Source organism: Cygnus atratus, chromosome 2 (assembly GCF_013377495.2).
Source record: "Cygnus atratus isolate AKBS03 ecotype Queensland, Australia chromosome 2, CAtr_DNAZoo_HiC_assembly, whole genome shotgun sequence".
Classification (NCBI taxonomy): domain Eukaryota; kingdom Metazoa; phylum Chordata; class Aves; order Anseriformes; family Anatidae; genus Cygnus; species Cygnus atratus.
Window position 1 is genome coordinate 128,940,009 of NC_066363.1, and position 72,089 is coordinate 129,012,097.

The following is a 72,089-nucleotide window of genomic DNA, read 5'->3' on the forward strand; positions in this document are numbered from 1 at the left end:
AGTAAAAATTGCCAGTAATAGATTAACTGTATAGATATTAGGAAAACATTATTTTATAGGTATATGTACAAGAGTGTTTGTTGCTTTACATAGCGGTTTTTCAAGGGTTTTATATAACTTCTGTTAATAAGGCAAGATGTTACACATTGTGCCATTTGACTGAGGAATGGAAAAAAAGGTTGAAATCTGAGATAGTATTAAAATACTTTAGAAACTTTAAAGCATTATAATAGTTATTTCTATAAAACTACTTCAAATATTTCTTCAAGAAGGAAACAATTTGGAGTTCAAGTTCAGCAGCATAATAACCGAAAATGTATAACAGTACTTTCATTCCCATCACTAAACTATAGATTAGGGTCTTTTTCAGTTGTTGCCATTATAAATCCCTGTTCCCAAGGGTACCAAGCTATCATAAAAATTTGCTTTGGGCCATGCTTTGAGATAAATTCTTCAAATAATGCATAGGGGATTGGTTTGCAACTCCCACTTGTGTTAATAGGAGCTATCAAGGTAAGTCTCTCATGGATTCATGGGAGAAAATTCTCCATAGTATAAAAACTTTTGGCCTCAGGATTATTTGATTTTGATATATTTCCAGATAAAAACATGCTCTAAAATAAAACACTTTATGCTAGTGATCTCAGATATTTGCTGGGACTGTTAACACTCATTAGACTGTGTTAAATTGAAATTCCACTGATGAAGTCTGAAACATAAATTATTTTCTAAATATTTCTGTATATTATTTTATCTAAATAATTGTGTGTAAATTATACAAAATATATTAATGTTATTCACCATCAAATTCAAAATACTGGCTGAGCATCATTCAGATACATTCTTGAGATGTTCTTAAGAAAATGAGGATATAGTTTGGTGTGGCTGATCTGAATGTAGGTGGCTCTACCTTCTACCTGCACCTTTACATTTTCTACTTTGATGTAAGTTACAATGGTAGACCAGCCCATCTTCCCTCTTCTTCTGGAAGGAAATCCTTTCCTCTAACAACTTAGTTTTCATTCAGTGCATCTGTGAATCAGGTTTTACTATAAATGAGTGTGCTGATTAAACAACTTGCCACATTTTATCCTCTAAAAATTCTGACTATGTCTCTATCTCTGGTCCCTGCATTTCCCAAACGGCTAGGCTGCAAAATATACTGGAAACTACCATTGAGAACCATAGTGTTCAATTCTCCTAAGTTCTAGTCATTTACATTATATGTACTGGTGTCTGAATACTACAAAAAGAAGGCACTACACAGACAGGACAAATTCATCAACTTCAGTCGGCTTGGAGTATCAGCTTCATTTTATGTGTTCTGAAACATTCTTTGGATTAAGACAGTCTTTGTGAGCACCACTTTTTCTTCCTACACATTCTAAATTCTTTTGTTTAGGTAAGGTATTCAAAAAGCACAAACTTATGCCAGAGGCATACTGGATCATCTCAAATTAAGTACTTCGCTAATTTATCAGAATTTTAAGCACAGCACTTGGGCTGAGGAAAGTGAGAGATTTGCACATAATAGGTGCAGTTAAACATAACCTTTGTCTTCTGTAGACAGATATATAAAGTCCTTTATACTTCTCTACATCTTTCTGGTAAACAGCTAGCAGAAACTTCAGGTGAGATCTCACTAAACCTTCCACAATGGTATTATTGTTTTCCTGTCAATACTTCAAATACTTTAATTGCCACATCCTGAGATCACATCTGTCATTTTGATAGCCTCTTCAGATCACTGGTTCACAAATTTGATGTAACTGGTTGATAGTACTCAGTTTTTTCTTCTTTAATATTTCCGGTCTATAACCACTGAAGTCTCACTATTAGTACTAAACTTCACACTTCCTACTGTTGTTCATCATCCCATCTCTTTTATTCCTATGTTCAGTTCTCCATTTTGCTCCTTCTTATAGTCTGAACCTCTTCTGTGTAATAATATATCCCAACTCAGTATCACTGTAAACAATATTGTATTTCATACTAACACTTTACCTTAGCAGTTTCCTACCTATACCGTAATAATTGTACTAGTCTCTATCTTCACTAACTTAAAAAAAATGCTATGGGAATTATTTTGTTATAAACCTTATGTCCAGATATACTTTAGCTACTGCATTTTCTTTGTCTGGAAAACCTGTTACTTTAGCCAAGAACTGTACAGCATTACCCTGGTACAATCTGTTTTTGCTGAACCTACCTACAATTTTATTTCACTTCTGATTTATATAATTAATTATACATTGATCCAGAGTTGTTCTAAAATCTTAACGAGTTAAGATTATGATGCCTTTAATTGCTCAGATCATATTTCTCCCTTCCTTAAATATATGCAACACATTTGTTTTCTGCCTCAAATGGAATACAAATCCCAGTCTGAGGGACTCCTTACAAATATGTCCTATCAATACTTTTCTGTGAGGAAATACTGAGTTCAAATATTAAAATAAATCTTAAGCAACATTTTTTGTCATCATGTGGAAAACATTTCAATAATCACTGGAAAGTTATGAAATTGCATTTTGCTGACCTCTTTGGTTAGCAAAGGGTAGCATTTCTCTAAATAAATAAATATAAGATTCATGAATATTTATAGTCCATCTGCTTTGAATACAGTCTATCAAATTTAAATGAGACAAAGGATTAAAGCTACAATTTAAAAGCTTAAAACTAGAAAGGCTTATTTTTAACCTTAGGACAGCCCAGAATTTAAATAAGACCAACTGGAACTGAGAATGAATACGAACTCTTAATTTTATTAATCTTCTTATACTGTTGTGCATTGTTCTGAGTCACCAAAATATGCATAGTTTCTGAATAGCCTGACACACTGCTTTGCATTCCATGTTACGTTTTAAGAAATACATATCATGTATCACTTGCTAATGGTTTCTGTGGGTGGAGATGAGTAATTAAGGACTTGTGAAATTGGGGCAGCATACGTTTTTATAACTGATAACTTAAACTCGCAGGATGGCTGCAGTTCAAATATGGGCTTAGCTTTCACTATTCTATAAATAAGCATGGGAAATTAGATTAAAAATTTAAAATGAGATTGCAAAGATTTTCAAAAGTGACCATAGATTCCATGCGTCTTGCTTTGGGTCCCCCACTGTAAAGAACTTCCCAGAATCTTCACTTTTGACAGTTTTTGACTCCTTTAGAAAGTCTTTTAGTTCTCCAACATAAAAATCCATAATACATTAAAAAAAAAAAAAAACAAACAACAAAACTACTCTCTCAATTGCATATTTTGTTAGACATGACGTATAAATATTTTCTTTAAAAATGTGCATTATGGTCACTCAAGTCCTTCAATAATTTTTGTTTGTTTGTTTTTGTTTTTTTTTTGTTTTAGTGTAAAACATTTATTTGTAATACAGATAGATACAAACTGAGGTTTATTGTTCATCTCTCTTCACTATTGCTTTGCAGTTTGTTTAGAAATTTAACGAATGTTTAAGTTTCATTGGTTTTCTTTCCTAAATATTGGTAGAACATGAAACAATGCCACTTAAAGTCTTGAAGAATTTATCTGGGATTAGTAAATAATCCAGTCTTATTGTTGTGGTCTTAAATACTGAGTTTCAGGCAGAGAAAGAAGGCATGGAGATGTTTTTCCTCCTCTAGTGCTGAAAAACACATCTGGTATCTGATATCTTGAGACAATGTAGCTGTTACAACTGAGGCACTATGGTGGGCATTTAGCTATAGCTTGTAATTACATTGTGAGATTCAGGGGTACTTCCCAAATCTTCTTGTAAACTCAAAACAAGTTCTGTTGGAATAAAACCTGGGCACTCCTCTCCACCTTAATATGGTTGGGAAACAGAAGAGGGGAGCCAAGTGAGAAGGACGATGGCAGGCAGCAAGTTTTCAAAATGCAATTTACCTTGAAGTTTAAGCCATGTTTACCATAATATATATATATATATTTTTTTTTAGGAAAGTCTGGAAAATGCTCTGTACACAATTTTTTTTTTTTTTTTTTTACAGAATGAGAGTTTGTAAAGATCCTGTCACGTATCTCTGTTGCTTTTTTTTTTTTTTTTTTTTGAGAATAATGAAGTAAAAGCCAGAGAGAATGAAACTTTATTCCCCTTTTCCTAAATTATGAAATCTCTTTTCAGTAAGTACTATTTCATTGGATAAATAGTTTAAGAAAGAGGCAAAAATAATTTTGAAGACAGAAAACTTTTTAATATGTGCCATAATGTGTCATTAATATGATTTTGACCATAAATTAAATGTTCATGAGAAAGTAGCAGACAATGGTAAGATCAAGTAAAATAGTTGAATGTAAAGTTCAGTTTTTCTTCTACTTATACTTGAACCTTTTATATTGTTCACACTTCTCCAGAGGCTTTACGCAACTTTACAGAACTTCTGTGCAATGTCTAGAAGCTTACCTAATACCTGAATTTGACTACTTTCAGTTTTGAAAGTTCCGTTGTATTGGGAAAACAGCAACATAGATAAAACATTTCATGAAAGTAATTTGAAAATCCATTTTTCAAGAACATTGTCAACTGCATAAAATTGGAGATTGAATATACCAGTCTCTCTATTTTCCAGTCCTGATCAATTTCCTTGAATTGCCAGCCCAAATCCTTAAAGAACATTTAGGACATTGCAACAAAAAAAATAATCGCTCAATTACTGCAGTTTTCTTCAGGAACAGTTTAGATGAACAATTGGGTTAGTAGTTCTGGCTGTTCTGATGGTACAGATGGACAAAACAAACAAAAATTTGCAAATCTGTAAGTTTTGTCTAAAGGTTTTGATTAATAGAGGTAATCCTACCTCTACTTTGATGCTGCACTTTCACTTCTAGCCCAGCAGCTGAAATCAGTCCTAGGGAAACCGACAGAATATTGTCACTAAGAATTAATTGTAGTCTGAACTGACAATCCTTCTTATATTCCTTCTGTTTCTTTCTCTCTTCTGTTCCAGTTAGGTAGTTATATAATTACAAGTAGCAGTATCAAAGCAAATATGTAGACAGGACTTAGAATTGGTCTGTATGCCTTTATAACTCCACTCTTGTGGTGATCTGTGTAAAATTACTGATAGTACTGCATACTGTGTAAGATCATGTAGATATTCCTTGTTCCACACTTTCTGTCTCACAAGCATAAATTTATACACCTGTTTTATGTGTGAAAATCATGTAGTGTTTGGAGGATAAAATTAAACTCTGTTCAAGATAACTGTTGAACACCATCAACAGCTTTAAAGGTGAGAGGGAAATAGTAGACAAAGCCACATTTACTTTATTATACTGTCTCACTGCTCAGCTGAAATGAAGGAAATGAAGCTCTTAACTGTTCAGTGAGAATCTGAATGCATCTGTGGGTATTTTGATGCAAATGGAAATAAAAACTCAGAGTAAATTCATTGTGTGGAGAAAGAACTGCACAACAACAAATCTCTGTAATCGCCTACCAAATCTTAAAGCCAAACTGTGTATGTATGTATAGTCCAAAATTTATCTTTGGTATACATTGAACATCTTTGATATATATTTAGAATATTCAAACATTCATAAATTATGTTTTCTGTTGTTGTTGTTTGGTTGGTTGGTTGGTTTTGGTTGGTTTGCTTTTCCCATATAATAGCTATGAAATTTAGCTTTCTGAAGATTCCTAAGAACAGCAAACTCTGTTTTATGATTCAACAAATAATTCATCGAAGGTATAAGAAGAAAAAGAGTACACTTATTTACACAGTGCATTACATTTTTTTTTTTTACACAAAATAAATGAATTAATTTTGCTAATTATTGGGTGATTACTCATGTTGTACTTCTGGTGAGTTAGAATTTGTTAACTAATATAAGGATTCAAGACATGCTGTTAAATTAAATTAGAATGTAAATAAAAAATAAATTGCAGAATTATATCATGTCATATAAAGTTGACTAAATAATGATGCTATCAATGTTCAAACAAATATATTTCATCTAAGTCTGTAATTTATATCAAGTAATAATAAACAGTATTTTTTTTTCTTATTCATTTTTATTTTTGCTAGGTGATAAATGTACCATTCAAGGAAGGAATCTGTAGTGCCAGTACTTTCCAATTTGGAAAGGTTTCTTCAGACCAAAAGTAACAAGGGTGTTGGAACTGTTAATGGCAATTCTTTCAGCAGGAACTAAAACTAAACTTTGGAAATACAAACTTTTCCTGAGTTTGGGCTGTGTCTTTTCCTTACACAAAAACCACACTTGCTGTTCTCAGTTACTAGTTACCAAAACTTTTAAAAATTATTTTAAAAATTTTATTATTTTACTGGATAGTGGAAAACTATCAGTTGTACAATTTGCTTTTTCAAATACGTGCCAACTACTAAAATAACAGTAATCTATTTTGCTTTTAAGTGAAACACTATTACAGGTTATGCTCTGCGTGTGTAAGTAGCTGTCATTTTAGCTAACATCACCAGCAATGTATTATTCCTGCGTTATAATTGCTTTAAGCATGACCATTTTCTCATTGTATGAAAATACTTTTTTTTTTTTTCTAAATTAGAAACAATATTTGCTTCACTTAGAGTTAAACTTATGAATATAATATTTTATTAGAAATATTTAAGTTAGAATTAACTAATTATGGCTTGGTAAAAAGAAATGTCTGGCTTTACTATTTACCAAGTAAAATCACAAAGAAATATATTTTCTTGTTGCTTTTATGATGATGATCCCACATTGGAATTGTCAGCTTAATTCAAAGCACCATTATTTCAAGATGGTTTTGTGATTCCCGTTCTGTTAGTAAATATGTTTTTCCCTAAAATACTTGGCAAGATCTATATCTATGATAAACTTTTTAACCAGCATGAGGAATGGTCAGAAGCCAGACATTGGACCAGTATCTCATTTCTTGTCTTCTCAGGTGTTAGCTTGTTTGAAAAAAAAAAATCGTTAGTAGCATTAAAATTATTTTTGCTTGGTTTGTATGGGTCTTGTTGACTTGTTTCCTTGTCAAGACTCTAATGCGAATCACTAAGAACACAATCCATGCTGTGCACATGAGTCTGAGGTGGTAACCACAATGAGTTTACTATTATATATCATCTCTTACATGTAAAAGCAAGAAAGGGAGTAAATACCTTGTGGCTTTAGAGCACAGAACACTTGTACTTCAGATTCCAAGAACATAAGGATCATTAATCTTACATGCAAAGTATCATGCTAGAATTTTCAGTGTAAAATATCTGTTTAAATTGTCATAGCATAAATTAAATCAACAGAGCTATAGATACAATTGTTGGATTTGGTTTAAGAAATCTTAGGAGCCTTCTGTTCACGGTTCAATATGTTATTTTTTTTTTCATTTAGGCTGAAGTTTTCATACCATCAATTATTGCTTAGTCTTCTCTAATTTGATTATGCTGTGTATACAGCATCTTCTCCAGTATCTTACCTTTAAATCCATTCACTGTCTACAAAGTAATTGACTCATCTTACTTGCATTTCAACAAAATGCCTACATGAGACTCCTACATCTAAACCTTTCTCATTCTTTCTTTTTAGTCTTATTGGCCTTGCAAACTGGAAACATTTTCTTGTGCTTCTCAGTACTGTATCTAGGGGTTTCTAATCAAGTACTTATGAAACCATTGTGTCCTTCAGGTCTAGCTGCACGCGTTAGTTTGCTTTACCTTGAAAATTTTCAATTCACATTGGCTTTTCAACATATAAATTAAATGTTTCACCTGAAATTTGATAGAACATAGACGCTTTCAATACCTTTACTCATTATCTGTTAAGTATGTTCATTAATCAACATTTCCTATTTTAAATAAAAATGTATTATTCTGACACGTGTGATTATGGTCTCCTAGCAACTTTCTGAAACTAGTCCTTTTAATTTCAATGGGTCTGAAACCAGAAAAGAATGAAGATAGCCTTAATTCTGTATGTGGTTTAATCCTTTTCTCCATGTGGTATAACTTTAATTTATTAAAAGAGTTGATATCTGTAATTTCATTGGACTAATGATAAAGTATAGTATTAAGCCTCCTTTCTACATGTCAGTGCAAGCTATATCACAGAAAGAAAAATCTCTTCCCACATATTCAGTTGGAGTCTCCAGTTAGCAGGCTGATTGTTTTTCAGACAGAAAGCTCCAGCAAGGCATCTTAAAGGAAAAACTTAATTCAATAGGAGTTTTCAATACCTCAGTAAGAATCAACTTCTTTCATTTTATGTGCTGCTTTCCTCAACTCCACCGGGCTGCATGAGGTAAGTTCTCTTGTCCCCAGTTGCCAAGTGCCTTCCCTTTTTTCAAGTCATCCTTAAGCTTTTGTCTGAAATTACTTCCTCTTCTTTTTATTTCTGTTCATTTGTCTATTGCTTCTTTCTCCTGAACCATATTTTTATGTCCTGCCACAACTCATTCTTAGAAAAATGTACAAATTCTTCTCCTTAGGTGTCTGATCTTACAATCTCTGGCATCCTGGAAGACAGCTGCACTGCTTTCAGATGAACAGGAAAGTTTATGATGTTACAACAGTAGATCCTAAAAACAACAGTTAATAAACCACCTTACATGTAGGTACGCATGTATATATATATATGCACTTATAAGAAGAAATCCATTCCTCATTACTGACAGTGTGCAATTTCTCAGTCTTTACCACACTAACTGAAGACTGACCAGTTCTCTTTGCTTTGGTTGGCACTTACTCCATTGCTTTATCTCAATGTATACACAACGAATGCAGACAATGCCAACATCAATGTTCATCCTTTCTATATATATCTACGCTATCAATCTGGAAGCGAGCTAACCTGACAGGAATACAGAGACATTGTCCAAGTATCAGAGATCAAGTCAAAAAAGCTAAAGCCCAGATAGAATTGAATCTGGCCAGGGATGCCAAAGGCAGAAAGAAGGGCTTTAAAAGAAGTACTGAATGCCTTCTTTGCCTCAGTCTTTACCAGCAAGACTGGCCCTCAGGAAACCCCAAGCCCCAGAGACCAGACTGGAAGGCTAGAGCAAAGAAGATGTTCCCTTGGTGGAAGAGGATCATGTTAAGAATTACTTAAGCAAACTAGACATTCACAAGTCCATGGGCTCAGATGGGATGGACACACGAGTGCTGACAGAGCTAGCAGATGTGATTGTGAGGCCACTCTATAATCTTTGCTTGATTGTGGGAACTGGGAGAGGTGCCTGAAGACTGGAGGAAAGCAACTGTCACTCCTATTTTCAAGAAGGGCAAGAAGGAGGACCCAGGGAACTACAGGCTGGTCAGGCTCACCTCGATCCCTGGGAAGCGATGGAACAGCTAATCCTGGAAATCATTTCCAGGCACATGAAGGATGATGGGGGAACACTGGATGTTGTCTTCCTGGACTTCAGTAATGCCTTTGGCACTGTCCTTCATAAGGTCCTAAGATCTCCCTTTAGAAGTTCTTGAAATATGGTCTAGATGAGCAGACAGTGAGGTTGATTAAAAACTGGCTGAACGGCCAGGCCCAGAGTGTGGTGGTCAGTGGCACAAGGTCTAGCTGGAGGTCAGTAATTAGCAGAGTACCCCAGGGGTCAATACTGGGTCCCATCCTGTTTAACATCTTAATTAATGATCTGGACAATGGGGTAGAGTGTACCCTCAGTAAATCCACAGATGACAAAAAACAGACTCATCAGAGGGCCGCACAGCCATCCGAAGGGACCTTGATAGGCTGGACAGGTGGGCTGGCAGGAACATCATGAAGTTCAGCAAGGGAAAGTGCAAAGTCCTGCAACTCGGGGAGAACAACCCCAGGCACCAATACATGTTGCTGACTACCTAGCTGGAAAGCAGTTCTACAGAAAAGGACCTAGGAGTTCTGGAGGACATGAAGTTGAACATGAATCTGCAATGTGTCCTTGCTGCTGAGAAGACTAAAATTATTATTGTCTGCATTAGGCAAAATATCACCAAAAGGCCAAGGGAGGTGATCCTTAGCACTGGTGAGGGCACCTGGAGTACTGTGCCTATTTTTGCACACACACCCCCCCCATATAGTTTTACATAAGCATATAAGCATACAGGACAAATTTTTGAGCTTTCTGAAGGAGTAAGAGACTAAATATGATTACAGCTTTACAGGTAGCTCAAGTGCACTGTCCTCTAGAAAGTATGCCACATTTCAATAGATAGTCAATGTCTTGATTCTGTGTGGTTTGGAGGCAGAAATAAGGTTGGAAAGAAAGAACGTAGGAGCTGGTCACACTTAAGACCAGTCTAGGTCTTGAGCAGGCCAGAACTCATGTCCCTGTACTAAGCAGTGTTTTAGGTTGGATAGGGATGGGCAGATGATTTCTGTAGCATTGTTCTTAGCAAGTCATATGGATTTTATCTTGGAAACATGGACAACTCTTCTGCTTATTCTTACAGTCACAGGGAAACCACACAGTGATTCTGCCTTGGAAAAAAAGTGAACAGGAGAAGCAATAAGAAAGCAGAGCATATTTTCAGTTTCTTCTGCAGGATCAGAAATGCCAAAGTTGAAGCTGATGCTCCTTTTATGGCTCCCTAAGTTCTATGGAAGTCCATTGCTATGGGGGTTAGTATAAGAAGGCAGCATGTATCATCTGTCTACTTTTATGTATTATTGAGATCAGTTACAGTGCAAAATCTGTGAGCATAGTTACAATACATGTAAAGTGTATACCTTGCCAAATATATTTGAAATGACTTAAAAATGAAGGGTCTGTGGTTGTTTCTATGTATACGTGTAAACTTACAATGGGGAAAAATGGTGAATTAACCAGCATAGATGGTGACTGTGCCATGCCACCTGGCCACAGCAACAAAAAAATGCAAGGTCCTGGCAGGTTCAGTTTGATAGCATAGACATAGTGTAACTGTTATATCTGCTGAAATCTTAAATCTGCTCAGGTCAACAGAACTCAGCTGGATCAGTATTTTGCTGTTTTCTCAGTCTTTTGAAAATTAGATTTCTCCCTTAGAACTTTCACCAATATTTTCAATATCAAATTATATATTATTTTTGTGAATACTGATGCAAGATTGGATCTTGCTGTGCAATTAGTTCTGTGAGTCACAATGTTTGGAGAAGTGTTCTTTCATGCTGTGTTAAGAATAGTAGCTATGGAGAAAACAAAATGGGAAATAGACAGCTGTGAAGGCTTACATAATTCTGCAGAACCACCTTGAAAGCAATAATGGCTTTCACTGATGAAGACAGCCAATTAATTTATATCTGTTGTTGTTTGTTTGTTTTTCTTTCCTTTGGTAAGCACTTGATTCCATATGAAACTAAAGAGCTATGAAAGACATACCAAGACCACCAGAACAAGTGGTGGTCAATGGCTCTGTGTCCAGGTGGAGGCCAGTGACCGGTGGAGTCCCTCAGGGGTCTGTCCTGGGACAGGTACTGTTTAATAATTGATAATCTTTATCAATGACATAGGCAGTGGGATTGAGTGCACCCTCAGCAAGTTTGCAGATGACACCAACTTGAGTGGTGCAGTTGATACAACAAAAGGAAGGGATGCCATCCAAGGGGACCTGGACAAGCTTGAAAAATGGGCCCACATGAACCTAATGAGGCTCAACAAGTCTAAGTACAAGGTGCTGCACCTGGGTCAGGGCAATCCCATACATGAGTATAGACTGGATGGAGAACTCATTGAATGAAGGCCTGCAGAGAAGAACTTGGGGCTTCTGGTAGACAAAAAGCTTGACGTGAGCCAGCAATGCATGTGTGCAACCCAGAAGGTCAACTGCATCCAGGGCTGCATCAATAGAGGCATGGCCAGCAGGCTGAGGGAGATGATTGTCCCCCTATACTCTGCCCTTGTAAGGCTCCACTTGGAGTGCTTCATCCAGGTCTGGGACCCCCAGCACAAGAATGATGTGGATCTTTTACAACAGGTCCAGTGGAGGGCTATGAAGTTGATCAGAAGGCTGGAACAACTCTCCTATAAAGAAAGGGTGAGAGAGCTGGGGATGTTCATCCTGAAGAAGAAAAGGCTCCAGGGTGAGCTTATTGCAGCTTTTTGCTCAGGCGGACAATGACGGAACAAGGGAGAATGGTTTAAACCAAGAGGGGAGATTTAGATTGGAAGTTAGGAGGAAGTTCTTCACCCAGAGGGTGGTGAGGCACTGGAACAGGTTGCCCAGAGAAGTTATGGATACCCCAGACCTGGAGGTGTTCAAGATCAGGTTGAACAACGCCCTGATTCAACCCTTTATTGGACTTAACGGTGAAATTCATTCTCCTTACTGGAAAATAATTATTTTTACTTCCTACTGTCCACCTGCCTGGTTTCTCTGTTTCAGACTTTCCCACCCCATTTTCATTTTCACCTGAATGTATTCTTTCCTTTATCTCCTTACCCTCCTCCAGCTATCAGAACTGAATTTGGTGTCAACATAATTTAATGTTATGGAAACACAGTAGGCTGGATCCTGTATGCCACACAGAACAGGATTAAATTCTTTATTGGTGCAGCCTCACCTTGAGTACTGTGGGTAATTTTGGGTACCACAGTGGCCAAGGACATAAGAAGGACATAAAACTATTACAGTGTCCCCAAAGGAGGGTTATGAAAATGGTGAAGGGTCTAGAGGGCAAGACATATAAGGAGCAGCTGAGCTCCCTTGGTTTGTTCAGCCCAGAGCAGAGCAGACTGAGGGGAGGCCTCATGGCGGCCTGCAGCTCCCTCATGAGGGGAGCAGAGGGGCAGGCGCTGAGCTTTGCTCTCTGGGGACAGCGACAGGACCCGGGGGAACGGCATGGAGCTGGGACAGAGGAGTGAGGGTCAGGCTGGGTGTTGGGAAAATGTTCTTCACCGAGAGGGTGCTTGGGCACTGGAACAGGCTACCCAGGGCAGTGGTCACAGCACTGAGCCTGATGGAGTTCAAGAAGTGTTTGGATAATGCTCTCAGACACATGGTTTGGTTTTGGGGTGGTCCAGTACAGAGCAAGGAGCTGGACTCAGTGATCCTTGTGAGTCCCTTCCAACTCAGGATATTCTATGATTCCATGATTCTACACTGAATTGCATGTGTTTGCAAAGAGTAGTTTTCAGGGTCATCCTTTATTTCTGGGATAAACCAGAATGGAACCAGTAGTTAATTAACTATTTCTGTCATTTGAAGTATTCTATTGTTTTATTTAATACATTACTAGTCTCCTAATTACAGGTTTAAGAAAGAAGTGAAGGAGGGAAGGACAGAGGGAGGGAGGGAGGAAAGAGAGACAACTTTGTAAGCCAGGTACGTTTTGTTTAACCTCAAAGGAAGATTTTTCTCTCCTGCAAGTTATTCACTTATGTACTTGTTATGGAATCAGCATAGTGGGTAAGTTGATAGCCTGTATAGCAATGGAAAGAATGGCAAGCTGATTACTTTATGGTTATTTCACAAAACTGATGAGACAGCAAATGATATTCAATCCTATTAAAAAGACTAAGAACAGCCTTTTTTTCCCCTTCTCTTCTTTTCTTTCTTTAAAATAAATAAATAAATAAAATAAATCCTGCATTCCTTGCACTAGGATTGGATGATATGATTCTACAATTCAGGGAGTCTGGAAATTACAGAACATCTGCAATGAAATTGGTTTTCTGTGGAAAACTGATGAATCACTTACTGCCAATGACTGGAAGGAAAAGTACTTGTTTATGCCCTTATGTAATGAATTTTTATGAGGTGAAGTTTGCTGTTTATAAAAAAAATATACTTTCAGTTGCTGTAGATGCGAAATAATAGAATTCAGAATTTAGACCAACATATTACTAAAATGACAGTCACTAGCAGAATATCATCTGCTTATAAAATGCCAAAAGAGAGCTTTTACTTCTGTAATAGAATTAATATTAATGATCCATCCTCTAAAAGAAAAAATAACAGGGACTGTAATAACACTGTTGTCTCTGTTAACACACCTTTAAGTAGAATAATTTCTTCTTCTTAAGTAAAAAATTCTTCTGCTTCAAGAATTAGATCTGAAATACAGAAGAAAATTTGCTTGTGAGCAATATCTTGCTCACATTTCAAATTTCAAAACCAGGCAAGGTTTTCTCTCTTAATCATGGTCAGTCAAGTGCCTGCTCTTCTTTGCATGCCCCTTCTCTTGTACTGTCTATCAGCTTACTGGGTTTGCATGTAAGATGTGTGTTGACTGTCAGAGTCTCACTTTCTTCTTTCTGTGAGTAATGTCTTGAGTACAGGAGAAAATTGCAATTCTGAAGAAACTGTTCTGAGGATGATAAAAGATAAAGTACCGATCAGTTCTAAAAAATAAATAACAACAAAACCAAAAATCACTAGGTCTCTTTTAAGAAAGAATTAAACTGATACCTGGGGGATTAGAACTGATCATTGTGAAAAATGCAAAAAATTACTTTTTACTGTCAAATGTGTCAAGATTGTTGTATATCTACCATTAGTGGCTCTATTTTTGATAAATTAATAGATTTTTTAATTATTATTTTATTTTATTTTATTTTATTTTATTTATTTTATTTTATTTTTCGATAGCTTGAGATAATTTCAGTAAAAGATGTCACTGCTTGAATGTGATTTTTTTTGATCCTGCCAAATATTTCCAGGAATAACTGTAGTGATTAGAAATGTACAGATACATGTACAGATATATACCAAAGAAATGTACAGATACATATTTTTAATGACGAAAACACTTTGCATTTCTTTAGCAAAATCTGTATTTGCTGTACAAGTGAAAAACTTCAAGTGCTAGTTTCTTTAGAATTCTTCACTTGTCTGACATCTATATTGGTTTTCAAGTATTGCTAATGTACCACACTTTCTTGGATCTATTTATATTTTTATGAAGATGAGTCTTAGCGGCACTGAGTAATGGCACAATAAGTAACCTTCATTCCTTTGTGCCTTACCTTTCAAATCATTACACAGTGCCTGCTGTTGCTGCTATCAGTGACAGGGATTGTGAAAAGGGTGCAATTGAAAAGGCATGCTGCAGGTCCATCTATGCCTTATGCTAGCAAACCTTGAGACAGCTGGCCTGAGCATGGCTTAACTGTTACTCTGTTTTCCACAGTGCATGTAATAGAAGCTTTGCCACTTGGCTAATTGCCCATCTCATCCTTGTGTTTGCAGCATGCTCTGACCATTGAAAGATTGGTTTTGTAGGAGAAATATTACTCACTGCATGGGACCATTATGTATATGGAATGAACAGCAGTGACTGCAAAAGCTCACGCATGGAAAAGGCCGTCTTTGATATCCTCATGTCATTTATCCTGAAGCCACTGTTCTATATAGCTCTGATTCCTGTGTCCAATACCCCTCGCTGCCTCTAGTCTGTCCCTGTTCTGATCTTCTGGGATAATATTGAACAAATCAGAGATGGTTCATTAGCATCATGAATACTACCCTGAAGTGATGGTAATTATTGACTTTCTGAATCTATCTTTGAAAAATGCTTTGAACCAATTGACTTTATTATGTGGGACAATCCACAGGATCCAGTCTTTGGTATAAGCCTTTATCAAAGGAGCCTGGAGTTAGGAATTATCAATAAATATTTTGTCCACATTACACAGGCTTTTGCTAATTACAGAGACTGTTTTGTAGATAAGACTGGCTGTGGTGGTCACTAATATAAGAAACTCTTACCTAATCGAGTACAGAGACTGGCAACTGTTCATCAATTCAAAAGCATTTTCATAAAAGCTTAATCAGCTTCTGTGTCTGTGTCATGAACACTGCTTCTAATGCCTTTTTAAAAAGGGTCATGGATCTTTATTCAGATGAATGGGTCTCACGTTGTATGTTCAGTCAGATGTTCAATTCCTGTTGTAAGATGGAGATCTCCAGGAACAGATTGGGTACTGACATCCAGAATGCCAGCCATGTTGTTGCATCATGCACAACCATGGCTAAGAAACTTTCAAGACTTGGTATGATAGAAGATTCCTTCACAGTAATTATGTAACAGGCAGTAGAACTCTTTTAATGCACAGTGTGTTTTAAAATTTCTTGCAAGTATGTAGTGCTAATACAAAGTCTAATGTCAAGAGTCAACACTGAAACAAACTCTACTGTCTACTGTCTTTGTCTATTGTAATGGGTACCCTCCTTGTCTCCTAGCCCTCGTTTGCCCTGTCTCTTGGCATAGCAACTAGAACCTTTTTGCACCCTATCTTTAGGCCCCCAACATGAGAGCTAACTACAGAGGGCAGACTAGCAATCTTGTTAGGGAATCAGGCATATTTACCTGAAGACCTCTACTGAACCACTAAGCCATCACTTTTTTGGGACAGTGCATTTGTGGGGAAGATCTCTGTCACACTTATTGCTGCAGAGGAATCCTTCCCAACTGCATAGACAATTTGGAGATGCTAGGTTGGGCTATTTCCTTTGCTGACTGTGTTCTGGAAAATTACTTGGGTAAGATCTCTAAACAAGTTGGCAAGTGTCTAAAAGCTACAAGATGTGACAGAACAATTTAGTTAGTTCAATCAAACTTCTCAGTTTTGCAGCCAACGGTTAGACAAACAGCTGTAGTGAATACGGATAATGGCAGAAGAAAGGAGAAGAGTCAGTATGTCTCCTGGACTACTCCGATGTGCTAGTTAGTTCCTGTTACAGCTCTTCCAATGCAGCATGATGCAGAGTGCAGACCAACAACTTTCTCCTTGAAATACCTCCCTGAGAGATTCCGAAGTTTTCTAAGTAGACCTCGGGTCAGAGAGATATGCAAATAGGGATTCTGTACTTACTAAAAACTACCTATAATATCTACCTAAAATTACTGCTGCAGAACAAGTTTGCACACACCTCCTACACAGGATAGGTCTTATGCAGTTAACAGACAGTTTAAGCAGAGGTACAAAAACCAAGGTGGAGAGAATGAAACAGATCACTGCTTGGCCCTGGCAGATGCCCTCTATCACTCACTATACGTGTTTGTGTACTCCTCTGGTCCTGGACTGGACTGGGATCCCCTCACAAATATCTTTTGTTTGAATGCCATCTATTTGGTGACATTGCCAGGCTTATGCTGGATCCTGCCATGGAAGTGGGCTCCCTTGGAATGAGGGAACTATGCTATTAGGACTGTAGTAAGAATTTTAAGTGAATGTTTTGGTGGTGACAACAGGGAAAAACCTTTTGAAGGAAGATGGTTGTGATCTACTTAATCAGTTCTACCTGGGAATGAACAAGATATTGTCATTGAAAAGGCATGAAGCACCATTTTGAAACTGCTCCTTGGTATTTTGGTTGCAAGTGCTGTGCTCAGGCTACAATAATTTTATTACTAGAAGTAAGTGACCATGAGCTTTACTACCTAACATGGCAGCAAGTAAATGGCTTTATCCTGTACATGTAGCCACGCCACAGTATTTTCTTCTTAGTACAAGCCAAGACGGCTTCCTAGCAAGCACACAGTGAAGTGGAAAATACAACTAGTCTACTCAAAAGGAGAGTTGTTTAAAAAAATCAATTAAAAAATTGATTTGCAATCTAAAATTGTAGAAACTATTTTAAAATGAACTGTAACTATGAACTATTTTCCCTCTTGGCATTTTGGTCTCATAAATGCTAAAGTATGAAATGGTGTAACAGTCAAACCATCAAATAGGGATGATAACTATCTCTCTTAAAAAAAAAAAAAAAAAAAGCCAACTTGGTTTTCATAAGAATGATGCATCCCAGACAGCAATAGCAGTTATATCCTCAAATAAGGACATTCCTCAGTTTGGACCATATTTAGGAAACACATTTCTTCCATTGTTTTTACTATCTTTCCACCATTTTGTCCAGATCACCCTCCTCTACATCATCTCACATGTATGGAAAGATACATAGATGTTTTCAGGTAATGCAGAAATGGGATTCTATCCCTGTCATCTTTTACAGAATATTGAAACTCCTGATTTTAACTCTTACATAATACTACTTATTGGAGATCTCTTTTACAGCATACGGAGTACATACAGTAGTGATTTGTGGAAGCAGGGAATCAGCATTCTCCAACTCCTTTCTTCTAAATACCTCCAAAAACATACCTTATGACAACTGGTATTTCTCATTCAAATCAAAACACATGAAGAATTTTCTAACATGTTTATTAAAGTAATTAGTCTTCTTCAAAAATGACTTTATTTATTTCTGATATATTGAAAATGTTCATGTAGCACACAAGACCTACAACAGAGCACAAATAAAACTGTTAATACAGGCTTGTAACTCATATCCAAGACTCAGTAAGCTCGGTAAGAGTTCTGGTCCTTTAGCTTTCTTAAATTCTAGGCATTGATCCTTTTCACTGTTGCGTATATAACTGTTCAGAAGTACATTCTCATAGTAGATGAACACTAAAAGCCTTTAGTTTAGAGAAGACGATTGAAAAGATTAATACTCCAAAATAAAATTTACTCTTTCTGTTGCAGGAAGCATCAGTAGATTTATCTTGGTCCTTTGTTGCAGTATTTTTTTCCTGAAAATACAATGCTTATGAGGACAAATTATCCATGCAATTAGTATATAAAATTAATTATCCTTTGATTAGTCTATAAATTATTATTTTTTCCTGTCATCTCTTCAGTTAAGACTTTTCTGCAGCTTACACATCACAAGACACACAAAGCAGAACTGCAGTATATAAAAGTTAATTTTACTACGCTATTAGGAAGCTGCTGAGTATTGACTTTGTCATCCTAAAACTCTACCCTGAAAGCAAATGATTTTTGAATATGCAACTTGAAATTCTGGTCTCAGTAATTGGAGTTTTGACTACAACAGACCAAAGGTTTCACCAAATGGTGACAGTTGGGGGCGGGGAGCAGGGCAGAGAGGAAGATGTCGGTTAAAGAACAAAACAAAAAACAAACAACAACAACAAACCACCAAGAACCAACAACAAAATGAACCATCCTCTTCCTAAACATTCTAATTCTGTGAGATGTGTGGTACTTGCTTACTTGCATCGAAAATATAAGAACTAAAGCCACTCTGAAGTTTGGACACACACTGCCATTAATATGTATAGAATATTTGCATCTCCAAATGCAAACAAAAATACCCTACAGTGCATGACATGCACTAAATACCCTAAGTCTTTTTGAGACAGCCAACTGGCTGAACACTGGACTAATTATACATAGTTCAAAAACAGTTTAAATGGCACATGAAATTTACAAATGTACAATCGAAGTGAATGTGGTTGAGGTAACATTCTCCTGTATCACAGCTCTCCATTTTATTCAGGTGGAAGGTTAGCTTTATTATGATTACTAATCAGTCTCTTATTTTTAAAGTAGATTTAAGTGTTCTCCTATCTTCAATAAGGATTATGAAAACAGTTGACTAAATACATCTGTAGCTTCCACAGAATATATTAAGTTCCCAACAGTGAAATTAAAATTATTCCTCTGTAATATTCTGCACTTATGAGGTTCTGAAATGGATGCATTTGGACTAAAAGTAAGGTTCTGGATTTTGCAAGGACAGTTCTAGAGGGAGCCAAGGACTAAGTTTCTGGCAGGTATCTGTACACTAAAACCAAATCTAGGATAATCTTAAAATATGAAAAATAGAAGTAGCCTTACTAATCCCTGGAAAAGCAGCTAAGAATCTGAAAATATTTTGAGTTATTCTTAATAGACTTTGGGTCCTCAGGAACCAGTGCAGAAGAAGCACTTAAGAAGAATGTTGAAGATACCAAACTGGAAGTCAAATTTGTTGGCCTTGTAGGAAAAGAATTTCAGACAGTTTGCATTACCTTATCCATACCATAAGAGACAGACTACAAACGTTATCAGTGCTGCAGGCTACAAAGCTAACATGCTGATGATGAGGTACTACAGAAGTATGCCAATGCTTCGGTATGATAATCCATCATCAGTTAATTATCAAAGGTTACACTCCATAAGAAAAACAGGGCAGCCAACAGCAGTATACCAGAGCCAGCAGTGGTATAGTTCTGTACAACAGAAGTACAAAATTTCTAGGAACAGGTATAGTACTGATACTGTAACAGGGATGAAAAACAGACTATACATGGTACTAGGATTTGCACCTGTGTGAAGCTGCAAGAGATAAAACAAACCTTGGGAAACTTGTACAGCTTAGTTAAGGAAGTCAAAGCGCAGAACAGACAGAGGTAGAGCGAATAAGGAAGAAAACATTTAAATATTCAGGAAAAGGAAACATTACTGAATAGGAAAGAAGTCAACTCTTAACTAAGAAGAACATAACACCTAAAGGAGTCCAATATAGAAAATCTGGGCACTTCTGACACAATACTGCACTGTGACTTCAGAAAGATTGAAGAGTCCACAGAAAACAAAGGTCTGCTATGATTATAACCTGTGAACACTGGATTTTGGATGTGTATATATCTTAATTAATAAGGACAGCTATGGGGAGAGGTAGCCAGAATACTGATAATCCTTTCTGGAGACCACCTTCAAGTCAAGGCTGCTATTACATTTCTTTGGGAAGATCTATTAAGTAACGCACAGGTACGCACAGATAACTGATACAGAATCACTTCAGCACTAGCTAGTGACTCAAGGATATTCTCCAACAGACTTACTAGCTTTGATACTTCTAATAAGGACATATTTGTACCTCATGGTTCAAATAGCAACTGTGAATAGCAGAAATTTGGCAGGCTGCTGATACACACTGACAAATTATATATTACAGCACACGGTATCTGGAAGCGGTTGCTCTGAAGTCTCTGTTGACTCAGAGAATAGTAGCAAAATTAATGAATTTTTGGGCTGCCCAAAGATACTTATGATCCTACTAACTATATTTAATTGCATCAGATGAAAGCATTATGTGTCACTCTAAAGATCAAAAAACAGAATTTAAGATCTTCAAACAAATAGACTGGTGGGTTGTTTTAATCAGACACTGAAGAATGTAATAAACCATTTTGTAAAAGGAGATCAAAGGTACGCATCAGTTGTTACTATACTATTTTTGGGACTGATTATTGATGATAGCCAATCAAGAACCCAGTCATCATAAAGTGATTTACTTGGTTTAACTGTGTAAGATTTTGCAAATTTGATTTAAGAGCCAGAGCAGGATAAAATGTGTTTTTGTGTTAACAAGACACTTATGGGTAAGACTTTCTGTTTAAAAAAAAAAAAAAAAAAGATTGCAATTTTGAAAAAAATAATATACCCTATAAAACCAAGTCAGAAACTAAATGGATGAAGCATTAAAGAAGGGAATAAAAACATCACAAAGCCAACAGAGAAAAACAAATAGTAATAGCCCCAAACAGGAACAATTACCACAATTACCCATTTTTTAGTACATTTACACACACATATCTGGGTTTGATCTATTTTCTCTATGGTAGTAAGCCGTTAGCGAGGTTTGGAACCCACCATCACCACTCCAAAGAAAGAGTGGCAAGTCCCAAAGACAGCATCTTGAGAGCAAACTGTATTCTCCAAACTATCTGACTTAGAATAATGCATGTTACCTCAGGTAGCTTCTGCATCCCAGTGGGTGATAGATTGTGTCCCTCAGCTTCATAGGGAAATACCGGGAGGTGATCATACGTACATCACTGAAGATCACAGACACATTGGTGGGTGAGAAAATGAGTTTTGTCATCTGATGAAGATCTAGAAAGTGTACTTTGACCAGGAGATGGTTACATCTCCTGCAGGCACAAGTTAACTTTTTGTCTGTTGACCAGACAGATCACTTAAAAGGTTATTCTTCTCTTACAAATAGACCATATGTCCTGTTATGGTGGCTGAATCTGATGAAAACTATTAATAATCTGCTAAGATAAGACTTCGTCTTACACCTTTCCTTCTTTCAGCGGAGCATCACACTGAGAATTCAGATTTTAAATATTCAAAAATAAAACTATTCTTTAGGTGTAACTAGGATGACTTTCACATAAAATCTACTAGTTATGTTGGCAATGGAAGAAGCTTTTACAAGGCTGAAAAAATCTACAAAGTGGCTAAAAGCTTATTCATCATCTTCTCATCTATCCCTAAGGGAAGAGTATAGCATGAAGTTAGGAAGTGGTGGGCTGCCAGACCATGGATCTAAGAAGATACTTGACAACACAGGGATACCAAACTGGGAACAAGTAGTCTGAGAGAACAGAAGAGCTGGTGAAGTCTGTCTTTTCCTTCCTTCAGATGGGCAAACTGACACTGTTACTCAGTAAAAAAAAATAAAATAATACCAGTAAAGACAAATGTTACAAGAAACTACAGAATCTCCAGAACTGTCTTTCAAGACGTTTATAGTAATTTCTGATTTTTTTCCACTGATCTCTACTATAGTATTTCATGTACAGTATAAAACCAAATCAACTCCCCTATCAGGCATGAAATTCTGTCATTTCAATTTTATATTTCAGTGGCTGAAGACTGTGTACCTCTGAGCCACACTTAGGACACGTAAAATACATATCAAATAAATAGTTACTTTTAATACAATAGTAACAAAAAACATGCAAACAGCCTATGGTATGTGGCATGGTAGGCCATTCCCCACACAATGAACACTCCTTGCAGTGAACTGCTAATGTGTTTTCATTATTAGAAAGACTTGCAATAGGCAAACACCAAGAAGAAATTTTGAGTTTCAGTTTCTGTACATTAATGAGTGGTAGCAGGTAGATCAGAAATTCAGCAAAACCATGCCATAAGAGCTCCCTGTTCATGTATTCAAATCCTACCTGACGAACACTTTGTGGCTTGCAAAAAACTGACCTAATTCCTAGAATGCGTTCTGTAAGTGTTGCATATGTTCCTTTCTGAAGAAAAATCAGAAAATTTACAAGTCCACATAGTTTAAGAAGTCCAGCTCCAAAATTAAGGTAATGCTTGATTTTACAGAAGGACTGTAGTTGACGATTGCTAAATAAATCATAACATCTTTCTTCCAACCATCTTCCACCAACAGTGAAAATAAGATACCATAACTTCTGGTGTTTGCTCAGAGGCTGGTATTTTTCTGTCTGAGATAAATTATTCTTGTACTGAATATTCAGAATAGCCTGTCCCACAGTTGCATTCTTAGAATAGATAGTGAATCTCCATAGTAAAAACCATAGAAATGCTTTTAATTCTGGTTCAGTATGAGCCAGCACTCCCGGTTTAAATCCATGAAAACAGCTGGTAAACTGGGACCACACTAGTTGTTCCAAGGCTTTGTTTAGTTCAAGAGCATCGAGTTGACTTATTCTAAGCACAGGATTCATACTCTTTTCATTTCCAACGCTGGAGGCCATTTCTTCACAGAAAAACCAACAACTTTCTAGGAATAAACACAAATAGATTTTAGTGTAATAGAGCATTTCCTATGTTTATTCTTACTAGAGATAACAAAGTTGTAATATACCAGCAATAAACAATAAATAACAAATGCTTCTTTAGATATGGTTATGTTATCAGGAATTACTACGAGTCCCTTCAGCAAGCTTTACATTGACAGTATAAAATTGCCTCTCAAAAGTTTGTATTGGACTATTTTTCAAAAATAGTAACACTTTTACTTGGTTAGATAGAAATATGTAACCTGTTTCAGATATTCACAAAATTTCACATATTTAACATTTCATTGTGTAAATTAAAAAAAAAATAATAATCCTGGGCACAACTGTTACACTCAACTGGATCTTAAAATGGAAGAACCTTAAAATTAAGATGGTTTATGGAAAAACAGGGAAAATGAGCAGAAAAAAAATCCAGAAGAGAACAGTGGGGTGGATAGAAAATACTGTTCCAATTATACTTCAGTAGCTGCAGCTGAAAGTAAAAATCTTACCAATACAAAAAAATGTACAGATTACATACAGAAAAATATAGAAGAAAATTAAGGCAGGAATGATAAAGCCTGCTAAATAAAGGCAGTTTAGTTTAGGGAAGAATCATTATAGAAGATTAAAGAAATATTCAGCCATCAATTATCATACAGAACATCACTAAAGCCAGAATATATTTCCCAGAGTCTTAGACAGGTGCAGAATTGTACTACTTATATTCCTTATATATTAAATTTCCTAGCAAGATCCTAGCAAGACTAATGCATACTAGAAACTTCAACAAAGATATACTCTTCCTGTTTGAGCATTACAGAGAAAAACAAAAATATTTAAAAAAATTGTTTAGCTTAGTTGTCATCATATCTGGAATTCTCTAACTAAGAAAATAAATGGAATAAATTGTAAGAGCAAAATATGGATAACATCTCCACAATGCAAAAACTGTGTGTTAGCTGATTTTTGGATTTTTTTTTTATTTTTTTTAATTATTATTCAGAAAACAGACAAAGGGGTTTAGGGAAAGGGGCATATTTCAGGTAGTGTGCAACATATTTCAACTTCTGAATCAGACTCTGTAACAGATGAGGGACAGCCTTTTGGAGAAGGTACAGAAAAAATTCTTCAAATTTATAGGCGGAAAACCTGCTGTAACACAAAATCACTTTGAATAAAAAGTGCTATATAGGACCCTATATATGAATGGTTGCTAATGATATTAAGAATACTAAAAAAGTCCTCCAAACCAATAATGCCACCCTGAAACACTGTGCACCAAAAGTTTTAAAGCCCGGTATAAAATATTATTTATTTGTACCATTTGTACTGTTTTCTGTACCTACAGAAATATGACCTGTAATTGGTCAGGTCTGTAAGGAAAATACTGTGCAAAGCTCATAGGAAATATGATTTTGTTCTTAATGTATGCTAAGCAACGCTAATTTCCAATTAACCATGACTGACTACAAGGATAGGGCATGGAATAACTCCACTTTGTTTCTTTTAACTCTTCCTTCCTCATTAACAAATAAAATATGAGTAAAGGTAGCATAAAGCCACCCCCTCTGGGCAAACTGAGGTTCCCACCATCGACCCCCCACCAGCCTGACAAGCCAGTAAACAAGGGTATACCAAGCCTGTCTCACCTGCACTTCCACCTTTTCTGTAGTAAGCACTGAGGCACAGGAAGTTTGTCTGGAAAGCACTACCCAATAACTTACCTCCTCCACTTTGTGATCACAAGATCAATATGGCCCCTACTGTATCTCCCTATATCTCTTCATTAACAGCAGCTCCAATGAATATCCATGCTCCCAGCCCTCATTTCTCACCCCACTACAATTTTAGGAACCCCAGTCTCTGCCAGCCTGCTCTGGAACCTGTCATTCCAGCCTCATGATACTCATTCGTAGCCCCTAATCTAGTGCCTTCTTAATTTCTAGTAACATCTCAGTGACTCCTACTCATTTCACTCTCACCCACCCATTTTGGTTACCCTCTCATACGCACTCTGTACAGCTTCCAATACATATTATCTCCCTTCAAAACCCTAACTTTATTTTAACAGCCATCTCACCAAACTTCCCTACCCACAGAAAAAAGTCTTAGTGGATCATCTATCAACTCAATCATTTTTTCCAGCTGTCTTCCAGCACCATCCCAGGGGCTGAGATCCTGTTCTTGTAGATTTCGTGTAAATAAGGTAAGTAGGCTAAGTCTTTGCAGATTTTTTTTTTCCTCCAGTATGGCTAGATTATTTAAAGAAACCTCAGCAAGTGAGATATGGGTCAACAGGAATCTCTTGAAGTTGAAGGAAAACATGTCAAATACACAGGACCAAAACAGATCACAAAATACACGAGAACTCTTGGTCACTATAGGCTGTGGACTGACTGACTGGATGACTGTGTTGCAAAAAAGGACTTGGGAATTCTGGTAGGCAGCAAGGTGAACACAAATCACCAGTGCACCCTTGTGGCAATAATGCCTACTGGACTGCATTAGAATGGCACAGACCAAAAGATATGTTCATCCCCCTCTACTTGGCATTACTGGGTCTATACCAGGCATCCAGTTTTGACTTTTTACTACCACCACTACAAGAGAAATTTCAACAAACTGAAAAGAGTCCAGACACTAATATCATCAGGGAGCCCCAACACGTGATATATGAGGAGAGCATGAAGGAACTCAGATTGTTTAACTTGAAGATAAGGTGGCTAAATGCAATCTAATTGTAATCTCCCACTTCCTAAAGGTTACAGAGAAGATTAAGTCAAACCTTTCTGTGATATGCACAATGAAAAAAAAGTGGCAACTGGTCATGCGTTGCAACATGCGAAATTCCAACCAGACATAAGGAAAAAAAAAGTCTTCATGAGAGTGGTTAAACACTGGAACAAGTTTGTCTAGAGGGACTGTGAAATCTCCATCACTGGAGATTCTTAAAACTTGGTCAAACAATGTCCTAATTTACTTGTTCTAACATTGAATTTATCCCGTTTTCACAGAAGGATGGACTAGATGTCATCAAGATCTTTCCCCTGACCTTGGACCTCAACCTTCCAATAAATTTGTGCATGGCTCATCGTATAACATAACTGATTTGTGACTAGAAATACACATATATTTTTCATGTCCCTGACCCTTTATAGAACTTCATTTGAAGGAAGTAATTTCAGTGAGCCTGTCAGTGTGGGATAGAATTTTGTTTACAGAAAATGGAAACCACTTTTGAACCAATGAGTCCAACCACTGTTTGTCAAATTTCCAAAATCATCCCAAATCCATGAAAACTCCTTTCCTAAAATTGAAACCAATACTATATATACTGTTTAACTGTGGCATATTTAATTTAGTATTTCTTCCTGAATTGCCAACTAACATTTTGATTCAACTTCAAGGTAAATTTTATGTCAACTATATGAAAAAGGAAGGATAAGACAGAAATGTAACTAGCTAATACAAGTTATTTATATTCCTCTAAAATTCCTTTAAATTATGCTTATAATATTACTATGCATGAAAAGCATTTTTTTCCCCCTACAGTTAGGTAAGAATTCTCAATGTAAGCAATAAAACTGAACATTATTGCCAGGTTTTTTGATCACTGCTAAGCATACCTAAAGTTTGCCATAGGTCATGGCTGTTAACCAGACCCTGCAAGTTATTTAAACATTATATTCATATAGCTTTGATTTTAACGTGTAAGCACATTTTAGCGTGCTTACCATTACTTACATGCTGAAGCACTCTGCAATAAACTATACTTACTTCAGAACTGATTTAAGGTTTTACTGCATTTACAGGGTAGATTTTCCACCTGAGACACATATTAAATGTATTTCTTTGGGAAGTAAATAGGTAAAGGGAAAATTTGAAACACATATTCACCTGTGAAAAATGTCTTCAAAAGCCCTAATGATCTAGGTAAGAGCAACTATTTGTTCAAGAGAACAGCCCTAAATTCTGAACTTTCCCTATTTTGTAGGGAATTCCCATTATATTTTTTTTTGTCTGTAATGGCTGTTTTTTCAAATGATAGTAAGTAAAGAATATTTTTTTCCTCTTTACTTCCTCCATATGAAAACCTTTCAGAACTTTATTAGATTTTTTAGTTTGTACTGCTTTCATACATAGTGGTCTTACAGTAGGAATAAGTGAGAAATCTGCTCTCTGTCCTAAAACTGAAATGTCAATACATTTCACTTCTATTTTTTATACTAAATTTACATTCGATATTGTGCTGAGCTTAACAGACCATAAAGAGAATGTTGTCTTACCTCCAGTTAAATGCTGTTTGTCATGTCCCTACTTTATTTTTCTTTTTTAATTTGGTCTACTTTACATTATTTAAAATAAAAAGAACTTAAGAACTCAGAATTGTTGACACAATAATGAAAAAGACAAATATCAATGCTCAGTTAAGGATGCCATCACGCATAGGTTATATAATCTATGATCAGAATTGAACAGTCAAAAAAATCTGGTGAAAATAAACAATAAGCTCTGTGTATGATTAACTTGGTACGTAAATACTCTTTAAGACAAAACTCTAAAGACTACTACATGAATGTTTTTCCTTGATTTTACAACTTCACAGATATTGCATACAAAAACTAAAAATTTGTCTGTCCGTCCGCCAAAGAACTTTTCTGTCTTAAATAACCTATACTTTGTCTTTTTTTTTTTCTTCCACCTAAGCAAATCAACAATCCTACAGCACACTACACTACAACTACAAAAAATGTATATCACCAGGGAAATAAGAGTTTCTTCTGGTATATCCTAGTGCTGTTATTGAGCATTGTACAAATTATGAATGAATATATTTTATTTGGAAACATGTTATTGACAGAAATCTATCAATAGTAATGTGAGTATTGTCAACAGCCTGCCAATATTAATGTAATTATGACTAAGGGGATAACATAGATTTTAGCTATAATACCAAGTAACATCTCCTGCACTGCTGCTATCAATATAAGTATTATTATTGACCTGTTCTGGGACTATCAGTATGAGATGTATTACCATCAGGCATATTTGTCAATGCGTTCTGCCTGCAAAAATTCTACATTTAAATTTACAGGTCTGTAAACTTTGCCTGCAGAAATACACAAATCCAAGTAATGTCCAGAGTGCTATTTTTTCCATGGGGTTATTCCACTGTGGATGAGTAATCAAAGGGTTTCTACTGTCTCAGTGCTACTGCAATCTCATTCCCTGCTTTTCTAGCAGAAGCATTAGACTGACATATTATACACAGAAGTGTCAAAATATTTTTTAGTATGATTCGGCAAAACACTGTTTTGGAAGCCAAATAAAAAATATAATTTATTAAGTCAAAACCAAACATTACCTTGCTACACTAACATAAAACTGCATTTAGCATGCAAGAAGTAACACCCCTGTTCACCTCAATGAGTTCATGATTTAACTATTTTACATAGTCTCTTCTGCGCAGATAAAACATAGTCTGATGATGGACAGACCACAAGGGACCACCCAATCCTAACTCAGCATGAATGTAGGCTGAGAAATACCTAGAGAAAATTTTAACTACCAAGAAAGTAGATTCCAGAACTTCTCTAGGTAGTCTGTTACAGTGTTTTATCACAGTTACAGTGTTTTAATTACACAAAAATCTGTTTCTCATACTCAATATAAATCATTCTTATTATAAATAAAGATGGTTTTCATTCCACCGGAGAAAAGAATAACAACATCAGAGAAGAATTTCTAGTTTGTCTGCATTATCTCAAGAGAAAAAAATGGTGAGGATGGTGAGAAGACCAACAGTATATAGAAGACTTGCCAAACTAGATGATATGCTATTTCCTACATGTTGTTATCCTCCAGAATAAAACTTTTTTTTTCAGTGTCATAGTTAGTGTTTAAACTGAGGTCTACAATATCTTCAGATCCTTTTCTGTCATTTTACTGAGTAATTATTTCCTGATTTGTATTTATGTATCTGAGTTTTTCCTTTTATACGTACTGCTTCATGCTTGCATTGCATGAAATGCACTGCATTTCATCTTGTTGATTTCAGAGATATTCTCATTCATCAAGACCATGTTGGATTCAGACCTTATGTTAAAACAAACAAACAAACACAAAAAAACAAGCAAACAACAACAACAACAAAAAAACCACCAAAACTTTCAACCCCTTTTCAACTTAACAACATCAGTAACTTTTGTAAGCGTGTTCTCTTCAACCATCCATCTCATTAATGCCTTTGCATTTTGACAGGATACTAGAGATAATTACCCTGTAAAGGCAATTTCTCAACTTGATGCTGATAATACCACCACCTAATGGAGACAATATTATCTTTCACCAGCTTGCTTATGTGAGGAAAAAGACTTTATTAAAATGAAGTAGTATTGTACCTAAAGTTTCTCCCTTACTAAGCTTGCCATCCTTTCTAAGAGGTAAATATTGAGATTTTTTACAAACATGTAAAGGTCAAAACATACTGTCTTACAATTTCTCTTCTGATTACTTTAAGGTACAGATTAGTTGCTAAAATATTGCTCCTGAATCTTAAATTGGAACTGAAACTAACAGCTTCGATAACTCTCTTAACAAAAGAATGAAGAGACATAAACACAAACAGACACAGACAATCTTCAGCACTTTTCTGGCTATTTTAACTCTCTAGAATGTTAAACAAATAAATAAATAAAATCAGCGGTGCCTAATTCCACAGTCATTCTAAGAATTTTATTAGAATTTAGAATTTGTCACTTGAGCACATCTATATTAAGATTCCTTAGGCTATTCTTTTTGTGCTTTAGTTCCACTCTTTTTTCCTGTCTAAAATTAATTTTATGAAGTAGCAGGTCACAGTATATCTCTTACAAAGTAAAGAATCAGTCTCTGAAAGTCGGTTACTTGTCCTCCTTTCTTATTAAATAAGAGATCTAGGTAATGGACCCTTTATGCTGCCTCTTAGATTTTTGGACTATGAGATTTTTGGTTCTATTCTTGTGCTTTCTAAATTGACACTTATTTTATTCTTTAGAGTCACTGATTTTATCACCACTTTCTTATGCTACTCCTTTACATTCATCCCTAATAATGAGCATTATTTTTGCTCAGACAACTCTTTGATTTTATGCGTTTACTTGTAGGATTTTTGTGTTTACTTGTAGGATTTTCATAAGTGCTAAAAGTTTTTAAGATAAAATAGTATCTTTGCATACAAATGAACTCTATCTTACTAAGTAGGCAAGACAGACTCTTTTCCTGTAATTCTGCTTTCCAGATTACCTTTATAGAACAGAGAATAGTTACTTGAACCGTCTTTCTTTACTCCTCAAATTTTTGATAAAACATCTTAAATGAGGCATCAGGAGAAGGAAAAAAAAAGTGTCCTGACCTCTTCCATATTTATACTGTGTTGGACTATCACTGATAATCTGAAAGATTTTTGGAAGATGAGTGTAGAACTGAAATATTAGGATGAACAAAAGCTTAAATACCCCAGATGGTCACAGAGGTCCTCTTTCTAATGTGTTAAGTCTGCTGAAAAACTTCTGTGTTGAATGGGCCTGGGACTTAAGATTCTGTGATTTCCAGGACACTGAAGAATTGCTGATACATAACATCTCTTTAATGTTTATTTTATTAGTATTAACTATCTCAACACAAATAAAAGATTGGATACAAACACAATATAACAGACTTTATAGCCTTGACAATCTTCTTCCAAAGTTCAAATATTCTACCTAGAAGGGCTCTGCAATTGTTGAAGCTCGTTTCCTAAACTCTTCATAGTGAATCTAACATTTTTAGTCACTTCCAAACAAAAGTCTCTTCTACTTTTAGTTTTCAAGTAACTCTTCAAGTCAGAGCTGAACCTGAAACAGCTGCTCCCTTACAAATTTCCTCAGCCTTCTAAAATAGAAGTTTTGTCTTTTAATTCTAAAAGCCTGATAGAAGGTGTCTTACACCATCTTTAGAATGAGCTCCAAGGCTCAAACACCTGTTGAAAACAATATTATTTCTTCCTGTGCTTCAATAATTATTTTTAAAAGCTTCATGCATATTCACTTGAGTAGGTACAATAAAGTAAGTTTCACCATATTCTTGTTTCTTCTCATTTCTACCTTTACCAAGAAACATTCAACATTATAACATCCTAATAACAAGGACATATAATTTTGATATAAAACACAGCACAGAACTCCATTCTTCCCTGCCTGCTCTTTTTAAGCGACCTTAATTACACAAAATAATTGCTCCGCAGTAGACATTATGAGAATACCTTTTACAAGAGAATGACTGGAAAACAAACATAAAGCCTTCTTTACTTCAGCTGGATTCATACAACTGCTTGGGTTGGAAGGGACCAAAGATCACCTCGTTCCAACCCCCCCGCCATGGACAGGGCCACCTCCCACCAGACCAGGTTGCTCAAAGCCCCATCCAACCTGGCCCTGAACACTTCCAGGGACGGGGCATCCACAGCTTCTCTAGGCAACCTGTGCCAGTGCCTCACCATCCTCTGAGTGAAGAATGTCCTCCTAATATCCAATCTAAATCTCCCCTCTTTTGGTTTAAAACTGTTACCCTTTATGCTATTGCTACACTTCCTGCTATCCTTCCCCATTTTTCCTGTAAGCCCCCCTTAAAGGGGGGGCGTCCAGAAGTACTGGAAGGCGTCTCCCTGGAACCTTCTCTTCTCTAGGCTAAATAACCCCAATGCTCTTAGCCTGGGCTGAGAGAGCACTCCTATCCACCATCATAAATGATAAAGAAATAATGTAAAGAAAAATGAAAATAACTATGCAATTAAGTACTGAAAAGTGAATTGTGACAATTTTTTTATCCTTCACTAAGGAATATTATGACATATCAGTAAGAAAAGTTGTAGGCCCACAAATTACTCCCTGAAACAACGTAGAAAGGACTAAAACACCAAGAGGTAAGATTCTGCAAAAGCTTAGCATTCACGTAGCTCAGTCAGGAGGACGTTGTAGGTAGCGAGCATACTATGAATCATAGACTTTCTGAAGAAAACATCACCAACACACAGTTCCTGTTTACTTCAGGAGCTACAGTGTACCTCGTATTACACATTCAGTGTTGTCATACTCTGTGAGAGCACGCAACCAAGCAAATAAAGTGGCAATATCATTAAGACTACAGTTACAGTGAAGACACTGGACTTTCACATTTATACCCTTGGTCTACTCTTCTTTCATGTTCACAAGATTAGGATATAAACAGATAAGTGTGAAAAAATATGCCACCCATCACAAGAATGCTGTGATTTTTTTTAGTGCAAAGTGCTTTTTGTTTGTTTTTGTTGATGTTTAGTGAAGACATATTCTGTTTAACTGTTCTTTTCACTTATTTCAATAGTCGATGTTTTAGATGCCAATCTGAAATCAATAAATGTTAAAGACGAGAAATCAAACTATAGGTATGCGTTTACTTACAAAATCTTCCTTCACATCTACTCTCATAATAAAATACAAAACCTAGACCCCAGCTGCTGAAAACCTCATGTTTTATCATTAATTCTCATCTCTTCCTTGCTCTTCAAGTGTAGAGAGAAATATTCTCAGATCAAAGACTAGTTGGAAGAACCAACTGCGTTGTCTCTTAATCACTTTAAAAATACCATCACTTCATCATTACCTAAAATGACCTTACAGAAGATTGATGTTGTATTACTGTCTGGATTTTGATATGCTTCAGCTAAACACCTATCGTTTTGTAAAGAACAAAGTGATTCTTCAACCATTTGAAATAACTACTAGCACTAAGTGAAATATCATTAATACACTGCACTCACAGAAGATATCATTTATTTCTGATATTCCTGGGAAACAGGACTATTTTTAGAAGCTGAAAAAGCAAAGGAATACACTGAATGAATCCCACAGATGAAATCAAGATTTTTATTAAAGATGCTGAGTGAGCAACTAGTAACAAATTCCAGAATGCTACTGTACTGAGTCTGGCTGGGACGGAGTTAACTTTCCCCACAGCAGCCCATACAGTGCTGTCTGTGCTTTACACTTGTAGCTAGAACAGTGTTGGTATCACACTGATGTTCGGCTACTCCTGAGCAGTGCTGACACAGCTTCAAGCCTGTCTCTCCAACTCCCCTGCAAAAGCCAGTAGGCTGAAGGTAGGCAAGAGGTGGGGTGGGGACACGGCTAGGGCAGCAGACCTAGACTGACCAAAGGGATATCCCACACCGTAACATCATTGCTCAGCAACAACAGCTGGGGGGAGAAAGAGATAGACGGGGGGACACTCCTTATGAAGGTCTTCTGGAGCAACCACCACGTATACTGAGGCCTTGCTTCCCAGGAAATGGACAAACTTCACTGGCTGATGGGAAGTTGAGAGTATTTTTTTCTCCTTCTGCTTCCATGTGTGGCCTTTTCTTCTTTTTCTTTTCTCCTTTCATTAAATTGCTTCTCTGTCATCCATCTCATATTCTCCCCTGCCCCTGTCCTGCTGAGGAGAGGGAGAGCATCTGTGTGTTGCTTAGCTGTCTACCAGCGTTAAACCACAACATTTACACTGAATGCCAGAAGACCAAATACAAGACAAAAATACATTCCAATGATAGGTTGCCTTTCCAAATTCAACTCAGCAAACCTAGATTTCATACAATGCAATACGAGAGATTAACAACTGATGAATGCCTGGAGACAGCAAAAAAACATAACAATAGCTCATTGACTTATCTTCCATAAACAACCTGGCAAAGTCAAAATATTAGGGCTTCAAGTTACAAAATCAAAACCAGCTCACAAGAGCCAGAATTGATAAAACAGTAATGAAGAGCAGTATAAAAGTGCTGCACTGTTAGAAGCTGTTCATCCGTTATTTCTGTCAGTATTTGATGGAAACTGAAAATCCTGCATCAATGCAACACATTCTCTCAATGAATGCTAGCAACTGAGACTTTTATTGGCCAGAGTTAAAGATACACTGACTGGTAAGAGCTCCCATTGACTTCAGAAAAATCTGTGATGAGTCAACACTCTTAAAAGACATATAATTAGACGAAATAAATAAATAAATAAATCTGAGTGTCTAATTACTGTATAACTTATATTTAAAACATTACCTTATAAACCTTGTGATGTTAAATTGAAGGGAACAAAAGCCGATTATATATTTGCATTCCCTGCAGTATAATAGGCACAGATAGCATCACCCTTCCAAGTTTCTGGATATTGCTCTAATTTTATTATAACAAATAATAAGCATGTAGTAAGTCGCATGTAATCCTTATTCTTCTTTACCTCATATCCCATTTCCTCTTCTTCCCCCATTTTATTTCCTCCTTTTCCATAGTATGTCAAATTGCAAAAATCTCTACAGGGATGCATCAATTCCACACACAAATTCCCATTCCCTGCTGTACTAAATTAAAGCTAACTGCTGTTGCTTTTAATTAAATTGAATGTTTAAAAAAAAAAAAAACAGCTTGAAAAAAGACACTGCATGGTAACTTCCTGAGGCTTTTCTAAAAAAACACATCTTGAACACGAAGATGGAGAGCCAGAATATATGCCTAATAAATGATATTGACATTTTTCCTTTGAAAACAGTAGCAGGTAACAAGAATTGTCTGAAGACATACCTTGTATTTACTGTAGTTAAATCAAAATGGTGTAGGGTTTGGTTGAAGCACTCTGACAGTTGAGACTATAAGAGTTAAGTAGAAGAGACAACATCTTTGACTAAACCAGTATCAGAAGGTATGAGCACAAGGGATCCCTTATACTACAAATGTAGGTCTCAACCACTGACAATCACATAAGCAGATGACAGGAAGATCCTTGCGTTTGAATAGATTTTGGTTATGATGAGGATACCAGGTTCTGATATACGGATTGATAAGCAAAAGTCTACAATGCATTTCATGTGTAAAAGTGAAAAGGATGCAAAGCTTAGATGTGCCATCCTTTGTGCTAAGTAGGTAGAACAACACACTGTGGCAAACGTATGCAGATCATTTTCAGAATGGTTCGAAGAACATGAATGAGTGGTTGTTCGCCCGCTGTGGGCAGTTATAGCCCTAACTACTCATTTGCTGGTTACTGTTACTTACCCAAGAAGTTGGCCTTATGTGTACTAACATGTAATATCTGTTTTTCACTGTTTTAAGGGCTCTGTATCTCACATAGCCTTATTTGTCAAGCACGGTGCCAATGCTAATTTTATGCATCCGTTCTATGGCCTCCATGCCTTTCTTCCATACTACTAAAAAAAAATAATCTTGCTTAAATTCCCATTTCACAGCTCTGCTGTGTTTCTGTTCTGCTTCAGTCTGATCTGTATGAATGGATCACCAGACAGTTCTGGAAATGCCAGGATGAAGACTAAGATATATAGAAGAGACTCAGAAGCAATGCCTGTTCTACATACTCAAATACAATTAAATATAATTTACCACAGATGACAGAACCCTGAAATTTTGCATTAAACATACCTTAGCTTCATCATTTGCAAACACAGCCATTGCTCAGATTTTATTCCATCTTTCTTTTTTTTCTGACACACATGCATACCAACTGCACAGTCATGAATATTCAGTGGTATGCAAGTGCTGATTCAAGTACTACACCGCAGGAACATAATGTCCTTTAACCTTTTATTAGAAATACTTATTAGATGAAAAAGATAAAATCTGTCCTAAACGCATAGATAACTCATAATTAACCTTTGTCTACACCTGTACCAAAAGAAGTACTATATGTAAAACCAAACAGACTGTACATATTTACAGCACATTAAAGCCAAGGCCCTTCATCAATACGAAGTTAAGCCTGTTCACCATCAGTTGTAAGTTTTGGTCTTGCACTATAGGGTGTAACAATAATAACTAGATCTAACTATAGTCAGCAACTCTCAACTACTGAAAAGATAAAGAATGGTACTTTACATCAGCATATGTCTCACTTTTTAGGCTCCAGTTCTGCAGAAATATAAGCTGATGTAATTTCTGAAAGCTAGTTACTCCCTCCCATCTTAATCCAACTTGGTATTTCTCCCCCCCTCCTTTTTTTTTTTTTTTCCTTTTAAGCAGACTAGCGCCAATGCTCATTTGACACTCTGCTGAACTGTTCTACTATGTTGAAGAACATACAATCCTGTTTCAATTGTTTCAATTTATTTTTCTCCAGATTTGGTACACAAACCAGTCAGCACAGTATCATGTAAGACCCATGCAATATCGGTATGCCCCGCATCAGGCCAAGAAATAAACAAGCAGTCACAAGACTGTCTGCCTTTGACATACTCTTGCATCTGCCACCAATCAACTGGTAGATAGAAAACCAAGCCTTCTATTTAATGAGTTGAACTGCTCTTTTAGTCTTCAAGCCTGATACATTGAGTGTGCAAGGATAACACTAAAATACCATAAGTCTGAATAATGGGACTTCTTTGCTGTCTTTAGAAAATGAAAAGAACACAAAGAATTACCTGTATAAGTCAGCTGTAGGACTCAGGCAGACTTGCAGGTGAGAGCCTACTCTGCTTAAATAAGGAATACCATGTGATTTCTCCCAACTCTTACCTCTTTGGTATGATTGTAGTCTGAAATGTTTGGCATACAGTGACTAATAAGGATGCTTAGAAAATTAGATGTGCTCACTGTCCCCAAATCTTACACACTCTTCAACCATGTACCTTGACTAGCATTTCAGATTGCACTAGCAGGGGTGCACACACATATTACAAGTAGCAGATTTGAAGAGGAATAGTAACTTCCTTACTATGCAACCTGAGCTGTACACCTCTGACAGCTTCTTAGTCCTTCTGCAATTCCAGCACGAATCCACATTCATGATTTAGTTACACCCCACAGAGTCATAGCCCTATATTAATTTCCTTTCAAGAAAAATTTCCTTTCTTCATGCTAGCCCCCACCTGTGATATCTCCTGCCTGCTCTTCTGCTTATAGAATTAATAACATTGGTTTTGAATAATATTGTTTTTGAACATATTTTTCAAGTTTTCTTAGAATTTGAACTTGATTTATTTTCTTCCTTTTCCAACTCCACTGCCAATATTAGCAGACACTAAGTCAGTGGAGATAAGCCTGGGCAGAGACAGCATTTTTAGTTGTATTTTTCCCAGGCAGATACTAATACAAATTCAATGAATATGAGGAGTGATTCAACTTGCATCTAAAGGCTAAAAAACTCCATAGGTCCTTTGCTGCAAGGAAAAGAGGAAGTGCTCAGACCCAGTCAGAGTCAACCCATGAATTAAGAGTTGTTCCACTACCATTACTCCTCTCTTTTCCTGTTATTATATATTTGTTCTCTTTTTCCTCCTTCTCAAATTTTATTTCTCTTACTCATTATCTCCACCCTTTCTTCCTCTGAAAAATCCAGATTTAGTTTCTTTTTGTGAATTAATTTTAGACTTTCAAATTGTCTTGCTTTTTACCTTCAAACAAACAAGCCCTACTACTGTCTCTGAGAGAGCCACATGCAAAGAGATGTACTATATTTTTGTTCTCCCTCTCCTGAAGATTTTTGCAAAGTTTAGATATGCACTGACAATGCTTGCAGACATAGTTCAAACACATGGCTGCAAGAGCCATTTAAGTAACCTGAAAAGTAGTAAGACAGTCTTCCATTTTCCCTGTCTGACTCATGAGTCTGCAGCCTTTTAGCAGAACACTTTTTTTTTTTTTCCCTAATTCACTGTTTTTAACTTTACTACTCAAAGAGTATTGGGAATGCTATGGACTAGCTGGTGTTTAGAGCATACTAGTTTTAGAGATACAGTACCAAATCTTTTCTCTTCCCCCTTCACTGGTCTATGTGAAAAAAGTATCTATTCTATTATGCTAAAAAAAAAAAAAAAAAAAAAGAAAAAAGAAAACAAACAAACAGCAACACACCAAAACAAAACCAAAACAGAATAAGCAGCTTGCTTGAAAATACCATACCCACTGCACTCCAAAATACATAACAAGTTTTGGAGGCTGTCATCATGAAGTGCAGCAGCAATACAGTGATTTTGTCATACAAGAGTTACCATCATTTATGTTGAAATATTAAATTCACTCTCTATTTGTTATAAGAAAATTTGTGAACTTGGACCTTGCACCTGAAAAGTTCACATTTGGAAACCAGCCCTTGTTGTGAGGAAATACACATTAACATGTTCTAAGGAAAGAACGATTTTAATTGGCCAAATGAATATCATCTAACAGCACACATTACTTATAAGTGCAAAAATATCCTTTTCATTTTTTTTTGTTTCTTATGAGCTTAGCATATGCTACACATATACATAAGGCAAATATATTTGTAGAGAGCTAAGTATACCCATAATGTGAAGGAACAACATACACTTTACAGTACTTACAGGATAGAGTTAACTGTAATTTAAAGAAAAACAGACCTCTCTTGAGGTTTGCTTAATTTTTTTTTTCTTCTGTCATTTGAAAGTAGTAAAAGGGGTTTCCCTCTCTGAGTTTCTTAAAGTACAATATGCTTGCGAAATTCAACTACTGGGTTGACAAATATTGTTTGTGTATTTACTGTAAACTAACAACAACAAGAATTCCGGATTGCTATTTCCCCCTCCCCCCTTTTTAATTTTTTAGTTTTTAATAAATGTGATAACAGGGGCAATAGAAAGGGATTAGTGCGTTTATTGTAAGCTTATGATATCCAACTCAGCAGGGTCATCTCAAGCAAGTTGCCCGGGACTGTTTCCAAGAATATTTGAAGATCTTCAAGGAGAGAGACTCCACATCCTCTCTGTGCAACTTGTTCCTATGCTCCATCACCTACACAGTAAAGGACGTTCAGAGAAAACCTGCCGTGTACCATTTTGTGCCTACTGCCTCTTTTCCTGGCTCTGGGAACCATTGAAAAGAACCTGCTCTCAGCTCTTTCTTGACCTTTATTGTCTGAAAACAGTTTAAAGGATTAGTTGCTCCATAACCCTCTCAGAGGTCAAGGTGAAGCTGATCAACCTGTAGTTCTCTGTACTCTTCTTCTTGAAGACAGCCACCCACTAGATCAGGTTGCCCCAGGGACTCATCTAACCTGGCCTTGAGCACCTCCAGGGATGGGGCATCTACGGCTTCTCCGGGCAACCTGTTCCAGTACCTTACCATCTTCTGGGAGAAGAATTTCATCCTAATACTCAATCTACATCTCCCCTCTTTCAGTTTAAAACCATTCCCCCTTGTCCTGTCATTATCTGGTTGAGCAAAGTGTTGCTCCCCATCTTTTTTTATAAGCCCCCTTTAAATACTGAAAATAGAATAGGTTACCCTGGAGCCTACTCTTCAGGCTGAACATCCCCAGCTCTCCCAGACTTTCTTCATAGGAGAGATGCTCCGGCCTTCTGATCAACTTTGTAGCCGCCCTCTGGACCCGCTCTAACAAATCCACATTCTTCTTGTGCTGGGGGCCCCAGACCTGGATGTGGGGCACTCCAGTGTGGCCTCACAATGGCAGAGTAGAGGATGAAGTTTCTCTAGCCCTCAGACACCTCTCCCAATCACCATGATCTTTCAAATATTATTGGGAGTGGCTTCACAATAACTTTAGTCAGATCTCTCAGCACTTATGGGCACATCAGGCCTTACTAACTTAACGTATGTACAGTTTGCTCAAGTATTGTGTGACTTGATCCTCTTCTACCAAGGGCACATCCTCCTTGCTTTAGGCTTTCCACTGGACTCAGGGATTCCTGAAAGCTGGTCTTGGTAGCAAATACTGAGGTGAAGAAGATCTTCATTACCTCAGCCTTTTCCAAGTCACATGTCACCAGGGCTCCTGCCCCCTTCAGCAGCAGGCTCACATTTTCCCTATTCTTCTTTTTGCCACTGAGGCAAAGAAGCCCTTCTAGAAGCCCTTCTGTTACCTTCCACTTCCCTTGCCAGACTCAGCTCCAGGCAGGCTTTTTACAAATTAATTTACACACTAATTTAATGAAGTTGCATTTATGCCTAAATATTTATCAGTGTTAGCCAATTTCTTCCTTTTTTTTTTTTTTTTAGATCTTCTTGATTTCTAATCCCAGTGAAAATGAATAAACATAGAGATTGCAAATGCAATAGTGTTATGGGATTAAAAAAATAGTAGGCCATTATAACCAACATGGAAAAAAAGCACAGGTAATATGCTATTTATATCGTAAGCTGATATTGCTGAATGATTTGTCTATGTTTAACTGACTAGGTTTTCCTTTAGACATTTGTTCATCTCCTTCCTCATATTCTCTCTGAACCGCAAAGCTTTAAAGTGACTTGGATATTTTATAAAAGAATAGTAAAAGACATTCTTATTTTCTCCCATTTTGAATATGTGATAAAAAGTGTTTTATTTCTGAAATACCATGTGATATACTACAACAAGATATATGCTAATACTGGATTCAGACATCACTCCCTCCCCCTCGATGACCTACATTTTTATTCATTTTATATTTTTTGATATTGATTACTGTGTAGTCATATGATATTGATACTCAATAGCCATTAATGTTTCACTCCTTCCTTCCCAAATATTCTCTGAGTAGCAGCCTTGAGCAGTTTTCAGAGCTGTCACTATAAAAGACTATAAGCTATAAAAGATTAAACACTAGAGAAGATCAAATGTCTTTCTTGACTTGCACCACAGCATTTGATGTCAAAAGCACAAATGGAGGTCCTCAGATTAGTAACAGCGTCAAAAACTATCAGAGCACAGAAATTACCTTTCCTATTCTATAACTTGTCTAAGGAAATCTTTATACACTATCAATACCTGTTTGCAAGTTTTAATTGAGTTTTATTTAGTCCATCACAGGAACATTTGCTTCCTACATGTCCTGAATCACAGCAAGTATCAAAAGCTTTCTGTGAGTCACCGCCTTCACTAACAAAAGAAGTGATATCTGCAGTCTCAGGAAAAAAAGGGGGAAAAAATCTAAAAGGAGACAAACACACAGAGCTCTCAAGCAAACAAAAAAAATCCCTCCCAAACCTAAATAACACCCTCCTTGCCCAAAAGATATTCAATTTGGAATGAAAAAAGGTGCGACACTCAAAAGCAAAGTTATCTTATCAAACTAGTTGATTTTGTTCTCTCTAGAGTTTTTAGAATCACAGTTATTGAGCACTTTATCAAGCCAAATCATTTTGCCTACGCATATTTATCTTGAAGGAAGTGATTGTCCCTCTCTGCTCTGTGCTAGCATGGCCTCACCTTGAGCACAGCGTGGAGTTTTGGGCACTACAGTATAAGAAGGACATACAACTATTAGTGTCCCCAAAGGAGGGCTATGAAGATGGTGAAGGGTCTAGGGGGCAACATGTACGAGGAGAAGCAGAGGTCCCTTGGTTTGCTCAGCCCAGAGCAGAGAAGGCTGAGGGGAAGGCCTCATGGCAGCCTGCAGCTCCCTCACGAGGGGAGCGGAAGGGCAGGCGCTGAGCTCTGCTCTCTGGGGACAGCGACAGGACCCGAGGGAACAGCATGGAGCTGGGACAGGGGAGGGTCAGGCTGGGTGTTAGGGAAAGGTTCTTCCCTGAGAGGCAGTCGGGCACTGGAACAGGCTCCACAGAGAAGTGGTCACGGCACCAAGCCTGATGGAGTTCAAGCAGCGTTTGGACAACGCTCTCAGACACATAGCCTAGTTTTTGAGAAGTCCCGTGCAGAGCCAGGAGTTGGATTTGATGATCCTTGTGGGTACCTTCCAACGTGGTATATTCTATGATTGCAATTTCTGTTACGGTTTATCAGTCAACAAAGCCAGCAATGAGTGTTTACATTTTTAAATAATTATCTGTAAATGCATTTTTCTCCTTAGATAATGAAATTAGGTTGAATCAGCTTTACTTTTTTAATAAGGGTTTGTATCCTCAAATTCATGTTTGGTGTATCTTGCTTTATCCTTACTAATCCACCATCACGAAATGGGTCATACCATTCAAGATACCTGACAGCTTATTAATCAGAGAATGGATTTTTAATGCATCCGAAGGTCCATTACCTAAGAGGTTAAACTTGTCTTAAACTAAGTTCAGAGGATGATATTTTATGTGCTTGTACTGATGTCCTAAGAGTTCTAATGACAGCTTTTGAGAGACCTTAACAGGAGTGTATTTAGAAACATATAAGTTCACCTCTATTACTTTAGAGTTTTGCAACATTTTCAACACAAGTAAACTTAACCATTCAATGTGGTGTCTAATTTTAATTGTTTACCCAATTATATCAACATTAATTTCCATTAAAACTCCAGTGAAACTCTTAATTTTCTTCATCTGGGGTCTGGAAAGGATGATCTCAACAAATAAAAACACAAGTTTAAACCCATGCAGGACTAGACGTTAAAGGGACTTAGCTGAAATAAATTTTAGCTTGAAGTTTTGCCTCTTCTTCTGTTTTATCCCCAGATTAATGCAATTTTAGAATGTGCTGTACTCTCTCTCTATATATATAGAGAGAGACACTGAATCATTATTTTAAAAACTGTAAAAATAAAAGTATACACACAATTGTTACAAAAAAAATACCACACCTCTTTCACCTTCCCACAATACAACCCAGATTGGTAGACAAGAAGATATGATTGGAAGGTCCTTGCAAAACCTTCACAGATGATGTTTCTAGTCATTATTTCACTTTCCAATTCACTGACTCTATCAGTAGGTTAACAAAATGGAAAACATAATCATCATGGTAATTAAAGTGCAAATGCATAAGCCATTAAAAATATTAAGATTCTTTAAAATAAAAATAATAATGCTGCTTTCTTAATAATGTAACGCTTGCATAGATAGACACAATCTTCTAAAACTTTTTAGCAATAAAAGAAACATACAATTTACCCAAAGGGACACAAGTTATTTTCAAAATGTTATATTAATGTATAAGATGGTAAGATGTTGAAAGGATTTTAATTCTTTTCTTTACAGAAATTGAAATTAGTTTGAACTAGCCTATTCGTGGTGTAATATCTCATGTACAACATGTATCTATGCTGACACATATGGACCAAGTGCTGAAATACTATCTCCAAAGACAGAGTATGTGGACAATATAATTTTTTTAATTCTAAATAAGTATTCTAATAAGAGCACTAGCCACCACAGCAGATGTTCCAATCATCTATTTCCACAGTACTAAAGTGTAAGCGTTAAATCCCTTCAACACTCTTGACATTATGTACCCTACTGGCCTATTGCACTTCTACAAAAAAAAAAAAAAAAAAGAGAGAAAGCTTTTTAAAGAGTTAATATATATATCCTGTAGGTGTGAAGTTATCTCCCCAAGTCCAGATCAAGTAACTGCAATGGATGACTTCGTGCCCTGTGAACAGACTTAAACAAAAGAATTCAGAGGTGTGAATTGTTACTCCTCATTAACAGTTTCTTTCTACTGTAAGTCATATCCCAGCAATGATACTTCTGTTTTCTTACCAAACCCTTCATTAGATAAACTAGTGATAATGACACCATGCAGAAAATGAAAAACTGCTACTGAGATTAAACAGATTCTTAAAGAGAAGAAATGTTTGTACAAGAAAGCATCAATAAATACCTTTTCACGCAGAATAAATAAAAATAGTCTCAAAGTGAATGCTTCATCAGCAACTGCTGCTGAACTGCATGTTAATAATGGCTCCAAACAAGTCAGACAAGAATTCAGTAACTTGCAAAATATTTAGCCACTTGTTTGATTGTACTGGAATTGGGTTTTACTACAAAGTGGCCATACTTATCTTTGACCTCGATTAACATTTCCTTCCCACCAGCAGTTAAAAGATGATACCAGGAACTCTGAATTTAAAGACGTATGCAGTCCTCTCATTCTCATTAGTGACTGTGTCATGAAATGGAATTCACCTCTCTGCTAAAGTAACTTGGCCATCAGACTCAATCTACATTTGCTTTGTGACAAACCATTAGTTTGCAAAACAGTTGCAGGCTGCACAAAATTGAGTTAACAGAAAGTGGAAAAGTGCCATCCCCCCAACAGCAAGTATCTATGAGTTGAGGTATATCACAGAATTATTAAGGTTGGAAAAGACCTCCAAGATCATCTGGTCCAACCATACCCCTACCACCTACGTCACCCACTAAACCACGTCCCTGACCACCATGTCCAACCTTTCCTTAAACACCCCCAGGGACAGTGACTCCACCACCTCCCTGGGCAACCCGTTCCAATGCCTGACTGCTCTTTCTGAGAAGAAATGTCTCCTAATTTCTGACCTGAACCTCCCCTGGTGCAACTTGAGGCCATTCCCTCCTGTCCTATTACTAGTTACCTGTGATCGTGATCTAGACCGTGGTTACAGGAAAGACTTCTGGAGCTCTACAATTGTTTGACTCTCTCAACTGACATCGGCCTAAGAATTCAATCGAATCCATCGCCCTGTCCTTTCTCCAGAGGACATGCTAAAGCTCCCTCCTTTCTTACCTTACGCTTTGGGCCTAGCTGGAAGCCTTGCAGCCTCCTTTACATGCTCAGGTAGGCAGGCACCGGGAGGAAGCACACCGGCGGGTCTCACGACACTGCACAGCCCGGGCAGGCCGTTAAAGGAGAACCACAAGTTTTTTTCACAAGCAGTACCCGGGGCCGATGCCAGCAGGCTCACCGCCCGCCCGCCCCCGGGACCTGCCAGCGCCGGCCCTGCCCGTGGCCGGGCCCAACCCGCAGGGCTGCCACGGGGGCTCCGTCTCCAGCCTCCCCGCGAAGGCCCGTGCGACCGGAGCCTCCCGTGAGGCCAGAGCCCCCCCGGCCCGGCCTCCTCCACCCCGCCGCCACAAGCCCGCGGTCACCGAGGCAGTGCCCGCATCCCAGAGCGGCGGCGGCCGCGGCGATAGATACCCCAGGTGAGCGCCTACAGCGGCTGCACAGGAAATGCCCGCGGACGCCGAGATGACGCGCTGGAAGGTCTCCCGGGGCGGTGTCCGCGCCGGGGCATTGATTGACAGGCAGCACAGCAAATCAAGCGGCTCAGCGGGAGCCGGCGGAGCCAATGGGAGAAGGGAGGGGGCGGGGCGGGAAGGGCAGCTGCTGCTGGAGGACGTGGGAGCAGCACGATGGGGGCGTTGGGGAACAGGAAGAAAGGAGCTGGGGTTGGGGCTGCTGGGTGGCGTGTGCAAATAAACGACTTTAGCACGTGTGCTAAAAGCAGGTCACGGGCTCGGGCCTGGCTTGCTTTTCAGACAGGGGCTGACCTGAAAAAGGCAGAGGGCGTGTAGAAATGAGCTTCTGATTTCATTTCTGTACAAAAAGCTTGAGCTTAGTGCACCTTCAGTTGAGGAAAACCCCATTGGAAAGCTGGGTGTTGCAGTTCTGGGCAGCAAATTTGAGTTAAAAACAGAGAACACTTCCTTGTGCAGGGTACAAAGAGCTGTATCAGTGCTTAAAAAACATCATGAAGTGAGACCTGGCGTGAAATAGGCATACCCCAGTAAAACAATAGAGGACCTGTAGCTCAAGGCCAATCACTGCTGCATCCTTTTGGGGCTGATTTTATTTACTGTCTCTTTCTGGGAGCCATACTTTCTAGGTGAGAGACTGTTCTCCAGCCTCTTGCCTGTGTTTTGACCCGCCACTGCAGATACAGCTGACCATCTCTGCTTGTCACACAAGGCCTCAGAACACAAGTTTGCAGTGCTGTTGTTAATGCTTGAAACAGAGACCCTGTAATAGGATACTGAATGAATCTTGCATGCAGAATAAAAGTTTTGACACTGGTTCTGGAAGACAAGTTTCAGAACAGTTCACAAGCACAAAACCTGCAATGAAGCCACCTTTCCCCCCTCGAGTTCTTGAAAGGAACACTAAACAAATGGATAGTTCATGTCTGAATTTTATCCTTGTTTCTATACTCATCTGACAATTGCATTTCCTTGGGCTGTACCTTCTGCTCTGTTCATACAGAAATCATCTGGCCCCCATGCTGTTGAGAAATCTCTCTCTCCTCCAGGACTCTGTGTGGATGAAGATAGCAAATTCATTTCCAATTAAATCAGTTTTATAGACTGAATGGCTGAAAACAGGTACCATTAGCTTTTTCTAAGCTGGAAAAGAATGTGCTTACTTAAACTATATTATAATAGTGGGGAAAAAAAAAAAAAAAAAAAGAATTTTCAGATATGCAGAATGAAAGCGGTAGCAAATTAAGATTACCTTTCTCTCTGAAAAACTTTCAGTGCTCCTTCCACCCTGCAAGTGGTGCTTGAATTGTAGTGGTTTGTGGGTGATTCAGTAATCAAAATCTTATTTGTAGTGTCTTTATAGCAGACTTCACAGATTAGGAATTTAGTCACTGCAATTAAATGTTCTTCCTGAAGCAGAAAACCACAACTAAGGGACTGAAACACAAGGAAAGCGTGGGGGATGGAAGAGAAATGAAAATCTAGAGCATACCTTTGTCCAAGGTTTTCATTGTATCTAACCTTCTCTGTCACTTCTATCCTTCTAATTCTTTCAGAAGATAGAAAAACATCCTCTCTCACTATAGAAAAGCACTCTCAAATTTCCATGCTGCTACTTGAAACATGGTGATGCTTTTAAAGCAGACATTTTCCATGGCCTTAACTGCTCACAGGTCTGTCCTAAAATCAAAGTAGCCACTGTGCATACCTAGTAAGTACTGTTCATAAACATTTTTATAATGTTTGACCTTAAGAGTGACCTGAAGATTAATGGATATGTTGTATCAGTTTTAATGGGCCTCTTCTCCCTTGGATGCACACATGTGACTCCCATTAGCCTTAATGGGAGTTATATGTGTGCCTAGAGGTTAGACAAGACCTCTAAAGGTGCTGTTATGCTCTGTTGTATTAACGATCTCATAATTGCTGAGGTGCTGCACCTTTGCGTTGAAAGCAAACTAATTAAATCAGTCTAGTATAAGTTGATGTACTAACATACTTTGTATGTATGTGTGTTTTTTCCTAGGAGTCTCTCAGTACATAGACATGGAGGCCAAATCAAATGTGGAATTTAAATTTTAACTGTGACCTGACTTTGTTTTTAAATATCTCGTTAAAATCTAAATGGTTTTGTGAATTTGATTTCTATGGATGACTGTTTATGCTAATGCAGAGGAAGAAGATGAAATGTAGTGTTTTATTTTATCATTAACATGTACACTGAGAGGAACTGAATTGATTCTTATTTTTGATGTTCCAAATCATGCACTTTGAAAAAGGCAGTTAGGTCTAGAGGATTAATATGAATCTTGATGTTGAATTTTAATTATAGCTCTGTTAGTCATTTCTTCTAAGTGCCTTTAGACAAAGCACTTCACCTTTCTTTGATTTCCCCATATGTAAAATACCTGCTTGCTTCGTAGTGATGTAGACATAAATTAATGTCTGTTCTGTGCTTTGAAAACATAAGACTAGTCCATCCAGCTGTGTTCTACTGGCATAATAATGACAGCTCAGGAAGTGAAAAGAAAAAAAAAAAAAAAAGTCTAACCAATACAGCCAGCAAAAACCCTGGTGGAGATGTAGATCTGCTGACAGAACTAATTCTGTTCCATTGCTTTGTGATGCATAAGGCAGGGGAATTATACTGAAAATCTTTTTTTTTTTTTTTTTTTTTGCGGGAAGAGTTTGTATCGTAGGCAAATCATTTTATATTTTATACACATTATATGTTTTTATTGATCAAAATCATGATTAGAATTTGACTGTTACTATTAAAGTTTGGGTGCTGTCTTCTGTCACTATTTACATAAGTTTGAAAATTAAGTATGATGGGGTTGTCTTTGAAGGTATAAATCTAGTGAAAGAATGAATCTTAATATTTACCTTCTGGAGGAAAAGATTGTGTGGTAACCTCCACAGTTTAAGTTTTTTTTTGTTTTGTTTTGTTTTGTTTTTTTTTTCTTGTGTTGTGAGAGGGAGTTAGGAGAATCTTATCAAGTAGAGATAGAGTGCTGACAGCATTAAACTAGGATGCTACTTAGTGTCTTTGCTAACTATGGTGCATTGTGCAAATTAACTAAAGCAAGAAGCCTTGGGCCCCTTACCAAGGTCAGTCTCCTAATAAGAGTGTGAGCCTATCTTAAGAAACTGGTAGAAACTGGTCCTGCGGATGGACAAGAGCCAAGGAGCAACTAAGTCTGCGCAAAGACAAGAGGTCAACTAGCGGTGACGAGGAAGAGTCATCAATCTTCATTCCCACAACCCCCGACGACCACCACCAGAATACACTGTGCAAGCGCAGATGGGAGGAGTTTATGGGAATGACTCCTTGGAACTAATTTTAATACGAAGCGGGGACAGGATATGAATATGTATAGGCATATTGTGAAACTTCATGCATATGTAACTCTTTACTGCATATAACCAAGACAAGTTGCCGCATCAGGTGCGCACGACTTTGGTGGGACTATCCCCCGTGCTGCCCAGCACTGAATAAACATACCTACTTTACAATCTTACTGATTGTGGAGTCCGTTTTCCACAAGTCAGTGTCAGGTGAAGGTCCTTTATATAAGCTCAATTTTGTGAATCAGTTCTGCTGTTTATGAAGTAACATAAAGATCTTGCATCTATTCTGATTGATTAATTTTATTTTGCCTTTATATGGCTCATAGTCTTTATTAGAAAGCAACAAATTTCAACTGGTATTGATGGTATTGTCTTTTGTCTCAGTATCTTGAAATACATGGAAAAATCTTGTGAATGGTTTTCTAAGTATACTTTCAGATTTTGACTCCAATGTATAAAATGTATGATATAGTTTTATCAAAGTTTTTTTCATCATGTGAATTTCAAAGATTAATTTCAATATATATCTATATCAAGTAACCTGAGTTTATTTATCCATTACTCTTTTCTTTTAACGAAGAAATAGTTATTCCTTTCAGTGTTACATTAAGTGTACATACAATGTTGTTAAAAATGAAAGTTGAATCTAGCTCACTTCATTTTTAGTACATATGCTTATCCAGAAAAAAAAAAGAAGGAACACGTCTGTTTTATAACCCTTGCAAACAAAATACCTACCTCCCCCCAAGATTTTAGGTGTGCTTCTGTATACTTGAGGTTCTTTCTCCTAAGTTTTTCTTTGATGGCATGCTGAGATAGGGATTGTGTCCTATGCATTTTTATTGTCAAGCACCAGACCTCTCATGAAGGAAGCTTCTATCGGGGAAAAATATATATATCTATTTTGGATACTATTTATAGACCAGTTTTCTAAAGAGAATAATCAACATCTTCAAAAACGAATTAGCTGTTTTTTCTCTTTAGTATAACAATGCTTATATTATTTTTGCCAGTATAATGGTTGTCATGAAGTGAGTGTTTTATTATATTCCCTGTAATTTAAGTGTGATTGAACACCAGAGCAGGTTGCCCAGGCAGGTTTTAGGGTGTCCATCCCTAGAGATACTCAGGACTTGACTGGACACATACCTGAGCAACCTCCTCTAGTTTACCCTGCTTTGAGCAGGCTTTGGACAAGAGGTCCCTTCCAACCTCAATCACTCTGTGATTCTGTAATTTGCGTATTTTGTGAAGACTTTTTCATTGTATATATCAATTCAAATATTTTAAATGGTAGTTGAGGCTGAGTAGCCCTATTTTATCCCTATCTTTAATTTAAAAGCATGTAAGCAGAAGTAGTTAGCATAACATGATTGGCCATGTGGAATGTTATAAGGCTAAACAATAGAATATATACAATGCACTGTACTGAATAAATTAGTTTTCTCAGAACGGAAAGACTGTACAAGGAATTGATATGCAAGCTTTTCATGCAAGCTGCTTTATATTTTAGCCTCAGTTGACATACTACTAAATAAATATTGCAATAAATGCTATTTGCATTAATTACCTATGTTTAATTTTCATGTGTGAACTCCCAATTGCCTTAAAAATGATTTTATATTAAGTATAATGATTTTATATTATGGTTTTAACAAGAAGGAATGAGGTAGACATTTTTAAAGTTTTTTTTTTTTTTTTTGAGATATAATAGTTAAATTTTAACTAAGTCAGAAATATGAGGTAGTTTAATGGGAAGGTAAAATGTTGAAGTTGAGAACAAAAGCAGGATACTGGGACTTGTTTGAGTTATAGTCTGATTTTGAATCGACTACAGTTGTGTATATAACTTCTAATTCTGGTTCACTAAGGTTATGATGTTACTGTATCCAGTCGCTTATCCCAGTTCTGTAGAAAGCTAGCTGAGTTGGTAAACTAAAGTCTGAGTCTTCATTTTAGCCTTTTTGTTTCATAGTCCTATGCCTTCATTAACAGTTTCAAGCTTTAGGGGTCTGAAAACTAGCATAGGTACTCTTGACTTTTGACTGTAGGTGTTACTAAAACAGTGCAAGTGGAAAATGGATCTGTGATACCATTTCAGTAACAATTCATTTGAACTTGCCCCAAGAGCTCTTGAGGATTTTAGAATCCTGTCAATCATTAGGAAATATTCCATAAAGTTGTTGTGTATGACAACTGCTTTAAAAGGCACCAAAGGAAAAAGGTGTGCTGTGCTGCATGTGCCCAAATAATTGTGAGGGTAATAATAAATTACTCTAGACTAATGATTCCTGTACGAACTTAGTAAATAATAATAATTTAAAAAAAAAAAAGACATGAAAGTCTAATAATGCTTTTGGTAACCTGTACATTTATTACGTCTACTTGCACACTTCAAAGATGGAACAAAATGTATGGTTTCATTTGTTAGTGGTTGTTGGAGAGATTGATTTGATGTGCTTTCTCTACTTGTGTTGATCCAAGGTACAAAAATCAGTACATTAGTACAAAAATTGCAGACATTATGCATGGGAATAGCCTAAAAAGGGCAAGAACCTTTCTTGATTTATTCTTTTCTATTCTTCTTTTATAATCAAATTGGAATTATTTCTGTCCCTTTTATTTTTGTTTGGTTTTTCAGTGGGATGACAGAGTCCAACTTTGTATTCTTTTGTAAGTAAATAGTTTGTTCCATTCAGTTCATTGTGCAACTAATGTCACAGAAAAATCCTATAGGAATTCAGTGCTGTTTAACTCAATTTTCATAAGCCACTGTTGCTCATAACTGGCTTAAATGGGCTAGTGTGATTCTGAATGGACATATGTAATGGATAAACAGGAGTATTTGCTGTTTTTTCTAGGGTGTTAATAAAAAACTAGGGTGCTATGGTAATAATGTTTTCATCAAATGGATAGAATTTTCACGTTATGGATTATTTCAAGTTAGAGGAGATTATCAGTAAGCATATTCTTTGCGATGTAATGGAAGAAAAAAAAACATATGAATATTCATGTAATTATACATGCAAAATCAACTAAGTTATGCAGATACCTAAAAGGAGGAGGAGAATCGGATTTTAGAGGAAACCTCTGTTGTGTTCTGATATCAACAGCAACTTAGATCACGTTGGTATCACATCAGAATAATGTTTTACAGCCTCTGCCAATTTAAAAATCAAATGGATGTTAGATTTGTATAGAACAACACATTTGACTGACAGAAAAGGCTGTTATAGATGGATGTGATGTTCTATCCTTGTATAACAAGGGTTTTGACTGACAGTTTAACAATGGTACACTTTCTATCCCATATATTCTAAATGATTATTATTACAGTACAAAACATTTTTGCACTTGCTGTATATAGATAACGTACACTTTTTGTGTAATAACATTCAAGAAGAGAGGGTTTCTTTTATGTCTTAGAAATGATGACAATTAGTGAAGGTTCTGTCTGACACTTATAACCAATGTCAAGGATTGCTATTGTGGTGCATGGTAATGTAAAAACTATTGGGTACTTAGCTCCCAGTGATGGATCAACATAACTCTTGACACATACTATATGGTGGATGAAATAAATCTTCTTGGAGAGCAATAGAAATATTTCTTAAAATGAAGAGCACCCTTTCTGTCTTATAATCCTTCTTTTCAGCTTTGTAGTTCTTTGCATATCTGTAAAATGCAGTTTTAATCTGAAAAGTTACTGTTTGAAATGGTACCTATTAATGCAACAAATTTGCTTTCTGTGCTTTGCAGTCAACATTGCTCTGATACGAGGCTGAAGATGATTCTTCAGAACAGTGGCTAGAGATAAGGAAGGTATGCTTTGTCTCGTTTGTAGGTATGTGTCTCATTTTCTTTTGGGGAAGCACCTTCTTTTTGTAGTATCTTTCTCATTTTAAGATTGACACTTTAGGTTCTTGGCATTTTTTGTCCTTTAGATCTTTGCAGAATTATGTACACTAACTTGATTCTCAAACCGTGGGTGTCTCTTACTTTGTATAGATTTTAATGAAAGCAGGTATACTACAGTGTTTACATTATATTTGATGATTATACAAAGGTCAACATTAAAATCCAAACTTCTTTGTAAATATCACTTTAGCATTGCATGTAGCTGATGAAGAAAGCATACTATTCTATAACCCTCACAATGAAATATGCCAAAAAAGATTTAAATGAATAAAAAACGGGGCCATGCATGTTTATCAAGACAAGTCTTGCTTTTATCTGTCTGATTATCTAGACGGAAAACTTGGTAAATACAAAGATTGCTTTTGCTGTATTGATTTTATAAATTGGCTTACTGTGAAGGATATTTTTCTTAAATGACTTTGAATTTGGTAAGGGGATTAAATAGTTTGATTTAATAATTTTAATAAAAACTGTGGTTTTATCAATATGAATTGCTAAGTTTTTAACTGAAGCCAACTAAAACAAAAACAAAACAAAAAACAAAACAAAACAGTTTTCATCATGTGGAGTTATATTGATTTTCACATAGTTCATTGTGATCTGCTACTTAGTTTGAGAGAGTACTAATGACAGTCATCTATATTTGCGCTGACTTCTACAGGTTGTTAAAGCATGTGCTTTGCTGACCACTGAAAACTGAGAATTATAGACTCAGATTGTGTTCAAGTTTCTGAGCAGGATACATCCTGCTCCTACATTATATAGGTACAGAATTGTCCTTTACTTCCTCTCAGCTGACCACATCTGTCTGTGTCCCTCTTGTTTAACATCGTTTCCTGGCATCTTTTTTCTTCTTGCTATCATTGCTTTACTCTCTATTCTGACTTTGCTCATTGTCCTTCATGAGTAAATATGTGTCTGAAGCTGTCTCATCTTAGTTCCTCCCTAGTTTCTTGTGCTGTTTTTTTCTGACCTTTTACATCACTGTTTTACTAGCAGTTGTCTATCTAATCTACCTAATTGTCTTTGGTCTTTCTTCCTTCTGTTATGCTTCCGTCACATGTGAACTCTCAGCGCTCAGCTAGTGAAGGAACAAAATGCACAGAAGATGTTCCCTTGCTGTCTTTTCTTGTCTTTGGCTTTGTTACAGCCTGGAACAGAGACAACAAAGGGATGGATTAGCTCCTTCATCTCCAAGTTGTAGAACACTTAGTAGGGATAGTTGTTTTTTTTTTAAAGAGATTTTTTCTTTTGGAATGAAGTTTCTGCTGAACATACACAAAATATAATTTGCAGAGATTCACAACTTGCTCAAAGGTGAGAAATGGTGCAAGGTTTGGGAAAACACAATATTGAGATAGTTCATCACATATGCCTTATTTCAAACTCTTGCATTAAATAATGAGTGTGATTTTCCTTTTAAAACATTTCCTGACTTTTAATAAAGACAAAACATTTCCTACGTACTTTGTTTTTTAAGTGCCAGCTTAGTTACGTTTTTTCACTTGGGGAGCTGAAATATTAGATTTTTTTTTAACTGGGCAGAGTCTGACATCTTCAAAGCATTTGCTGTACAAAGAACACCACTTATAAATGACTGTAAGGGAAATACACAGACACTTGTAAAGTTGTATACTGTCTTTATGTGGCAAGGTTTTAATAGTGAGGGTCTGCAGGGGCACCCTCTGTGAGAAGAGTCCAGAATGTGAGACAGCCCTGCAGCCCCCAAGGTCAGTGCAGCAGGAGGGCAGGAGGTGCTCCAGGCACGCAGCAAAAGTTCCCCTACGGCCTGTGGAGAGGCCCCTGGTGGAGCAGGCTGTCCCCCTGCGGCCCATGGGTCCCACAGGGAGCAGATCTCCACGCTGCAGCCCGTGGAGGAGCCCGCGGTGGGGCAGGTGGATGTGGCCTGGAGGAGTCTGCGGCCCATGGAGAGCCCCCGCAGGAGAAGGCCCCGGGCCGGAGCTGCACCCCGTGGAGAGGAGCCCACGCAGGAGCAGGGGGTCTGGGGGGAGCTGCTGCCTGTGGATCTGTTGTCTGTTCCTGTGGTATAGACCTGTATTGGAGCAGTTCTTGAAGAGCTGCTGCATGGGAGGGACCCCACGCTGGAGCAGGGGAAGAGAGTGACTGTGAAGGAATGGCAGAGACTCTGGCGGTTTTACTCAGGTGGCAGCCAAGCTCCACCACAATCACTCTCTCACTCCCCCTCTTCAAAGATAAAGGGGGAGAAAATACAATGCAAAGGGCTCAAGGGTTGAGATAAGGACAGGGAGATCGCTTAACAATTATCATCATGGGCAAAACAGACTCAGAATAGGAAGACTAGTAAGTTTTATTGCTTTTTACTAACAAGCTAGAGAAGTCAGAAACAGGAAAGAAACCAAAAACACCTTCCCCCTATCCAACCTCTTGCACCACCGCCTCCTGAGTGGTGCAGGGTAATGGGGGAATGGGCTCTGCGGTCAGTCCCTAACACTTCCTAACTCTGCCGTTCCTTCATGGTCACTCTCTGCCCCTGCTCCATGTGGGGTTCCTCCCACGGGATGCCGTCCTTCCTGAACTGATCCTGCGTGGGCTTCTCACAGGCAGGAGCTCTTGAAGAGAGTTCTTGAAGAACTGCTCCAAATGTGGGTCCGTACCATGGGGTCCATCCATCAGGAGCAAACTGCTCCAACATGGTTCCCCCACAGGCAGCAGCTCTTGCCAGGTCACCTGTTCCTGTGTGGTCCCGTCTTCATGGGCTACAGGTCTGGCCTGGAATCTGCTCCACTGGGGGTTCTCCACAGGCCGCAGCCTCCTTCAGTGCAGGTCCACCTGCTCAACTGTTGTCTCCTCCATGGAGATCTGCACGACCGTGGTACCTCATGGGCTGCAGAGGGACATGTTGATCTGTTAGAGTGGATCCAGAGGAGGGCTACAAAGATGATCAAGGGGTTGGAGTGCCTCTCCTACGAAGAAAGGCTGAGCGAGCTGCGGCTGTTCAACCTACAGAAGAGAAGGCTCTGGGGTGACCTCATTGCAACCTTTCAGTACTTAGAGGGGACTTAAAAAAGATGGGGAGCAACACTTTGCTCAATCAGATAATGACAGGACAAGGGGGAATGGTTTTAAACTAAAAGAGGGGAGAATTAGATGAGGTGTTAGGAGGAAATTCTTCACTCTGAGGGTGGTGAGGCACTGGAGCAGGTTGCCCAGAGAAGCTTTGGATGCCCCATCCCTAGAGGCGTTCAACACCAGGTTGGACGGGACCCTGGGCAAAGTGATCTAGTGGGTGGCGTCCCTGCAGGGGGGTTGGAACTAGATGATCTTTGAGGTCCCTTCCAACCCAAGCCATTCTATGATTCTATCGCAGGCAGGGGGGATGAGGGGGATGCATCACCGTCTATGTCAGTCAGCAGCTGGAGGGCATGGAGCTCTGCCTGGGGATGAAAGAGGAGCTGAGAGCTTACGGATCAGGATTAAAGTGAGGGCAGGGATAGGTGACATTATAGTGGGGGTCTGCTACAGGCCACCTGATCAGGAAGACCAAGCAGATGAGGTCCCCTATAAACAGCCTACTCCACCATGGCCCTCTCCACAAGCCACAGAGGAACTTCATCTCCAGCGCCTGGAGTGCCTTCTCCCCCTCTTTCTGAACTGACCATGATGTCTGCAAGGCTGTTTCTCACTCCTCACTCTCCCAGCTGCTGTTGTGTTGTGCAGCAGGTTTTTTTTTTCTTTTTTTTTTTTTCCCCTTTCTAAAATCTGTTCTCACAGATGCGCAAACAACATCAGTTATTGGCTCAGCTCTGGGCAGTGGCGGGTCCCTTTGGAGCCTGCTGAAACTGGCTCTTAACTAACATGGGGCAGCTTCAGGATTCTTCTCACAGAAGGCACCCCTGCTGCCCACCGCTACCAAAACCTTGCCACATAAACCCACTACAGAAACAAAGCGTTATGGACTGACTGCAGCCCCCATTCCTCTGCGCTGCTCAGGGGTAGGAGGTAGAAGAGGGTGGATGGAAGGGCAGGTGTTTTTAGTTTGCTTTGTTTTCTCACTGCTCTAGTCTAGTAGTAATAGGCAATAAATTACATTAATCTCCCTATGCTGAATCTATTTTGCCTGTGGTGAGCGGTCTCCTTGTCCTTATCTCAGCCCTTGAATCATTTTTCATCATCTTTTCTCTCTGCCTGCCTTTGAGGAGGGGCAGTGAGAGAGTGGTTGTGGTGGAGTTTAGCTGCCCATCAGGGTGAAACCACCACAAGTTATATTATTATTATTTTTTTTTAATTTTATTTTATTTTAAATTAATCTCCTTAGCAAAGAGGTTTCCTCTCAGAATAGAGACACGATTCTAGTCTCATAGATAATATTTAATTTGAAAGATAGTGTAATGAAAATATGTTAATAGCTTTTTCAGTAAGTTAATAGCTTTCAAGTTCTTACTAATTAGTTTGTTAAAATATTCTATTGGTAAAATACTTCTTTTTTTTCCCCGGTAAAACTTAAAAATGTAGGTCTTATAGGGACCATCTTGTGAATAGTAAGGACAGAATGAGAAGTAATATCAAAATTGTTTAAAAAGAAATAATTAGCAAGTGAGTGATGAAGGAAGCTGTCATAATTTGCATCAAAGATCACTTTCTGTCATTTTACAGCAAAATGATATAGTGTACAAGTGGATCTTGCATAGAAAGTAAGCATTCTTTGGAACAAGAATGAGAAGGCAAAATTTTTGTGATGGCATACTTGGTCCCAGGTGTCTTGGACACCTGACTACCTGCAGCAGCAGCTGCTGCAGGAGGGATGAGTAGTATCCCATTCTCAGCCCATCCTTGGTGGCTACAGTGCCATGGAATTATATGTCTTCATAACTGGTTTTTGTATCCTAGGTCCCCTACATTCTGACACTGTAAAATCTAGGTTTACTTCTCTCTTTCTCTGGCATTATTTAGTAGTACCCTCAGATATCCTTAGGGCTATCTGAAGCAATGCCACTTATGTCCTTATACATTCAGTCCTCTGATATCCCTTGAATCTCCATGCAGTTTTTTTAATTTCTTTCTTATGTCCCTTTAAAAACTTGTAGTACCCTCAGATTCCTTTTGCTTCTATTGGCTGAGCAAAAGGCATCATGTGCTGTGGCTTATTACAAACAATACTTGTGTTTATTACAAAGAATACAAGTGCTGAATGGCCTGCTGCCTGTCTCCCTGTTCTACCATCAGTCAAGAAATTGATAGAGATTATTTCCACTTTTTTTTTCTTCACCCTCCTCAGTACCACACAAGTTTTAATGTCTTTGGCAATTCATTTTACTTCAAGTTTTCATGGAAGTAGGTCACTGGATTAAAATTTAAGCTAGTATGGTATGTGAAACAATCCAGAGTTGCAGAATTTTGCTTGAGATAACTGATTATGAACCAGCGTGAATCTCTGATTGTGATGAGAAAAAGAAAATGATGAGCAATTAGACAAACACTTCCATAAACATATCCTCACCTGCTTCCCAGTACAAGTACATTTTGCTGTGAGTTGTACTCAATCCATGTGAACACCTCTGGTATGGCAATGGGCAGCAAAGGAGGTTGGGGTGGTCTGTGTGATGGTTTCTATCTGCTACTTTGTGTTAATGGTTCCTGTATTCCTGCAAGCCACAGTCCCAAAGGGGTGTCCATGCCCTGTCTAGTGGCTAGAGAACATTAGGAACCTTGGGGGTGTCCCTGCCCTACTGTGAGTGGCCCTTAGTCACAGTCCCTCAGTTGTGCCCCTACTGCTTTTGGCTTAGTGTCCCACCACCACCAAATGTGTCTCCAGCCCCTCACAGCTGCCTCTGTCTTAGATATGACTAAGCAGAGATGCTGTGCACTTTTCTGATACTGTTTGTTTGTTTGTTTTCCCATCAATTTTATCTGCTTTGGGACAAGCTGGAGCCAATTTTAGACCGGCACATAGCAGTTCATGACTTCCTGCCATACAGGTCACTGTTACAGCCCGTGATACTTAAAGCCTGTAACATATGCACATTACTGCTAGATAAAACTGATTGAATGATAGATACATGACATAAATGTGTACCACTTGGTTCCTTACAGATATATTGGGGGGAAAAAAGAAGAAAAGGAAGGGCATTAACTTTTCCTCTGCTGTTTTTTCCTAAAAGGTAAGATACTTACATTATCACTCATGGGATGAATAAGATACTTACTGTGAAGGGAGAGATTTTTCTGTGAATTTCAGTCTAATATAGGCATTTAACAGGAATGTTCCTCAAAGAGTGGTGTTAAATAACAAAGACCAGAGGAGACATTGCATTTGAAATCCCATCTCTTCTACATTTTTAAATTGGTGGTTCCATCTTACAGTTGTTCTAATTCATAATTAAGCAGTTAACTATACTCATTAGATAAAAATAAGTAAATATTGTTGAGACTTGCATTTAGTTCATAGGAATATGAAAATTTGGTGAAGATGTGAATTTTCTCTTTAGAATTCCAGCTTTCTGTTCATTCAGACTTTTCTCAAATGGCTATTTATTTTATTTTCTCAATTTTTCTTAATTTTCAAATTTTTCAAAATTTCAATTTTTTCAAAATTTTCATTTTTTTCCAAATAAATTTCAAATTTTTCTTAACTTTCTCAATTATTTTATTTTCTCAATGGCTTTATTTTGACTAATGTTAACACTTCAGAAAATGCCATCCTTCTCTCTGAACAGACTATCTCATTTTACTTATGTTACAATTGGTTAGGCCACGTTTCTTAAATCCTAATAGCATTATTCTTGTTCTGGAAAACAATTTCCTGGTTCCATACTTTGGTGAAAATATTCCTTTTTGTTGGTCTTAACATCATAGTATGTCAGCATTTTCCCAGCGAGGTAGTCCTCAGGGAGTCCTATGTGTAATTATTGCTTTCATATGAAATCTGTTTTGGTCAAGTATGATACTATTTTAGGTCTCTCATAAGGACATATATGGAATTCAATATTGTATAGAACCTCAATTTCTAAAACATTCATATATAATTATTCATTACTTTAAAGTGTGTTGGTGCTTTGTAAAGGAGACAAAGTCCAGTTCACATGGGGAAAAGGATGGAGCTGTAGAAAAGTAAAAGTATTATATTTTAACTGAGAGTTAGAATAATTAATAAAAATAATTTCACTTCTTCCAGTCTTTGTGTCAGTCATGAGTTTATAAAAGGAATTGAATGAGGCAAAGAAGTTTGTTTAGCAAACAGGGTTAGAATTGTACAAGGAGTTAAAATTTGTCTTGGTCAGCTTCCAAAAGCTATATCCTAAAGGAAACCATGTTGTTAGTATGTTATAGAACCTTTAACCTTCAGTTCAGTCTAAACTTCTAATAAAAGTAAGAAAGCTTGCCTTTTTCCTCAGCAGTTCCTTGGGGCTACTTTTTCAAACATTTTGATTCCCCATAGTTCTTTTTATTTCAGTACATATTAAGTGACATGGGCACACTTACTATGACAATTAGGGGGAAAAATAAAAGAAAGAATGATGAAATAATGTAGAAGGATGAGGAACAATTTCTTTTCTAACTCAAGGTTTTTTTACTTTTTAACTCTAGTAAAAATTTTGAACAAGGTGATCCTTTTTTTTTTTTTTTTTTTTTTTTAATGGTATGGGCTTAATTTGTCTTTTATTTTCAGCTCATGTGCAAATATGAGTTTCAGTTCTGTATAAATCATCTAAGTGATCGCAATAGAGTTTTGCTTCAAACAGCTGAAGATTTTGAAAGAGAGTTCAGTAACAAAGCTTCTCTGGATGCTGTCATTTTGAACATTTTGAAAGCAGACTAAATAGCTAATATAAGATCATCACTGCTGACTTGCTGTAAACAGAATTTTCTTTGCAGGAGTTTTTTTTGTTTTTTTTTTTCCCTTCTCCAGCTTTGTGGTTGCTTGTTATTCTCTCTTTTTATTCCCGTGTATATTTTTTCCCATATCTTTCTCCACATAAGTTGAGTTTACTGATTCTCCAAAATATTTGCTAAAATAGATTATATCTTCTCCCTCACAACACCATGATTGAGAAAAACAAAAAAGCTAATTTAACTAAAGAAGCTTAAGAAAAGCTTTAATTAGAACTTGCAAAAACCTAAAGGAGGTAGCTGATAGTAGGCTCGTACACCTAGTAGAAAACTAAGCACGTCAATGGACATTAGGTGAAATTGGGCAGATTTAGGTGAGAGTTAATTTTTATAGTGAGGGTACTCACTATACCTGTTGAACAAATGCTGTAGGAATATGATGGAATATGATAGTCTGAAGTCTTTTAAACTGGAATTGGAGGTCATTTAACACTATGGTATGACAGGTCAGCAAAAAAAAAAAAAGACTAACCAGCTAAAAATGATGCTAGTGCTAGTTTCAATGACTCTGTATCTCATATTTTAACTTGTATGCAGTTGGTAGATCTATAGGCTACTAGAATCACAGAATCACAGAATCGAAGGGGTTGGAAGGGACCTCGAAACATCATTGGGTCCAACCCTCCTGCCAAAGCAGGCTCCTTAGAGCAGGCTGCCCAGGTAGGCGTCCAGACGTGGACTACTACTACTAGTATTGTTAGCCATACTTATTTTATCTTTTTTGGGGAAAAGGTTTGATAAATGTGAAGTGACCACTCCAGCATCTCTTCAGTCCTTTTACTATGTTGTTTTCTAACAAGAAAGCAAAGTAACTGGGTTACAAATGGAAAGAAAGCACTCGCTTCATCCTTCTTTTACAGACCAAATATGTCTGATTTTATCAGGGCATTCACATGGTATAATTAAACCTTTGCATTGTTTTCTGTATATAGGGATACAAAAATGACCACATACGAAAACCAAACAAATTGATCTGTCAGTTCACAGTGCAACAACAGATGTGAAGGTCAGGAGTATGATATAAGGGAAGAGAGGCTGGCACCAAGTACTGGTGCTGTTGAACAGGACCTTAATCCTATGCCATACTTTTGTTCTCAGAAAGAGAGAAATGCACCTGTTCTTCAGAATAGGTGCATGATTCTCAAGAAATGGAAGTCAGTCGCAGTAGAGATTAGAGGTAGCCATCCAAACCTTTGAACGGGAAGCAGCTGTCAGCTGCAGGAAGCAGCAAGTTTTCAGACAGCCACTTCTTCCTTTTGGAGGCAGCCATGTTGATAGCCATGTCTTGCAGCTTCTCTGCCATGTATAAAGCAAAATGTGCATATGGGATACTGGATGTTTTTAGAAAGGTCTTTAAAAAAAAAATAAAAATCTTTACTTGTATTTGCATGAAAGTAGTAATGCTTACATCTACATTTAACTGTAACATGATTCAAGATGAAGAGTTAGAAAAAGGATTCTAAAATGCAACTCAAATACTGTGAATGGACTTATTGTTCTTTATCTGAAACAAATTTGATAATGCTTATGAGTTACTAGATATGCTTTCTAAGTTCCATATAATTTAATAGTATTTTCTTCAGCTCTATCTCTGTGTCATGTAAAGTCTAGCTGAGCTAACAAGTAGCCTGTCACTTTTGGTGACATCTGCTGATGTTTCTACTAACCTGGGACCAATTTCTAGAGTTATAGAAGATAACTTTGCCAGCTGATGGGGACAGCTAACACTATTCTAAAGCTAATGCCGTTGTCTATATGGATTGCTCTCAGTAAGTTTAAAAGTTAGATCTGTGAGGTGAATCTCATTTTGATATCGAATGGTACTTTTTTGCTTATTCTTAATTTACTGTTTACTTAATGATATCCAATACTTGCTTTCAGTACTGCTTAATACCTTTCTCCATACAGTGACAAGATGCACTTCCGCTTTTAACTGTTTAAGCTTTTTGCGACTAATATGGCTTTTGCCATTCCAGTTTTGTGTAGTGTGGTAGTTTTTTGATGGTGCATTTCGGAAGACAATGCACTACATCCACAAAAACTTTTCTAGACATCATAATTAAAACAAGGACATTTTAAACATTAATGTTACCTAAAACCATTAAAAATAAAATAAAATAGGTCCTTCATATAAAGAACAAATAGCTTGAATAAACATGGTTGAATTTTAATTTAAACCTGAGATATATTTTGAATTTTCCTGCTAATTTGTACATACATAAGTAATATACATGAATCTGTCATCTTATATAAATACATTATTTCTGCTGTTTATACTTGGTTACCTCGAATGAAACAGGCAATTATAATGATGTATCAATGAGGTACTGTCAAATATTGTTTTTTTTTTCTGTGAAGCAAAATCAAGAATGGAAAATTCAGTGTTATACAGCACGATATTTTTATTATTTAGTGTTAAAAATTTACGTAACTAGCATATTTATTATAATTTCTGTCTTCAAAATTGGATGTTCTTCCTAATATGTGAGTAATAAGTTGGAAGTATGTATGCCATGTGATAACTTCTGTGTGCTGTGCCAGGAAAGGACCTAAGCTTGCCCATGCTAACAGGTTAATTCTCCCAGCGTGAATGTAAAAGGAAGCAAAGTAGAAATCCATGTAAAAAACATGTTAACATTGCTATAAAATGTAACAAAAAACACCCCCCCCCAAAAAAAAAAAATTTTTAGTGGAATTACCCTGCTCTACAGAGACAATAAAATTATGACTTGATTTCATAGTACTTAATCCAGTATTTTGAATTAGATAAAGTATACATATATATGTAATATAATGCAAAACATTTATCTTTAGGAAATTGAAATCAAACCCTTCAAAATCCATAGATTTGAACTGTTATTAAATGAAATGTGTTCAATACAAGTAAATTTCTTACTTTTAGATGTTCTTAATATATGCTCCTTTTGATGAACAACAATATAGTACAATCATGAGAATAACAGAGCCATTAAGCATGAACATTTAAAGTACCACATTTGTTTAAGCTCCAGTTAAACAAAAGCCAAACCCAAGAATCTCACAGGTGTTCAGCAAGGTGTGGTTGTGATCTGACAACTCTACTCATTTTCTCAAAGCTGAAAAGCTTTTGTCTGCCTAACAGAAATGTTTGAAAGTCATGCATAGTTGCAGCAGGATTTACCAAATGCTGACTTAAGAAATGCAAGTAGTACTAAGAAGCAGAAGCACTGAGGTGAGCTGCATACCATTTTGAAGCTGTTCATATTCTAATGGTACTGTTATGAATGGTGCGCATTAGCAGTCTGAGAACCTGTGGTGTAAGAAACATTACATGGGCCTCAGAATCATTTCTTTTCCCTGTTCATCTTGCTATGAACATTTTCATTGCTAAGTAGGATTTGCTCTGCTAGTCTTAAATGATGAGTAAAGAAAGAGTGGGAGCTTTGGAACCAAACCATTTGGCACTGGAGCTATGTGAGGATTGCTTAATGTGTGGATTGAGGACATGAGACAATTACAGAGTAATAGACATTACAGATGGAAAAAGACCTGTTAGGTCATCCATCCTTACCAATTCAGGACTATTCCCGATAGAACATTTTCCAACATTTTGTCTAGTTTGGTTTTAAATATCCCAAATGATGGAGATTCCACTACTTCCCTTGGGATGCTTTTGTACTGCTTTGCAGATCTCATTGCCAAGTAGTTTTTCATGATACTCAGCTGCAGATTTTTTTCTGTACTTATTTATTACTGCTTGTATTTTGTTTTTCTTTTCTAAGCAATTCTTGAATAATTCAAAATATTAGCCGTATAAATATTATGTGTTATTATTAGTATCAAAGTGGCTGTATGTGTTGCCTATTAATCCTCTGCAGGGAGATTGTGTGGTTTTAATTTTGAAATGTTTTCCTTTACAAGCAATATTGCCAGCTCTCTAATCATTTTCATTGGCCTTCTCAGTACACTTAACCTGTTATGGTGCACATGAACTCCTCTTCATAGTGAACCTTCTACCATTTCCTTATGGACGAATAAAATGTTAGGAAATACTTTGGGTGTGTTGATACGGATCACTGTGATTAGTGTTTCCATACTAATTCTAAGATGCATGGTGATAGTGCAACAATGGAAAGAAGGAACGGTCACAGTTTAACTATTGAATGTTAAATGTGTGTACATTATTGATATTCCTTGTTACAATATGTTAGCAATGTGGAAGTAAGTCCTGAATGCTTAAATGACTTTTTGCTAAACAGCTCTGTGTATAAACTCTGGAAACTAATCACTTTGAAAAATTTTGTTCATGATAAGTGCCTAGCAGAGCTCCAAAATCATGACAGTAGGCAGCACTTGTTGTGTATGTGCAACATCAACCGAGAATATTATTTTTTATGTTGTCCATTTTGGACTTCTTCAGGGAGATTTCCACTCTTTCCAGGATAGCTCATGCATTTGCTATCACAGTGTTTCTGTGGTGCATATCTGATAAAGGCCACCAGCTCACTCAACCTAAATGGAGGGGGAAAAAAAAAAAGTAAGACAACACTGTCAAAACAAGTAAAACCTTTCCTGAACAGTGAATATCCTGGAATGTTCTTATTAAGATGCCAAGCATATCCTTGAAAATGGCAGCTGTTACTATACTTCTGTCACCTTTTCAAGATGAGTATCATATCTGTTGCAACAAAATGTACACGTGTGTTCCATTTTTTTCTATGCCCTGAAACTGCAGAAGCTGAGACCAGGTACACTGCAAGTTCCTGCAGAAAGGGTCTTCTCTATCCCTTCCCTCAGCTAAATGCATCTATGGTTCCAAATCTGAAGAGGCAGTATTTGGGATTCTTGCATGAACCAAGGAGACATTTTCTGCGATGTTATCTTGTCTCTTCCAGGCCATAGTTCCATTCTAACACACATACTGCTTGAAAAATAGATGTTACAGAACAGAAAGCAAGCTTGAAGGTTCTTGCTAAGTTTAAAGGGCTTAGTTTTCTGTTTGATGGTGATAAGAACAGTACTTCTGTTGTTAACAAAAGACATATGTTTACTTGGAAATTCTTGCTGTTCTGGATGTGCCACTGGCGAGGGAGATTATTATTAAAGTGATTACTGGTGATATCCTAGTTTTCAGTGATTTGGTCAATATTAAGTATATAATTTCTTTTCCAAATTCATAGTGCAATTCAATATTCTAGATACATTTAGCTGTAACTGGATTTTCTCCTGTATGCTGACACAGAAAATGGTGTACTGACCCAGGAAAGAATTTTGTATGTCTATGTCCTCCTCCTGTTACCCTGTAATTTTTAATTCACTGGAATTGACAGTAATTGGCCATTACTCTTCTATCACAGTGTATGCACCACGCGCATTTGAATGCAAATTGCAGCTGCTTCAATGATGCTTTCTTATCTACTTTGTCTCCCAAAAATCATGGTTCTGGTTTGTCTTGTTGAATGTATGAACTCCTGCAAGAACGTCCAGTTGTTCGTAAATATGCAAAGAGTTCTGGACCAGCTGTTCTTGTTGTTCTTTTAGATTTCTGGTACAGACGTTACTGACATGATTTTACCTAGCCATCTGATCTCAAACCCCTCCACTAGCTGGAAGTCATACAGTAATCTGAGGCAGACTCACTTCCTGATCCATCATATGTGCCAGAAATACACTGATACATCCATATACATCCAAAAGAAAGAAATGAAAAAAATAAAAGATCTGTGTCTTCTGGGTCTTGTTTGAGAAAGAAAAACCTTAAAAATATAAAGTGAAAAGTGCAGAAAGTGGTGTACCAGGAAAAAGTGAACTGACTTACCACCAATGGTTCATGTGAACAAGTATGACACATTCCGTTTTTTTCCTACACGATTTAAAAAGGACTTCTAAGATGCAACGTTCATAGCTGTTAATCCCACTTTAAACAATTGCAGTTTTTCTTTGTAGTTTTACCTTTTCCCGCTCTGATTGGTTGTTTTCTTGCATCCACTGTATGTCCTTTTACATGACCTGCAAGCTTCCTGCTTCACGTGCAGTTTTCATGCTGCAAAAGCCTGTCTACAAAGTTCATATATAAAAAGGGCACAATTATTAATCTTCATTATGCTTACAGTCCTTAATTACACTCAAGTGCAGTTCTGTCTCAAAGTTCCATGTCAGAGTGAACCTGATTTGTGGTCCTGTATGAACTACAATTCTTCATGATGGTCTTCTGTTTTATTTAAGAACTGAGTAAATTCTATTCCTTTCCAATTTAACACTGTCAACTAAATATGAAATGCTGATGTCCAGTTCAAAATATGTATCACATGCTTGGTCTCTTCAGCTGCAGGAGGAAGGCCTATTATAAATTGCAGGACGATTTTCTGTAATAATAAAGAAAACAATTTAAGAGTGTAGTTGCAAGGAATGCTTTAAGCAAACTCTGAAGTCTTTTTGTCAGTAACCCAGAGAAGCTTGCTTATCTGGCTAAAAGTCCAGGGGAAAAATAATTCAGGATTAATCATGTAGGCACTTGATGGCTGCTGCAGCTCAAGAATTTTCTGGAACACATTCTGGAATATGAGGATTGCCTTTCTTTTAAGGCTGCATGTCTTAGGTCGGTTTAATCTAACCCATATGTGTGTTCCCGCTGTGTTTCTTACAAACGTTATCATTTTTGATTTTGAGAAAAATATCCAACTAGCTACTGCTTGCAATAGATGCTTCTGGATCCAAGTTATTATATTCACTTAGCCAAACATTTTGTTGTTGCAAGTCCTGTCTTAGATATGGGATGAAGCTGCTAAGTATAACCTATGTGTAATTGCATGGCAAATAAGATATTATCGTGTATACTTCTACTGCCTCTCAAATATATTCATATTTGAGAAAGCATATGCTTTGCTTTCCATAATATCATCTGAAAACTTGGAGAAGAGTGATATGAACGTCCTTGACTGTGCACATCAGCAACTATAGTGCCTTTAGAAACTGTGGTTGTTGGGGGTCTTAGAGGGACTCCTGCACTTGACTGAATGAAGTAATCCTCTTTTATGAAAGACACAGTCTCCATTGTTATCTGGTACTCAAAGCTTGTAGGTTTACTGGGTCTGGCTGGGATGGAGTTAACTTTCCCTGCAGCCGCCCATACAGTGCTGTGCTCTGCACATGTAGCTAGAACAGCACTGGTATCGCACCAGTGTTGTGTCTACTGCTGAGCAGTGCTGGCACAGCATCAGGACTCCCTCCAACCTCCCAAGAGCCATTAATCAGGTGGGTAAGAGGTGGGGAGGGGATGTCACCTGCGCAGCTGACCTAAACCAACTAAAGGGATATTCCATGCCATATGGTGTCACACTCAGCAATAAAAGATGGGAAAGGGGTTGGGGGGGCGGTGGGCTCTTGTTATGGAAACATCTGTCCTCGTGAACACTACTTCAGGGACAAGGCTGAACATCCCTTATTGATGGGAAGTAGAGAGTAATTTCTTTCCTCTTGCTCTATGCTTCCACATAGCCTTTGCTTGTTTTTTTTTTGTTTGTCTTTTTTTTTTTTAATCATCCTTATCTCAATGTTTTTTTTTTTTTTTTTTTTTTTTTTCCCCAGCATTCTTTCTTCTTCACCTCCTCTTCTGAGGAGGGGGAGTGAGAGTGGTTGTGGTGGAGTTCACCTGCCTAGCAAGGTAAAACCACCACAGTAGGTAGACCTACTTATGGTTACTCATATCAAAATACTGTCCCACAAACTTGTGCCCTTCCTCTTTCCCCCCCGCTCACCATGGGTCTGGAGATGAAAGGCTGCTGTGCGCAGCAGAATAGCCTTTTTCCTTCTCATCTGGCCAGATCTAGCAAGATGGCCTGTATCAGAAGCTGTTTGTCTTGGTCTTCTGTGGAAATGGTGAAAGGCGATCCCACAGATGATTAGTCCTCCTAAGGTGATCTTCCTTGTCATTTGTCTTTCAAGTTTAGGGATACCTCTAATGCTGTCACCAGCAATGCATTGTCTTCTGCTCTGTAACGTGCTTCTAGAAGAAAAAACTTGTTCTCTGGATTTTGTTTTTTGGAAAAAAAAGAAAAAAAGATGCAGTCTGCTGAGCTACCAACACCAACACGATGTTTCCTGGTTCACCTTGCAGCTTCACAGGTGTCTTGCCCGTAGTTTTTTTCCCTGTGTTGTGTTCCCTGCAGGTTGATGCAGCATAGCCTGTCAGCAAGGATACTCCACCTGAACTGTAACCCCAGGTAGAATTCAAATCCTCCTTTTTGGAGCCTTTGTAAGCGTTTCCTGTTGGCTAATAGAATCATAAGATCACTTAGGTTGGAAAAGACCTTCAAGATCATCATGCCCAACTATACACCTGACCTATTGAGTCCCATCACTATACCATGTCAGAGGTGTTGGAACTAGGCGATTTTTAAGGTCTCTTCCAACCCAAACCACTCCATGACTCCTTTTCTCCAGACTAAATAACACCAGTTCCTTTGGCCATTCCTCTTAATACTTTTTTTTCTAGTCCCTTCACCAGCTACATTACTCTTCTCTGCACACACTCGAGCAACTCCATATCCTTTTTGTAGTGAGGGGCCCAAAATGGAACAGAGTATTTGAGGTGTGGTCTCACTAGTGCTGCATACAAGATGACTATCACTTCTGTAGTCTTGCTGGCCACATTATTTCTGATGCAGAGATACATCCAACACATCCCACACCCTTTGGATATTATTGTATATCTTTGTACCTTTTTTGAGTTGAAGATCTAAGAGGGAGTAACTCCATAAATTATATATTTCTATTCCATCTCACTTTCTTTTTCCTTTTCAATTTAATGGCAAAGTTACAGAGGTTGACATGAATAGTATATAAAATAGCCTGGGATCCACATATCAGTTGCTTGCACCTTGCACACCTGGAATTTGAATTGTACTTGAGCCTGGTCCCCCTATTCCATCCTCATAACCTGTGTCTGGTAAAAATCTCTTTCTCGGGTATGTGGTGGTATCATAACTGCTAAATATTTCTCTTTTTAAGAGTAAGAAATGGGCTAAAAAGAGAGACGTTTCTTATATATTCATCCCATAGAAAGATCATCTTTTGCATCCAACTCTATCCAAATATATTTTAACCTGAGAGAATTTTCCCAGTCATCTTTTGTTATATCTATTTTGTGCACATCACTCATGGCTGATTTTTGTAAATCTTGCTATCTTTTTCCAGAGGTGGGATTTGGTGGGTCTAATTTTCAGAGACAGCTAGAATTTTCAGTAATGACGACTTGGAATACATAAGCACGTGTGGCTTAGAAAATGATTAATATCCAGTGTTTTGACAGATTTTGCTTACAGTTACTGAAGTTGTTGACGGCTTGTGGTTTCTGTAAAGGTTAAAATGGTTATTTTCCTTTTTTTTTTTTTTTTTTTTTCCTAAGGAATCTGTAGAGTAAGTCTCTAAAAGGTTCAATTTCTGCTGAGTTTTGGTGTTTGTTTTTATAAAATATATATTCTTTGTGAGTATAACTTACTATTGAGAGGTGAAAAGCAGAAATAATAATTTGACCTTTCACTGTTGAAAGCATAAATATTTATCATTTCCTTCAATTATGTTTACCGGATTTGGGAGGGATTAAATGAATAGTAATATTGAACACTAGTAGTATATGGCCTTTTGACTTATAGTGAACTGTAATTGTTCATAGTTAAAACTCTTCCACATTGTAGGGATTTCCAATGTAAACACAACTAGGCTAAGGTGCACCAGCGCTTGGAAGCCTACCATCTGGGAAAGATGGTATGCTTTCAAGAGAGCTCAGAGTGGCAGGAAGCACTACGTTTCATAGAGTTAAGAAATGATAGTGGTAATGAGCTTCTCTCTTTGGCAGTATTGAAATATTCCCCCACCCCTACCCCCCAAAAATCATCAGCAAGAAATATCTCTTCTAAGCAACAGCAAACAATCAACATGACTTATTGAGTGATTTGTGGTCATGGGTCAGGTATCTACTCCACAGTTATGAATATAAAACCACTTGGACAGAAGTGCTCAAAAAGTCAAGAACAAAGAAAGGCGAGTGCTCCACCTGTGGAATTTCTTCAACCTGCCCATGCAGTCTGATTGCTCTGTAGTTTGCCTTGGTTATTATCTTCTGTGAGCCACAATGGGAGAGGCTACTTGGAGGGGCGATGAAGAGGGCTAGCTGCTACCACTGGTGTTATTCATTTGCCTTGCATCAGTTGCTGAAATTTGATATGTTGTCAAGAAAGATGTCAGCCAAAAACTAGCTGTGGGCTGAATGAATTACTTTGAGGAAGGCAGTCTGCTCTTTACCTATTTCTTTGTTGTTTACTCCTCAGTTATGGGAAAGGATTAGATATTTACTGTGCACACAGTACAGTTGAACTTTATAAATCAAATGCTGTCAGGACTCCGTGAATTTACTGTGCATTTGCAGATTGACTGCTGTGTGCATATTTGTGTAGAAATGCAGGCAGTGGGACTCAAACCTGGGGGAAGGTAGGATGTCAACCGAATTCAGACTTGCCACTTAAATCTTGTTCTAGGAGAATATTACTCTTCAATATACTCAACTACAACATCAAACAGTTTTTTTTTCTGCCCATGACTGACTGCTCTTGGAGGCTTCTTCTCCTCAGTCCCACTGATTTACTCCACTGCAAGTACTTGGCTGTCTCTAGCAGCCTGTCTATAATTTAATAGGAATCCTGAGCTTCTCCTCTTAGAGTCTAAAATTTGCAAAGAGCATCAAGCTTCTTTACCGTTATACTTAACAGCACATCTTGGCTTAGAAACTTTCACTTACAGTTGGTATATTGTAGTTACCAGCAGTGTTAGAATATACATGTTTTACTGACTGGAGCTGCCTCCAATTTTAGTGAGCTCCTCAAAGAAAAGTAAAAGCAAGCAAACAAACAACAACAACAACACACACACACCAAAACAAACAAACATACAAACAAACAAACCCTCAGCAACCATGAAAAATTACTTTTCATAGGTAAATTCCCAACCTTATGCATGCATTATGTCTACCTTTTTCTCATGTGATCTACTTTCCAGATGGGCCATTTTGCATGTGTAGGTAGGTGTGCAACTGCTTACTTCAAAGTAGTCAGAGCATGGAACTCAGCAGTTGACACATGGCTACTGCCTGTTTAATCCTTGACTGTGTCTGATTATGTATGAATTTACTGTGAGTTGTATTTGAACTGGATTTTTTAAAATGGTTTCTTAAAAATTAAAAAAAGGCCTTATATTCAGGGCAGTATAATCAGGGTTTTGTGTTCAATTAGAAATATGTTAATCTGGCTTGGAGGATAGCATAGAGCCCTCCAGTGCTGTGTTCTTACTTTTGTCCTTTGTATCCGTTCTCGTTCCAATCCAAATATTATTTGGATTCCAGAGGAGGATTCCAGAGGAGGGCTTTGAAGATGGTGAAGGGCCTAGAGGGGAAGACATATGAGGAGTGGCTGAGGTCACTTGGCCTGTTCAGCCTGGAGAAGAGGGGGCTGAGGGGGGACCTCATCGCAGTCTACAACTTCCTTGTGAGGGGGAGTGGAGAGGCAGGTGACCTATTCTCCGTTATCACCAGTGACAGGACCCGCGGGAACAGTGTTAAGCTGAGGCAGGGGAAGTTTAGGCTGGACATCGGGAAGAGGTTCTTCACCGAGAGGGTGGTCGCACACTGGAACAGGCTCCCCAGTGAAGTAGTCACTGCACCAAGCCTGTCTGAATTAAGAAGAGATTGGACTGTGCACTTAGTCACATGGTCTAAACTTTTGGGCAGACCTGTGC

At 37.5% G+C, this 72,089-nt stretch overlaps 1 protein-coding gene across 5 annotated transcripts; it reads right to left on the bottom strand.

Annotated features, from left to right (window-relative positions):
- Positions 1 to 18,076: 18,076 nt before the first annotated feature.
- On the bottom strand, positions 18,077 to 45,231 carry PEX2 (peroxisomal biogenesis factor 2). Of its 5 annotated transcripts, none has more exons than XR_004778615.2 (3): positions 44,716 to 45,071; positions 21,473 to 23,277; positions 18,077 to 18,463 (listed from the first exon to the last, which is right to left on the bottom strand). XR_004778615.2 is itself a non-coding variant. In XM_050709000.1 (3 exons), the coding sequence occupies exon 3, from the start codon at positions 23,249 to 23,251 to the stop codon at positions 22,337 to 22,339; it is 915 nt and encodes a 304-aa protein (XP_050564957.1). In that variant the 5' UTR covers positions 23,252 to 23,277; positions 44,716 to 44,810; positions 45,127 to 45,166; the 3' UTR covers positions 18,077 to 22,336. The 5 variants fall into 5 exon arrangements, 4 of the variants coding, with proteins under 4 accessions (XP_050564957.1, XP_050564958.1, XP_035402219.1 ...); XM_050709000.1 differs by adding an exon at positions 45,127 to 45,166 and having other exon boundaries at positions 18,077 to 23,277; positions 44,716 to 44,810; XM_050709001.1 differs by adding an exon at positions 45,078 to 45,147 and having other exon boundaries at positions 18,077 to 23,277; positions 44,716 to 44,810.
- Between the last annotated feature and the right edge of the window lie 26,858 nt (positions 45,232 to 72,089).

Bases quoted from the DNA above. Each gene is read 5' to 3' on its own strand.
- PEX2 (XM_035546326.2), bottom strand. From the start codon at position 23,251: ATGGCCTCCAGCGTTGGAAATGAAAAGAGTATGAATCCTGTGCTTAGA.